At 53.0% G+C, this 65,608-nt stretch overlaps 2 protein-coding genes and 1 long non-coding RNA gene across 6 annotated transcripts; 2 read left to right on the forward strand and 1 right to left on the reverse strand.

Annotated features, from left to right (window-relative positions):
• The first annotated feature begins 5,812 nt into the window (after positions 1–5,812).
• On the forward strand, positions 5,813–15,051 carry LOC134732524 (uncharacterized). Of its 4 annotated transcripts, none has more exons than XR_010115821.1 (3): positions 5,813–5,939; positions 6,296–6,563; positions 13,515–15,051. It is a non-coding gene; the product is annotated as an uncharacterized lncRNA (long non-coding RNA). The 4 variants fall into 4 exon arrangements; XR_010115818.1 differs by lacking the exon at positions 13,515–15,051 and adding an exon at positions 6,856–10,132; XR_010115819.1 differs by lacking the exon at positions 13,515–15,051 and adding an exon at positions 8,250–10,132.
• On the reverse strand, positions 10,256–12,856 carry LOC129462542 (acyl-CoA-binding protein-like). Its single transcript, XM_055242604.2, has one exon. The coding sequence runs from the start codon at positions 12,793–12,795 to the stop codon at positions 12,532–12,534; it is 264 nt and encodes an 87-aa protein (XP_055098579.1). The 5' UTR covers positions 12,796–12,856; the 3' UTR covers positions 10,256–12,531.
• Positions 15,052–25,445: 10,394 nt separating the features above from the next.
• On the forward strand, positions 25,446–53,028 carry LOC129462538 (putative 3-phosphoinositide-dependent protein kinase 2). The gene is given in 11 exon segments (XM_055242599.2): positions 25,446–26,048; positions 26,050–26,131; positions 29,670–29,712; positions 29,960–30,097; positions 34,040–34,184; positions 34,844–34,941; positions 45,858–45,933; positions 50,328–50,396; positions 50,644–50,740; positions 52,476–52,681; positions 52,683–53,028. Coding segments are annotated over 11 exon segments (1,275 nt in total). The 5' UTR covers positions 25,446–25,818; the 3' UTR covers positions 52,774–53,028.
• Positions 53,029–65,608: the final 12,580 nt, after the last annotated feature.

The following is a 65,608-nucleotide window of genomic DNA, read 5'->3' on the forward strand; positions in this document are numbered from 1 at the left end:
AACTCTGAGCATCTAAACATCAGGTCGAGAGAGAGACAGAAATATCTTTAAAATGAACAAACTCTTTGACCTCAAAATACCACTTCTAGGCATCTAAGGGGAAAAAAAGTAAGAAATCAGAAGATTTTAAGGATATTCATCGCAGCATTATTTAAATAGTGGAAAAATCAGAAACCATCTTAAGTATTTTACAGCAGGGAAATGGTCAGATAAATGATAGTAAATGACAATGACTAAACACTACAATTGTTAAAAACATGTTTCTGAGAAACTCATGACATGGGAAAATGCTTAAAATATCAAGGGAGAAGACGATGCAAACGGTGTGTCGGATGTTCCCAATTTAGTTTAAAAAGTGAACAAATGGCAGGGCAGGATATAGGGCAAAATGCTCACAGTGGTCTTCTCTGGCCGGTGAGCCTACAGCTGATCTTGTCAGAGACAAATGTTAGTTTTGAGTCACCCAGAGCCCTGTGCTGGTGCCTGGGGGTTTGTGCCATGGGACAGTCTCCACAATTCCTCTGGGGAGGGCCACAAATCCCACAGTGTGTCCCAAGAGGGCTGGAGGAGGCGGAGTCCCCAGCAGCTGTGGCATGACCAGCCATCTCTCTCAAAACAATTGTTAACAAGTTTTCCGCAAGTTGTTGTTGTTGTTGTTTTTCTTAGATGGAGTCTTGCTCTGTCACCCAGGCTGGAGTGCAGTGGTGCAATCTCAGCTCACTGCAAGCTCCGCTTCCCGGATCCATGCTATTCTCCTGCCTCAGCCTCCCGAGTAGCTGGGACTACAGGCGCCCGCCATCACGCCCGGCTAATTTTTTGTATTTTCAATAGAGACGGGGTTTCACCATGTTAGCCAGGATGGTCACGATCTCCTGACCTTCTGATCTGCCCGCCTTGGCCTCCCAAAGTGCTGGGATTACAAGCATGAGCCACCATGCCCGGCCAAGCCTTCCGCAAGTTAAGGTTCCACATGGTAGCCGTGGTACAGAGCCATCTCGCTAGGGTGGAGACCCCTGTGCTCTATACCAGGACTGCCCACCGCCCTGGCCGGGGCCACACAAAGAGGGGAGAAAAGAGTCCCTCAGAAGCCGGTCCCCAACTGTCTCAGAGAAAGGCAGGGCACGTGGGGCACCTAGGCTGGCAGCAACCACAGCCTCCCTCCACTTTATGGCGAGAAGCCACACACAGTGTGGTCCTGACATTCCACCTGTCCTTGCCCATGTGTGGGGAGGCACATGGCCTCAGGTCTATTAAACAGCAGGTGCGGCCCAGCTCACGGTCACAGGCTCACATGCAGCTCTCACACAGCAGCAGCCAAGGCCCAGGCAGGAACCACAGGCAGAGCCTGGGGAACATCTCTGCCCCCTCCCAGGCCCCCCATCTGCACTCCTGCACTCGCCTAGCTAAAAAAGCCACTCTCGTCATTAGCAGTGTAAAAAGGACACCTTCCCTCTCAGTTTGGATGTGGCCTGGTACACAGGGTCACCGCTGAGTCATTGTGACTTGAGGGTAGGGACCAGGGAGGGTGGACACAGTTGAGTCAGAGGCAGGTCTGTGGGCAGCAATGTCTGGAGCTGGAAAGCAGTGGCACCATCACAGCTCACTGCAGCCTTAATCACCCGTGCCCAAGCCATTTTCGCACCTCAGCCTCCCAGGTAGCTGGGACCACAGGCACATACCACCATGCTCGGCTAATTTTTTTTTCTTTTTTTAGAGACAGGGTCTTGCTAATGTTGCCCAGGCTGGCCTTGAACTCCTGGATTCAAGCGATCCTCCTGCCTCGGCCTCCCAAAGTGCTGGGATTACAGGCGTGAGCCACCATGCCTGGCCATAATTATGCAGTTGTAAGGTCAGCTGATTAATTCGTCTGTCCATGTAATAACATATTCACAGGTTGGGAGATTAGGATGAGAACATCTGTGGAGAGGCCATTATTCTGTCTTTTAGAGAGAAGGGCCTAGGACAGGAATTCCCAGTGCTCAGGTTTAAAGGAAATACGATGTTCCTATCATCGGTATATGAAGGTGCCCCTTTCTCTACCTTCCTACCAATATTGGATATTTCCACCTTTGGGACTTCTAGCAGTTCTTGAGCCAGCCCATTTTACAGTGGGGAAAATTGAGGTTTAAAGAGGGGAAATTAGTTGCCTAAGATCTCATGCAACTTTCTGTTTCCTGACTCCCAGTCAAGTTTGATTCTCCCTTGGCGTGGCTTACAAGGGAGGATATTTACCCGGTGGCTTGGAAACCACTGAATGACTTTGTCATCTTCCATCCATCCATGTATCTCTATCTGCAGCCCAGCAAATGTATATTGGCAGCCTCAGACATGTGACCAGGGCCTTGTGGGTCAGAGGCAGGCAGGAGACCATGCTGTTGTTTTTTTGTTTGTATTTTTGAGACAGAGTCTCCCTCTGTCACCCAGGCTGGAGTGCAGTGGCTCAATCTCAGCACACTACAACCTCTGCCTCCCTGGGTTCAAGTGATTCTCATACTTCAGCCTCCCGAGTAGCTGGAATTATAGGCATGCACCACCACGCCCGGCTAATTTTTGTATTTTTAGTAGAGATGGGGTTTCACCATGTTGGCCAGGCTGGTCTCCAACTCCTGACCTCAAGTGATCCACCCGCCTCACTCTCCCAAAATGCTGGGATTACAGGTGTGAGCCACAGCACCCGGCCAGTGCTGTTGTCTTTTGAGAGCCCCCTTTTCTCTCACCTGATCTCCCTGCCCCCCATTTTCCCCTTTAGTCCCCTTTCCAGATGCTACTGAGTGGCTGCAGGGTTAGTCTAGAAATGCAAACCGGGTTGGGATCTTGCTGGGAGAGCCCTTCCTTCCCTGGCTTTGTAACTCAGGGCCTTCTGGTGTGCACACCTGCAGGGTCCAGGCTGGGCCTGCGCTTCTAGCTTCTGTCTCTCCCTGAGATTGGAATCCTGGCTCTGTCCTCAACTAGCTTGAAGGGGGCCCCCAGGAATGGCCCCTTCTGGATTTCATACCCTTGTGTAGTCCCGTTTCACTTTTTATAACATTTAAAAAGTTTTTTTTTTGTTAGAGACATGGTCTCACTTTGTTGCCCAGGCTGCTCTCAAACACCTTGCCTCAAGCAGTGCTCCTGCCTCAGCCTCCCAATGCACGCCCGTTCACTTTCTACCAGGGTTGTTGTGTGTGACCAGCAGATGTGTTGGAAGTGACGGTGTGTCACTTCTGAGGTTAGGTCATTAAAGACACGGTGGCTTCTATCTTGTGTGTGTTCTCTTTCTCTTGGGCCACTCGCTCTGGGGAAAGCCAGCTGCTGGGGCTTGAAAACGCACACGCCTGGGAAGAGGCCCCACTGGTGAGGGACTGAGGCCTCCAGCCCACAGCTGTGGGAACGTGGGAACGAACCTTTACGTGCATCCTTTGGCCCTGCTCTAGCCTTTAGATGACTCAGTCCTGGCTGCATTTTTTTGTTGTTGTTGTTGGGACGGAGTCTTGCTCTTATTGCCCAGGCTGAGTGCAATGGCGTGATCTCGGCTCACTGCAACCTCCAACGGCTGGGTTCAAGCGATTCTTGTGCCTCAATCTCCTGAGTAACTGGGATTACAGGTGCCTGCCACCATGCCCAGCTGATTTTTGTGTATTTTTATTAGAGACGGGGTTTCACTATATCAGGCTGGTCTCAAAATCCTGACCTCGTGATCTGCCCGCCTCGGCCTCCCAAAGTGCTGAGATTACAGGTGTGAATCACTGCACCTGGCCAGCCCTGGCAGCATCTTGATGGCAACTTCACTGAGCCAGACCACCCAGCCCAGCCTTTCCTGGATTCCAGACCCACAGGAACCATGAGTTAGACGTCTTTGTTGTTTTACACATCTAAATTTTGGGGCAATTTGTTACACAGCGGTAGATAACTAATACATCAGCTGTAGGGCTTTGGGCACGTTCCTTAGCCTCTGCATCCCCGTTTCCTCCCTTGTGCCATGAGCATTGTAGAGGTGAGTAAGGGACCCATAGACGCAGCACAGGACCACACACGTGAGGCAGCTTTCCAGCCCCTCCCGAGATGGTTCTGGTCATATTATTGCCACTCTCTGGATGGACTGTGACTTCACAACGTCAGGCCAAGTTATTGCATTCTTGGCCTCACGTCATCCATTGGTCGTGGACAGAGGTTCTGGGCAGGAAAGGGTGAGATAAAGAGAGGGGTTAGTCTCCTTCCTCCAGCCCGGGTCCAGAGAATCGTGCTGAGCCAGGTCAGACATCTGCTCTCTGTCTGGTGTCCTAGGATGGGCAGCTGGACCTGACCCATCGGGAGGTTTCTCTGTGTCTCCAGAGGGCAGAGGGGCTGCCTGGTCTGGCTTCCCTTGGGCTTGGCCAAGCATTCTGGCTGCCATTGAGGCCTCCAGGACAACTGAGAACTGTCTTTTCTTCCTTGCCCTTCAGCTGCCCCTCTCTCCTCTGCCCCCTGGTGCCTGGTCAGCTGCTTTCTTCACAGAACAGCCTTCTTGTGACCCTTGGCCCCTGCCCCTGAGGCTCCTCCACCCCGGGCTCTGTGTTCTAGAGTTCACTGTGTACTATTTCCTCAAGTTGTTTCTCCTTCACCGCTTCCCTTTTCTCTGTGCATTACTCAAGGTCTGCATGGGCATGTGTCAGTATAAAAAAAAAATAAAGTTGGCCGGGCGTGGTGGCTCACCCCTGTAATCCCAGCACTTTGGGAGGCGGTGGTGGGCAGATCATGAGGTCAGGAGTTCGAGACCAGTCTGGCCAATATGGTGAAACCCCATCTCTACGAAAAATACAAAAATTAGCCGGGTGTGGTGGCACGCACCTGTAGTCCTCAGGAGGCTGAGGCAGAAGAATTGCTTGAACCCAGGAGGTGGAGGTTGCAGTGAAATTGCCATTCACTCCAGCCTGGGTGACACGGCGAGACTTCGTCCCAAAAAAAAACAAAAAACCCATTTTAGTTGGGTGCAGTGGCTCATGCCTCTAATCCCAGCACTTTGGGAGGCTGAGGCAGGCGGACAGAGCGAGACCGTCTCAAAAAAAAAAAAAAAAAAAAAGAATTGCTTGAACTCGGGAGGTGGAGGTTGCAGTGACCAGAGATCGAGCCACTGCACCCCAGCCTGGGCGACAGAGCAAGACTCCGTCTCAAAAAAAAAAAAAAAAAAAACCCAAAAAACAAAAAACACACACAAACAAAAAATCATGATCGACGTTAACAACTACAAAAAAAAAAACCAAACCCCCCAAAAAACCGCCACAAAATCATTTATAGGTAAGGACAGAAGTTCTGAGGCTGCCTCCAGGGCTATGGACAGTGGTGATTGGTTGTTGTCCGCCTTATGAATGTGACTTATAGCCCAGATTTCCTTCCGGGAACGCTTGTTAGTTGTGAAACTAGCAAAGCTGCGCCTCCGCATTTACGCAGAGCGAACTCCGGAGTCAGACCCCGGGTTCAAGCCCAGCACCGCCACTATCTCTGGCGTGACCTTGGCCAGAGCCCCGTCCCCTCTGAGCCTCAGTTTCCGGGTCTGGGAGCTGGGAAGGGCAGCTCGCCCCATCCCCGCCCAGCCCCGTCCCCGGGGCCCTGGGATTGGTTCGCGTGAGGTCCCCCTCCCCAGGCGGGGCCGGGCCTCTCCCGCCCGTCAGGCCCCAACCCGGAAATACAGCTCGGGCGGAGGCGGGGCCCACTCAGACTGCGGCAGAGGGGCGATGGGCGCGGCCAATGGGCGCGGGCGGCGGCGGCGGTGCGACGGAAGTCCTGCCTGGCGTCGCGCGGGGCGAGGGGGCGGGGCGGCGGGCGGCGGGCGGCGGGCAGCCGGGCGGGCACTGGATGAGGGCGGCGGTTGCTGGAGTTCAGCTTTGGGGAGGAGGACGCTGAGGAGGCGCAGAGCCGCGGAGCGCTGCGGGGGAGGCGCCCGCGCAGACGCGAGGCCCATGGCCAGGACCACCACCTAGCTGGTGAGTGCGTGGCGGCGGACTGGGCGCGCCAGCTTGTTACCCCGTCGGGTCCGGCGGCCGCCCGCTGGCGACTCGGGGCGCCCCAGGGTCCCGAGGGCTGGGTGCCGCCTTAACTGCGGCGGGGCGGGGGACGGCGGGCGCCGGCCGAGAGCGCTGCTTGGCTGCGGCGGGGAGCCTGGGCTTGGGTTGTGGCGGGCGCCGGCCTGGCCGGGGGCACTGACAGACGTGCGGAGGGCGGGGGAGGCCGGGAGGTGTCACCCGGACCGGCCGGGTGGAAGTGGCTGGAAAGTTTGTTTTCCGCTCGGCGCAGCCTGGAGCCGAGCCTCCGGGGTTACCTTTCGGTTCTGTCTGTACAGGAACCGCCCTGGGCCTCCACCTGGAATGGGGTCTCTGGCGCCTCCACCTGCGAGGGAAGCAGAAGGTGCAAGTTCTTGCTCAAAGCATCTGATGCTCCTGGGCTCCCTTTTCCAGATTCTTGATGACATTGGTCGGAAAAACTCGCCTTTCACGGCCCGGCCAAGGGGCATTTGGGTGCTTTTCCTGCCCGTGGCTGTGCTCAGCGTTGTGGGAAGCCCCTGGGAGGCCGAATGTGCAGGATCACCGAGGGGAAAGTGAGCTTGACAGGTAGGAGGGATTTTAGGGGAAGGACTAAAACCACTTGTTGGGTGAAATGTTTTGCTAAGTGTATCGCTGGTGTTTGTTTTCTCTCTGTCGCTAAAAGTATCCCTCGTGTTTTTATGTTTTGTATATGCTAAGTTCTACAGTCTGGGGTCGATGGTTTAAGAATTTATGCCTTCTATGCGATGTGCAGTGGGTGATGGAAGAACGTCTACATAGCTTGCAAAATTTGATTTAAAAAGCAAATAATTTAAATGAAGGAAAACCCAAGAAATTTACTTGATTCCTTATCTTCCAGGATGCGACTTTTATTTATTTCTTTATTTTTTTGATGGAGTCTCCAGCGAAGGCTGGAGTGCAGTGACGCGATCTCGACCCAGGAACCTCCACCTCCTGGGTTCAAGAGATTCTCCTTCCTCAACTGTAGGGACCAGCCCCACAGGGTCGGTGGGTCTCTCCCCGTGTGCGGCGACGAGAGAGTGTAGAAATAAAGACACAAGACAAAGAGATAAAAGAAAAGACAGCTGAGGGCCTGGGGGACCACTACCACCAATGCGCGGACAAGACCGGTAGTGGCCCCGAATATCTGGCTTCGCTGTTACTTATTGTATACAAAGCAAAAGGGGCAGGGTAAAGAATGTGAGTCTTCTCCAATGATAGGTAAGGTCACGTGTCCACTGGACAGGGGGCCCTTCCCTGCCTGGCAGCCAAGGCAGAGAGAGAGAGAAGACAAAGAGAAAGCCAGCTTACGCCATTATTTCTACATATCAGAGACTTTTAGTACTTTCACTAATTTACTACTGCTATCTAGAAGGCAGAGCCAGGTGTACAGGATGGAACATGAAGGTGGACTAAGAGTGTGACCACTGAAGCACAGCATCACAGGGAGACGGTTAGGCCTCCGGATAACTGCGGGAAAGCCTGACTGGTGTCAGGCCCTCCACGAGAGATGGAGGAGCAGGGTCTTCTTTAAACTCCCCCGGGGAAAAGGTGACTCCCTTTCCCGGTCTGCTAAGTAGCGGGTGTTGTTGCTTGACACCTTTTGCTACCGCTAGACCATGGTCCGCCTGGCAATGGGCATCTTCCCAGATGCTGGCGTCACCGCTAGACCAAGGAGCCCTCTGGTGGCCCTGTCCAGGCATAACAGAAGGCTCTCACTCCTGTCTTCTGGTCACACCTCAGTATGTCCCCTCAGCTCCTGTCTCTGTATGGCCTGGTTTTTCCTAGGTTATGATTATAGAGCAGGGATTATTATAATATTGGGATAAAGAGTAATTACTACCAACTAATGATTAATGATATATATAATTATATCTAAGATCTATATCTGGTATGACTATTCTTGTTTTATATTTTATTATACTGGAACAGCTCATGTTTCTGGTCTCTTTCCTCGGCACCTGGGTGGCTTGCCGGCCACACTCAACCACCCGAGTAGCTGGGATTACAGGTGTGTGCCACCATGCCCGGCTAATTTTTATATTTTTAGTAGAGACCGTCGAAGGTATGGGCCCTCTTCTGAGAAAAATGCAGGGTGACACTGAATTTTGTAACTACATCAGGAGGCTCTTGAACCTCCTGCAGCTCTCTGTTGGAGTTTGTAGAGATGCGTGATAATCCGAACTGTTAAGGAAGAAGTTTCTGTTGAGGAAAATGTTGGAGAGTTGAAAGGGATGCCTTTCGCTATTTCAGCATGTGTGGCTGTACCCCAGAGTGCCCTGCTAACACGCAAAACCATGAATTAGGCGGCTTGGCGAGCTCAGCGGAGGCTGGGGCCGAGAGTCATGTCGAAGTTTGTGAGGTTAACCTGCACCCAGTGACAGTCATGGCGAAGTTTGTGAGGTTAACCTGCACCCAGTGACAGTCATGGCGAAGTTTGTGAGGTTAACCTGCACCCAGTGACAGTCATGGCGAAGTTTGTGAGGTTAACCCGCACCCAGTGACAGTCATGGCGAAGTTTGTGAGGTTAACCTGCACCCAGTGACAGTCATGGCGAAGTTTGTGAGGTTAACTCGCACCCAGTAACGCTGTTGCAATGCAAGGTGTGTATTTGGTGTCATCCACGGGAAGAGGAAAGAGCAAATTTTCTCATGACCTTGGCAGTTCCACGTCATGGACATTTAATATCTGCAGTTTTCTTCGCATAAGACGGCTTTTTTGCACAAAAACACTGGAATCCGGCGAGCAAGAATGATAGAATACAAGATAGATTTCCACATGAGGAAGTCTCACGAACGAGGCTTTTGCATCTCTGTCAGCTGGATTCCCCCATGTGTACGTGTGTGAGAACATGCCATGTTTCCTGTCCGTAATGGTAGAGGCAGCCCTGATACGGGATTTTCACCTGAGGATGGATAGACCTTCAGGATTCCAGTGGGTTTGCATCTGGACTTCAGGGTGGCCCTGTCGGCCCTGTGTGAGAAGCCCCCTTCCCAGTGAACTTTCCCGCGTGTGTACGCGTGGACAGCCAACAGGGGGAAGAGTGCGAGCGTGAAGGCAGACAGTGGCCTGCCCCAGTCTGATGCTAAGTGGGCCAGAGGCAGTGAATACCATTTCTTGAGCTGACTACTCAAGACAGGCGCTTCCCTAGGTACTTTCTTTTTTTTTTTTTTTTTTTTTTTGAGACGGAGTCTCGCTCTGTCACCCAGGCTGGAGTGCAGTGGCGCGATCTCGGCTCACTGCAAGCTCCGCCTCCCGGGTTCACGCCATTCTCCTGCCTCAGCCTCTCCGAGTAGCTGGGACTACAGGCGCCTGCCACCATGCCCGGCTAGTTTTTTTGTATTTTTAGTAGAGACGGGGTTTCACCGTGGTCTCCATCTCCTGACCTCGTGATCCGCCCGTCTCGGCCTCCCAAAGTGCTGGGATTACAAGCGTGAGCCACCGCGCCCGGCCTTCCCTACGTACTTTCACACCTCATTGCGAGGTAGGTGTTTTTCCCATTTTACAGGTGCAGAAGCTGAGCTGCAGAGGCGTTAAGTACCTGCCTCATAAGTGGTAGAGACCCTGCCCCTCACGTTCGGAGCCCCCGAGGGAGGGTCTGCCGGGCAGCTCAGCCCAGCACTCTGTAAGGAAATCTTCAGTGCCACTGCCCAGGATGTCTTCCCGTGGATTGGGCCTGAATGTCTTGACCATGCCATGTTGGAGGCAGGAGGGGTGTCTTCATATGGAAGATTCATGCCATTCTCCTGCCTCAGCCTCCGGAGTAGCTGGGACTACAGGCGCCCGCCACCGCGCCTGGCTAATTTTTTTTTTTTTTGTATTTTTAGTGGAGACGGGGTTTCACCATGGTCTTGATCTCCTGACCTCGTGATCCAACCGCCTCGGCCTCCCAAAGTGCTGGAATTACAGGCGTGAGCCACCGCGCCCGGCCTAATTATAATTTTTAAAATCTTTTGTACAGATGGGGTCTCGCTTTGTTGCCCAGGCTGGTCTTGGACTGGATTAGAGTGATCCTACCACCTGCTCCTCCCAAAGTGCTGGGAATACAGGCGTGAGCTACAGCAACTTGGCTGGCATTTCTTAAAATACGAGACTAGTTGTCTCGTATTTTATATAAATACAGGATTCACAATCTGGATTTGTCTCATTGTTTCCTCGTGAGATTAGGTTCAGGCTAAGTATTTACGGCAAGAATACTGCTTAGGAGATGATGAGCTAAAGGTAATTTTTTTTTTTTTTTTTTTTTTTTTTTTTGAGACGGAGTCTTGCTCTGTTGCCCAGGCTGTAGTGCAGTGGCGCAATCGCGGCTCACTGCAAGCTCTGCCTCCCGGGTTCATGCCATTCTCCTGCCTCAGCCTCTCCGAGTAGCTGGGACTACAGGCGCCCGCCACCAGGCCCGGCTAATTTTTTTTGTATTTTTTAGTAGAGACGGGGTTTCACCATGGTCTCGATCTCCTGACCTCGTGATCCACCCGCCTCGGCCTCCCAAAGTGCTGGGATTACAAGCATGAGCCACCGCGCCCGGCCTCTAAGTTCTTATATACATATTTTATGAAACAAAATCCTCAGAAAATGCCCAGTTTACCCATGGGCTACATTTTTACAAGTTTCAATTTGTTTAAAACTCAGGTTCGTTTTCCTATCAGAGGTGTGGTTGGGGGCTCGGGCTCAGGCTGGGGCTGGCTGAAACCTGAATGCCTTGTTCTGGAAAAGAGCAACAGGACCCGCACCTGGTGGTCCCATCTGCCTGTGGGAATAAGTAGGGGGCAGTGACTCGTCATTGAATGGCGTGGGGGGATGTGAGAGCCCCTCTTCCAGAGACTTGGGGGATGGCACCTGGTAGCTTTAAGGACCTAACCTGTTGATGGTGCTCATTCTCCCAGCCACATTCCGTTTAGAACATTGGCCCTTCCCTCTTCTCAGTAGACCTGTGCCACGGCATGTCTTTCACATTTCTCAGCACTGATGAAGTCACAGAAGCTTGTCTCGACAGCGGTGTAGAAGAGGACAGAGGGGGTCCTGTCCTGAGTGGGGAGATTGATTGACTGCCAGGACTGAGAAGGGGGTGTGGAAAGACGTGGTTGGCAGGAAGCTCCTGGTGGGAAAGAAGCCGCACTGACCTGGACAGGCCTTGGCCACGAGGAGCCCCAGGGAGCCAGTGTGCGAGGCTGCTGGCGTGGCAGGCCACAGCTCCCCGCCTTCCCTTGGGTGTGGTGCGTGCACCTGTGTGTTTGTAGGAAAGCCCAGTGATCAGATGATAACCAGGGAGTGGGGTGCTTGCGTGGTGACCCCACACCTGTGAAGTGGGCACTGGTGTTTTTGGTGGACTTCTCTTGTGAGGAGCTCCTTTTTTTTTGTTTTGTTTTTGAAGATAGAGTCTCCCTCTGTGGCCCAGGCTGGAGTGCAGTGGCGCAATCTTGGCTCACTGCAAGCTCCACCTCCCAGGTTCATGCCATTCTCCTGCCTCAGCCTCCTGAGTAGCTGCGACTACAGGCGCCCGCTACCACGCCCGGCTAATTTTTTGTATTTTTAGTAGAGATGGGGTTTCACCCTGTTAGCCAGGATGGTCCCGATCTCCTGACCTCATGATCCACCCGCCTCGGCCTCCCGAAGTGCTGGGATTACAGGCATGAGCCCCTGCACCCGGCCAAGCTCCTTTAAAAAAAAAAAAGAGAGCCTTGCTGTGTTGCCCAGACTGGAGTACAGGGTCTCGATGATAGCTCACCTCAACCTTGAACTCTCAGCCCAAGTGATCCTCCCACCTCAGCTGTAAGTGGAACCACAGGTGCACACCACCGGGCCTGGCACTTTTTTTTTTTTTTTCTTTGGGACGGAGTCTTGCTCTGTCGCCCAGGCTGGAGTGCAGTGGCGTGATCTCGGCTCACTGCAAGCTCCGCCTCCCGGGTTCACGCCATTCTCCTGCCTCAGCCTCTCCAAGTAGCTGGGACTACAGGCGCCCGCCACCACGCCTGGCTAATTTTTTTGTATTTTTAGTAGAGACGGGGTTTCACCGTGGTCTCGATCTCCTGACCTCGTGATCCGCCCGCCTCGGCCTCCCAAAGTGCTGGGATTACAAGCGTGAGCCACTGCGCCCGGCCTCTTTTTTTTTTTTTTTTTTTTTTTTAATTTTTACTTCTTTTTTAAAAAGAGGCAAGGTTTTGTTCTGTCACCCTTGCTGGAGTGTGGTGGTATGACTATGGCTCACTGCAGCCTCAGCCTCCTGGGCTCAAGTAATTCTCCCACTTCAGCCTCCCTAGTAGCTGGGATTACAGGTGTGCGCCACCACAGCCAGCAGATTTTTTTTTTTTTTTTTTTAAAGTTACAAATACACTTTTAATTGATTTCAGATAAAAGCTACTCAAGGAAGGTCAGTAATCATTTTAGCCCCTAATCTGTTAGAGCCGTATGGTGAACAGCCTTGAGTAACTGGGTTAACTCGTTATTTTCCCGAATTCCCACCATCCACAGTATTACAAAAACAAAGCATTGTCTCAGTTTAGGATAAACACATGGCACAGTAACCAAATCCAGTCTCTCATATCCCGTATTTTTTCTTTAGCTCTTCTACTTTGTTGATGTAAGCTTTCATGGCATCTTCCTTGGTAGTCCCTTTCAGCTCATTCCAGGCATCCCACTTGGCCTTGCCTGTGAAGTCCAACATCCCGGGCCGTTCTGTATTTATGTCGCCCACAGTTACTTGTTTGTAGCGGCCATAGATGAACAGCATCTCATCATCCGCTGGCTTGGTCTTAAGGTGCCTAACCTCCTCTGCAGCTTTCTCAAACTCAGCCTGAGACATCCTGGCCGACTTGCAAGAACTCCTGGGAGACAGCGGAGGAGGCGAGGACCAGGAAGCGATCCCAGATTTTTTTTTTATTAGAGGTCTCGCCATGTTACCCAGGCTGGTCTCCCAACACCTGGGCCCAAGCAGTTCTCCTGCCTTGGCCTCCCAAAATGGGGGATTACAGGCATGAGCCACCACGCCTAGCCCATTGTATTAGGAAAAGGATAGTAGACAGGTGCGCCTAGGGTCTTATTGCTGTAAATTGTTCCAGAGATTTAAATTTCAGAAGCTATTGAGTAACCGGAAGTGTTTACTTACTACAATTTGGGGTCACCAAGTGGGTGGCAGATTGATTGGGCTGTGCAGGGCCTGAAGGACTCAGCTCCAGGCCCAGAGTCGCTGGCCTCCTTGAGGCCGTGCTGCCTCCATGGGACTGAGTGCTGGGACGGGGCATTTTGGGAGCCTGGCAGGACCCTACCCTGCACGTGGGCCCTGGCAGTGCGTTTCCTCCAGATCGTGGCAGGCGGTCTCGGGATGCTGTTAATGCAGTTTAATCACCACCTAAAAGTGCTACAAAATCTGCCATTTACAGCAATAGTAGTACAAATAAACATTTAGACACTTCACACTCAAAGAGGGCTTTTGCTCGGGCTTTTTATTTCACAATTGATGCTTAAAAGTGCTTTAAAAGGTAATATTGCAACTATCTATTTTTTTTTTTTTTTTTGCTGCAGAAATAAAGTTATTTATTAAAACACACCCATGGTAGCAAGTTCTGATGGGCCTGAAGAGGAGGCAGGAGCACTGTGTTGAGCTTCTAAACATCGTCCTGCCAGGGAGGGACCCTGACAGGTTCTTGGCTGACATGCTGTGGCCGAGGCAGGAAGGAAGTTGCAGAATTCCACGAAGGCAGAAGACTACCAGTAGACAGGCCCCATGTCATCACACCCATGAGAGTGGCAGTGGTCTGGTGGCCACAGAGATGTCTGACAGCGTGGGTCTGGAGCCGGCGATTGGCTGGCTTTGAGAGGCTCCTTCAGGAGGTGCCTGGGCCCTGATGGACAGCCCCAGGCCTCACACTTCCCCTTTGAGGTTTGCAGAGAGTGCCAGAAGTGACCCTAGAAAGGGTACTCTGAGGTGCTGCGGTCCCTACCCAGCAGCCAGGGGCTCTGTCTGGAAGTGGTCGTGTGGTGGCCGTGCTGAACAGCTGTGAGTCCAGAGCTTCCCCTGCCTCCTCTGCTCTGCCGGGAAGGCTCTGGGGCTCTGCCCACCGTCTCGAATCTTTGCTCAGATATCACCTTCCCAGCAAAGGCTGTCTGATTATTTGAATTTGCACCACCCTCATTCAAATAGTCCTGTCTCTTTGCCTGCTTTGTTGTTCTCATAGTAATCATCACCATCTGACACGCTGTGCATTTTCCTGCTCTGTGTTTTGAAGTCTGTTTGTCCCGCTGGAATGCAGGCTTCTGTAGGGCAAGGTCTTGGTTTCGTTCTTTGCTGTACTTCCGGTGCCCAGGACAGTGCCCAGCATGGAGTAGCTGCTCAGCCAATGCTGTGGTCTTGATGGGACTGCATTCGCTTTACATGATTGAAGCTCCTGGCGTGGAAGCTGTGCCGTGTCATGTAAAGCATGCGGTGGGGTGGGGGCATCTTTGTCTGTATTACATCATCTGTTATTGCCGTTTCAAAAATCCAGAGGCCTTTCTACACTTCACTTGGATGTTGATTTCAAAATGACTGATGTTTCTTTCTGGCTCATGAAGGCTGCTGTCTTTGGAATCTGACATTGGGGGGAAGCAAAACTTTACAATGTGTGGGGCAGCCTGGTGTGGTGGCTCAGGTCTGTAATCCAGCACTTTGGGAGGCCAAGGAGGGCGGATCACTTGAGCTCTGGAGTTTGAGGGCAGCCTGGGCAATATGATAAGACCCCATCTCTACAAAAATACAAAAATTAGCTGGACACGGTGGTGCACACCCGTGGTCCCACTACTCAGGAGGCTGAGGTGGGAGGATCGCTTGAGCCCAGGAGGTTGAGACTGCAGTGAGTTATGATCATGCCACTGAACTCCAGCCTGGGAGACAGAGTGAGACCCCGTCTCAAAACAGAAAAAAGTGGCCAGGCATGGTGGCTCATGCCTGTAATTACATCACATTGGGAGGCTGAGGCAGGCAGATCACTTGAGCTCAGGAGTTTGAAACCATCCGTGACGACAAGCAAAACCCCATCTCTATTATTTTTAATTTTATATATATAAAATTTTTGTATGAAAACTGTGTGGTACATGTTTAGCTGTTTTATGTTTCACTTTCTGGACATAAGTGTGAACTTCCCTGCTCTTATGGTGCCATCTAAGCAGTCATCACTTTTCCTGGGTGAGTGATGCAGCTCCCCAACTGGTCTGTCTGACCCCCTGGCCAGCCAAGGGGCTGCCCTTGACTCTCCCAGCACCTGCCCATCTCTGCATAGCCACGCCCACCACTTTAACTGGATGGTTCTGTAGTGAGGTCAGGCTGGACATCAGCTTTCTGTGGGCAGGGACCATGTCCTCTTACTGGCTGAGTAATTGGGTCCATAGTGTAGTGAAGTCACCTCCTTTAAGAGACTTTGGTAAACAAAATAGTGAATATATTCTTTTTATTTATTTACTTTTTTTTTTTTTTTTTTTTGAGGCAGGGTCTCCTTCTGTCATCCAGGCTGGAGTATAGTGACGTGATCTTGGCTCATTGCAGCCTCGACGTCCCCGGGCTTAGGTAATCCTCCCACCTCAGCCTCCCAATTAGCTGGGACCACAGGCACATGTCAACATGCCTGGTTAATTTTTATATTTTTAGTAGAGATGGGGTTTTGCTGTGTTTGCCCAGGCTGCTCTTGAACTCATGGGCTCAAGTGATCCACCCACTTTGGCTTCTGCGCCCGGCCTATTTTTTTTTGAAACGAAATTTCACTCTTGTTGCCTAGGCTGGAGTGCAATGGCGTGATCTCAGCTCACTGCAACCTCTGCCTTGCAGGTTGAAGCGATTCTCCTGCCGCAGCCTCCCAAGTAGCTGGGATTACAGGCATGCGCCAACAAGCCCGGCTAGTTTTTTTGTATTTTTAGTAGAGATGGGATTTCTCCATGTGGTCAAGCTGGTCTCGGACTCCTGACCTCAGGTGATCTGCCCGCCTCTGCCTCCCAAAGTGCTGGGATTACGGGCATGAGCCACTGCACCCGGCCTTTTTTTTTTTTTTTTTTTTTTGAAGACAGTTTTGCTCTGAGGCCCAGGCTGGAGTGGCATGATCTTGGCTCACTGCAACCTCCACTTCCCAGGTTCAAGTGATTCTCCTGCCTCAGCCTCTCCAGTAGCTGGGACCACAGGCACATGTCACCATGCCTGGTTAATTTTTATATTTTTAGTAGAGATGGGGTTTTGCTGTGTTTGCCCAGGCTGGTCTTGTACTCATGGGCTCAAGTGATCCACCCACTTTGGCTTCTGCGCCCAGCCTATTTTTTTTTTTTTTTTTGAGACGAAATTTCACTCTTGTTGCCTAGGCTGGAGTGCAATGGTGTGATCTCAGCTCACTGCAACCTCTGCCTTGCAGGTTGAAGCGATTCTCCTGCCTCAGCCTCCCAAGTAGCTGGGATTACAGGCATGCGCCAACAAGCCCGGCTAGTTTTTTTGTATTTTTAGTAGAAACGGGGTTTCTCCATGTTGGTCAGGCTGGTCTCGAACTCCTGACCTCAGGTGATCCACCCGCCTCAGCCTCCCAAAGTGCGTGGCTTACAGGTGTGAGCCACCGCACCCACCCTCTCTTTAACTTTTGTTTATTTTGAGATAATGTCTCACTGTGTCACTGAGGCTGGGCTGCGGTGGTGCAATCTCAGTTCACTGCAACCTTGACCTCCTGGACTCCAGCAGTCTCCGTGTCTCAGCCTCCCAAGTAGCTGGGACTACAGGTGCACACACTACACCTGGCTAAGTTTTGTAGAGACGGGTCTCACTGTGTTGCCCAGGCTGGTCTTGAACTCCTGGGCTCAAGTGATCCCCCCACCTTGGCCTCCCAAAGTGCTGGGATTATAGGTGTGATCTACTGCGCCTGGCTAGACTGACTGTGTTCTTACGGCTTTGGAGAGTGTGTTGTGCTGCAGATGTCACTGCACATCCTGCGCTGTGTGCAACTGAGCAGGATAGAGCCGCATGTCTCCCCATAATGCCTCCAGGACTGTGGACTTGGGGTTGCCAGATAGGCTGTGAGCTGTGCGAAAAACACAGATGTGCCTGCCTGGTGGGGGCGGATGCAGGGGCTGGAGAGGGTCCCGAAGTGAAGACAGTGGGGTCCTGGGAATTCTGGTGGAGGGCTGTGGAGTCTATGCTGGAGGCGCTGCCCATCTGGTGGTTGTGAACTTGTCATCTTCTCCCTGCCCCTTCAGCTTGGCCGGGTCCCCCGCATCTCCCCCATCCCTGCATCTCATGAGTACACACCCTCTGTCCTCTGACTCTGGCTGAGCCTTCTAGCTCATATCCACCAAATCAAAAGCAGGCCAGGGCTCAGCTCAGGCTCCAGGTCATTGTGCACCTGCCCACTGCATGCTTATGGTTTCAGACAGGTGTGCACAGCAAAATAAGACAAGTAAGTGTTTATGTTGATGTGTCCTCAGGTGGCGGGTACTCCTGTGGGGAGAAGCTTATTCACACCTTTGAGTCTTTTGGGCTGGGTGATGTGGCAAGTCATCTTTTAAAAATAAGATTTAGAGCTGGGCCCGGTGGCTCACGCCTGTAATCCCGGCACTTTGGGAGGCTGAGGCACGTAGATCAGTTGAGGTCAGGAGTTCGAGACCAGCCTGGCCAACGTGGTGAAACCCCATCTCTACTAAAAATATGAAAATTAGCCGGGCGTGGTGGTCGGTGCCTGTAGTCCCGGCTACTGGGGAGGCTGAGGCAGGAGAATCACTTGAACCCCAGGAAGCAGAGGTTGCAGTGAGCCAAGATCATGCCACTGCACTCTAGCCTGGGCAACAGAGCAAGACTGTGTCTCAAAAAAAAAAAAAATTTAGCATTAGGTGCATTAATGTTTACAGATAGGAAAAAACCTGGCTTAAACCTTTCTCTTGTGACAGGCTCTGGGAAGTAGATAGAACACAATGTTTTTCTAACTACTGTCTCAAATCACCGATCCGCCATGGTGTACAGTGCTAAGAATATACCCAGGGTGCTGGAGGTGGAGCTTCATGCTCCTTTATCTGCTGCTGGGGTGGGGTGCGTGGGGGTGTGGCTCCTTCCCTGAAAGATGACACTATCTCCTAGCCCGGCAGGGAACAGGCTGTAGGTCAGATGCACCCAGCGGATCTTGTTTCCAGCGCTTTCCTGGCCGGAATGGCTCTCGCTCTGCAGTTGCGTGCTGCACCGCGGAAGAAGCAAGGCGTTCTTCATGGCAGTCAGACCTGGCTTGCTAGATGTGTTTTTCATCCCACTTCTGTGCTGAGAGTTTGCTTAGTTAGTTTAAAAAAAAAAAAAAAAAAAAATCAGAGAAATTACTGGGTATAATCCCACAGCAAGTGAAATGTCAAAGGCTGACATTTGGAAACAGCATTGTCAAGCAGAGTTTTAGCCAAAACCTGTGCTGTGACAGCTGAGCCCGGAGTCCAGAAGAATCTACCAGGGGGAGGCGGCACTTGCTGCTGGAGTGTCCGCCACTGTCTGCGAGGAGGATGGATCGCGGGCACCTCTCACCAGGAAGATGGGCTTCTGCCCAGATGTCTGGATTAGTGGCATCGTCCCACAGTAGGGGTCTCACCCTCTGCTGCTGAGGAAGTGGCACTGTCACCCCGCAGGGGTGTGTCCCCCGCTCCTCTCATTTTCTATGCACTGGCCAGTCTGCGCTGCTTTCCTCCCCAGACCCCCTCCGTTCCCTTCGGCCCCTTAGCTCCTGTCTGCCGTGGACTCACTGTTCCATGGGGCTCTTGGTCCCGCTCCAGTACAGTTTTCTCCATTTAAAGTCACGTCGCCTTGTGGGGAATCTCACTGCCATTTCACACCGTGTGTATTGTGGAAATAAGGTTCTTCCTGTTGCCCAAACATAGCATGAGGATTTTAAACTACGCTTCTTCAGCCTGGGCCCTTCCCCCTCTCTCCCAGGCTCCCTGTGCCCGTGCCTGTGTTTCTGTCTTCCCCCGTCCCAGGCGAGGCTGCAGGGCCACGTTGCACACGTGGCCCACTCTGTGCTGAGCGCTGGGAGGGAGGCCACTAAGACTTGGTGGGTTTCTTTCTGATGTGGGGGTGGAGTCTACGAAGACAGAGCAGGGTTTCTCAGCCGGGAGTGGTTGCCCTGTGGCCTGGGTCCCTCCGTTGTGTGGAGACCTGTTCCTGGTAGCATGTTGAGCAGCACCCCCGCCTCTACCCAGCAGGTGCCAGTAACGCTTTCTCTCCTGCCCCGGTTATGACAACCAACAAGAAGCAAAACTTAGACATTGCTAAGTCTCCCTGGGGTCACAGTCGTCCTGGTGAGAGACACCAGGATAGACTGTGTGCCAGGGCCCTGCGTTCCCCAGACTGGGCACCCACGCTGTGGGTCGGGTGTTAGCGCGGCCTCGTGGCCGGCAGCTCCCAGAAGGAGCCCACGTAGAGGCAGCCACACGACGCTGCCTGTGACTGGCCCAGCCAGCGGCCTGTTCTCACACTGCTGTGGACACGACACATCGGGAGGAGCTTTGATACCACATGTGAGCTGACCAAGTGTTTTGGGGACTGGGCTGGGAGTCCTCTAGTGTCACAAGGGATGCTCAAATGCACATCTGCAGCGGATCTTCTGACTCATTTATGTCTCCCTCTGACACTCCATAGCCGACAACACTAGTACTAGCAAAGCACACACGTCCTGTCCTTCAAAACTCAGTCCTCAGGGCGCCTCCTGTCTCCTCTCACACCTGCTCAGGTGGCCTGGGCAGCCTGCGTAGCCCTTGGGGTCCCTGTGTGTGGACGGTGTTGAGGTAGTGAAGAGACTTGTCCACACGATGCTCCACGTCTCCCTGAGCTGGGGGGCAGGGTGGCTCAGTGTCACAGGGTCCAGTGGTCAGGTCGAGTCTTGTCGTGATAGCCTGTTGGCTTCCAGCGTGCCTCGTGGTCTGCCTGGCAACCGCCATGCTGCCCAGGAGCCGCAGGCCATACTGCATGGCTGGTGTCTGGACCAGGGGCTGGGTCAAGAGCAAACTGGTACTTTCCAAGGGGCAGTGCTCCCCTTTGAGCATCTGCCTGGAGACGGTTTAGTAACCACGGAGACCGCTTCGATGAGAAAGAAAGGTCTCCAGAACACACGTTTGAATGAGTGTCATCAGACTTGACTTAAAACACGTTTGAATGAGTGTCATCAGACTTGACCTCAGTGGTCTGTTGTTTGGGGGTCGGCTCTTCAGGAGCTGAAACTCTTCTCCAGTTAATGGTTGGGAGGTTTGAGCTGAAGGTGGCTTTTCTTGGAAAGTGTTCCTGACGGCCCTGGCCGCATGCTTTGCTGTTTTATGTCCCTCAGGCAGTGCTTGATATCAAGGTCCCCTTTCCCTAGAGCAGCCCATTAGATGGGGGTGTCAGCTTCCCTTGCGTTCTGTGGTTGTGGACTTCTGGTACCTCCGTGGCCCTCCTCAGCCATGGCGCTGACTAATGGGAAACCGAGCTGTTCTTGAGTGTGGCTTAACGGCGCCTCTCAGGTGAGGTCCTGTTCACCGTGGAGAAACAGTGCTGCGCCACCGCCTGGCCAGGAGCTTCTGCGTGACAGCTGTGTCAGCACCTTTGCCGGACTTGTTGGGTCTGGAGGAAAGTCAGTGTACAATTATGTTTTTCCAGGCCCATGAATTAGCCTCTCACATTTTGTCATTTAAAAAATCATTCGTGGGCCAGGCATGGTGGCTCATACCTGTAGCCTTAGCAACTCAGGAGGCTGAGGCGGGAGGATCACTTCAGCCTAGGACTTTGAGATCAGCCTACGCAACGTAGTGAGACCCCATCTCTACAAAATATTTAAAAAGTAGCTGGGAATCCCAGCACTTTCGGAGGCTGAGGCAGGCGGATCACAAGGTCAGGAGATCGAGACCATCCTGGCTAACACGATGAAACCCCGTCTCTACTAAAAATACAAAAAATTAGCCGGGTGTGGTGGCAGGCGCCTGTAGTCCCAGCTACTCAGGAGGCTGAGGCAGGAGAATGGCGTGAACCCAGGAGACGGAGCTTGCAGTGAGCCGAGATGGCGCCACTGTACTCCAGCCTGGACGGCAGAGTGAGACTCAGTCTCAAAAAAAAAAAAAAATGTAGCTGGGTTTGGTGGTGTGTACCTGTAATCCCAGCTACTTGGGAGGCTGAGACAGGAGGATCACGTGAGCCTGGGAGGTCGAGGCCACAGTGAGCTGTGATTGCACCACTGCACTCAGCCTGGGCAACAGAGCGAGACTCTTATTCAGTCAGTCAGTCATAAATAAATGAATAAAACTAAAAACATAAAATTTGTTCACGTATGAGATTTTACTCAGTGGCTCACTTGTCAGTTTTTAATAAAGCAGTGTGTTCCCTTGAATCTCTGCTGAAATTGAGGTGTGTCATGCGTGCTGTCCTCTGGCTGGCCTCTAGCTCTGCACCTCCACAGGTGCTGCTCTGCATCTGGCCTGGGAAACCAGGTCTGGGCTGGCGCCTGCCTCTGGTGGACATGCAGCTGGAGCCCACCTTGCCAGAGGCCAGAGTTTGCCACTGTCCTGTGGCTTGAACCCTCCCGGGTTCAAGCGACTCTGCTGCCTGAACCTCCCAAATAGCTGGGATTACAGGTGCCCTCCATGGCGCCCGGCTAATTTGTTTGTATTTTTAGTAGAGATGGGGTTTTGCCACATTGGGCAGGCTGGTCTCCAACTTTTGACCTCAGGTGATCTGCCTGCCTCGGCCTCCCAAAGTGCTGGGATTACAGATGTGAGCCAGTGCGCCCACCTTGAAGTTTTCTTAATGTTCAGTTTATTAAACTATTATCTGCTAAAAATGTTACTGAGCATTTGAAACCTACTAGAAAATGAATATGTGTACATTTTATTGATCAGATTCTTTTAGATATTTATTAGGAAGCCCTGTGTTCACATTTCATCACTACTGTGTGTTTGGTTAACTCCTTGTTTTCATACTGGTTTTTTTTGTTTTGTTTTGTTTTTGTTTTTGAGATGAGTCTTACTCTGTTGCCCAGGGTGGAGTGCAGTGGTGCGATCTCGGCTCACTGCAAGCTCTGCCTCCCGGGTTCATGCCATCCTCCTGCCTCAGCCTTCCGAGTAGCTGGGACTACAGGCGCCCGCCACCACACCCGGCTAATTTTTTTGTATTTTTTAGTAGAGAACGGGGTTTCACCGTGTTAGCCAGGATGGTCTCGATCTCCTGACCTTGTGATCCGCCCGCCTCGGCCTCCCGAAGTGCCGGGATTACAGGCGTGAGCCACCAGGGCCCGGCCCATACTCATTTTTGTACCTTGTCTGGAGTTATAATGAATTTAGCAGATCTGTAAGAAAGAAAACCCTTTCTCCTGGCCATGGTGCCGGTCCCGAGCCAGAGTGGGGTGTGTCTTCCGGGTGGCCCTGCCTCTGTCCGCCCCTGGGGCTGGCCTCCTGCTTGGGCCTGAACCTCTGTGCTGCGGGTGTTGCGTGGCTCCTCCTGTACTTGCTGCCCGCAGCCTCCCTTCTCCACCTCTGTGTTCCTCAGGTTGCGGTCACGGAATGTTCTGTCTAGATTTCTTTTTGTCTTTCTTATGTTTCTTATCTTTTATTTATTTATTTATTTTTGAGATAGTGTCTCACTCTGGCCTAGGCTGCAGTGCAGTGGCACAGTCATGGCTCCTTGCAGCATTGACCTCCTGGACTCAGGCAGTTCTCCTGCCTCAGCCTCCCGTGTAGCTGGGACTACAGGCACACACCATCATACTTGGCTTATTTTATTTTATATTTTTTGTAGAGACAGGGTCTTGCTGTTGTGTCCGGAATTGGTGGGTTCTTGGTCTCACTGACTTCAAGAATGAAGCCGCGGACCCTCGCAGTGTTACAGCTCTTAAGGTGGCGTGTGTGGAGTTGTTCGTTCCTTCTTATGTTCAGATGTGTTCGGAGTTTCTTCCTTCTGTTGGGTTCGTGGTCTCGCTGGCTCAGGAGTGAAGCTGCAGACCTTTGTGGTGAGTGTTACAGCTCTTAAGGTGGCGCGTCTGGAGTTGGTAATTCCTCCCGGTGGGCTCGTGATCTCGCTGGCTTCAGGAGTGAAGCTGCAGACCTTCGCAGTGAGTGTTAAGCTCATAAAAGCCGTGTGGACCGAAAGAGTGAGCAGTAGCAAGATTTATTGCAAAGAGGAAAAGAACAAAGCTTCCACAGTGTGGAAGGGGACCCGAGCGGGTTGCCACTGCTGGCTCAGGCAGCCTGCTTTTATTCTCTCATCTGGCTCCACCCACATCCTGCTGATTGGTAGAGCCCAGTGGTCTGTTTTGACAGGGCGCTGATTGTTGCGTTTACAATCCCTGAGCTAGACACAAAGGTTCTCCACGTCCCCATCAGATTAGTTAGATACAGAGTATCGACACAAAGGTTCTCCAAGGCCCCACCAGTGTAGCTAAATACAGAGTGTTAATTGGTGCACTCACGAACCCTGAGCTAGACTCAGGGTGCCGATTCATGTGTTCACAAACCTTGAGCTAGACACAGAGTGCCGATTGGCGTATTTACAATCCCTGAGCTAGACATAAAGGTTCTCCAAGGCCCCACCAGAGTAGCTAGATGCAGAGTGTCGATTGGTGCATTCACAAACCCTGAGCTAGACGCAGGGTGCTGATTGGTGTATTTACAATCCCTGAGCTAGACATAAAGGTTCTCCACATCCCCACTAGACTCAGGAGCCCAGCTGGCTTCACCCAGTGGATCCCACACTGGGGCTGCAGTTGGAGCTGCCTGCCAGTCCCGCACTGTGCACTTGCACTCCTCAGCCCTTGGGTGGTTGATGGGACTGGGCGCCGTGGAGCAGGGGGTGGCACTCGTCCAGGCTCGGGCCGCACAGGAGCCCACGGAGGGGGTGGGAGGCTGAGGCATGGCGGGCTGCAGGTCTGGAGCCCTGCCCCATGGGAAGGCAGCTAAGGCCTGGCGAGAAATCGAGCGCAGCGCCAGTGGGCTGGCACTGCTGGGGGACCCAGTACACCCTCCGCAGCTGCTGGCTGCCCGGGGCTGGCAGGGCCGGCTGGCTGCTCTGAGTGCAGGACTCGCCAAGCCCACCCCTACCTGGAACTCCAGCTGGCCTGCAAGCACCTCGCGCAGCCCCGGTTCCTGCTCGCGCCTCTCCCTCCACACCTCCCTGCAAGCTGAGGGAGACGGCTCCGGCCTTGGCCAGCCCAGAAAGGGGCTCCCACAGTGCAGCGGTGGGCTGAAGGGCTCCTCAAGTGCCGCCAAAGTGGGAGCCCAGGCAGAGGAGGCGCCGAGAGCAAGCGAGGGCTGTGAGGACTGCCAGCACGCTGTCACCTCTCACTGTGTTGCCCAGGCTGGTCTTGAACTCCGGGCCTCAAGGGATTTTCCTGCCTTGGCCTCCTAAAGTGCTGGGATTGCAGTCCTGAGCCACTGCACCCGGCTGTTTTTAGTGTTTAAAAGGATTGCAGCTTGGCTGGTGACAGTCCCATCAAAAAGGCTTTGCTGCTCCTCTGTCCTGGCACAGACACAGGAGGAGACCCTGTGTCTTCAGACATAGCATGGACTTCAGGACCCTCCTGAGAGATGGAGTCAAGAGCTCTCCAGGGTTCTGAGTGGGGAGTTGTATCAGAAACCACCATCAGTGCACCTGAGCTCGCCTTGCGTTGCTCTTCTGTAGTGCCGGGAGCCACTGCCACCACCGTGAGGACACGTTGGGGTCTGGGGAGGGATTGTTGTGGCTGTGGGTGCACCTTGCACGTCTTGCCCACCTAGCTTTGCATGCTGATCTTCCCTCCGTGCCCGCTTACATTGTTAACTGGGTTTCTGCCCTCCCTCCTCTCCTTCGTATTTCTGTGTCTCATTGACAACTGTTCTGTAGTCGCTTTGTTGACAGTTGCCAAACTGCTTTCCAAAAACATTTCCACTGCAATCCCGGTTTTTGGTGCCAGCCGCAGTGGTGTGAGTATGCTCGCTTTCTTATAATCTTGCCAGCACTGGGCGTCTCTGTGTATTGTAAACACATGCGATCATCACTCTTATCTCTCCATTCCCCCCACAATTAAAGATGTGCCGTGCTATCTCTGCTCAGGTTACCTTGGCCTTGGGATGAGTTGGCTGGAGGCTCAGGCAGCGCGAGGGAGAGGAGGAGGGCGAGGCGCTGCCCGGTGGAGTAGCGGGCAGCCATGGCGCGGGCAGGACTCGGGAGAGGAGGCCGGCAGCTCACAGCGGACTGCGGGGCTCAGCTGGCCTGCCCTGTGCTTGGGGTTTGTTTTTGAGCGTTGAGATGAGGTCCTTACACCTTAGTCCCTGCATTGAGAACAAGGCAGCTGCCTTGAGCCTTACCTCCTTTTCCTCTTTGTCCTGTTTGAAATGATTGTTCCCTGGTGCCGTAAAGAAATAGCACTTGAACATAAATGTAATTTATTTAGTAAGGCCATTTTTACTTCCTGCGGAAAGGGTACATTCACCAGCAGTTTTGCCACGAGAGTACACTGAACAAAGGAGACAGGGTCATTTATAACCTGATGCGTCCACCCTACTGCTGTGTCCGGTTTCCACTGGCTAGAATGGGACCTCACATTCTGTATTTGTCCCGATTGGCTGGCAACTTAGAACTTCTAAAAGAGGCAAAGGTAGAGGAAAACAAAGGAAGGAGGAAGTAACTTGTGGAATGCTGAGAAAGGTAAAAACAGTTTCAAACAAGGAAGACGAACAGACTATGGACCTAATATTTGATTGGACCAGTATAAGCATGTTAGGGCAAATACTTAGGCTAAATTGTGAGAGCTGAGAGTACAAAGTACATTGATTGTCACGGCTGGTCAATATTTAAGAGTGTTAGCACAGGTCTTTGAATACATTTTGCTTCTCAGAGCAGTTACTATTTATTCCTAATGAAATGGGGAGGAAAGTCTTTGAAGAAGAACCTCTACTTTACTTTTTACAGTCCCCCCAGTATGGTGCCGTGCCCATCCAGTCCACCGTGGTGTTATGTTCCTGCCCGTCCCCATCAATGGTGAGGACCCAGACTGAGTCCAGCACAGAACCTGGCATTCCTGGTGGCACCACGCAGGGCCCCGCCATGGACGGCACTGCATCCGAGCCTCAGCCCGACGCTGGCTCCCTGCAGGACGCCACCGCCGCAGCCTCGGAAGAAGCGGCCTGAGGACTTCAAGTTTGGGAAAATTCTTGGGGAAGGCCCTTTTTCCACGGTGAGTATTTGCTGCTGCTGGGTGTCAGACGCATGTGATTTCCTTGGGGAGGCTCACCTTCCTCGGGGCTTGCTGGAGACTCCCTCCAAGGCTGGTGTCCTTCCCGGCAGGAGGTCTCGGGCCCCTTGAGGGGTGTCACCTGTTGTGAACGCCACTTGAGTCTTTGGGGGCTGGGTACCCCCCAAGCAGATCACGTGATGAGTGGCTAAATATTTAACCCGGTTTCGTAGATGAGAACGTTAGACACATCTCGTGATGGTCTGCGGAGGTTTTTTCTAATGTAGTTAACTTCATTTTAACCTGGCATCAGCAGGTTACGTTCTGTGGCCTTGTGTCTCACTGGCAGGGCCCTGGGAAGCTGTTCTTGTTCTTAGATTGAAAGTTAATATCTCTCCAGAGGTTTTTGGGGACATTTATTGACCTTTTTTTATTTCTCTGTTTTGTTTTTTTAAATACATACAACAGTACGCTCTGGACATTTGCTGGAGACACAGCCTCCAGATTCTTCTGTCCCGAGTTTCACGAACAGAAGTATTGTCGCAGTACTGTCAAGTCACACTTGTTACCTGTCTCGGGGTGTTTTTTCCTCTGAAAGCAAAGAAATGAAGGTTCAAAGCAGCTGACATGGGACGTTTTGCTGACGTGGGACCCATGAAGCCGTGTGTGGTTGTGGATTTAGTGAAGGTTGTAACAGGTTCAGGGGAGGCCTGAGCAACTCGGGGTGCACTGTCTCCATCTGGGCCTCTATAAAGAGACAGAGTCCCGTGCTGCCAGAGTCGCATGGTCGCCAAGGTGGCCACCGTGTGTGTGTGCTAGGGCCATTCCAGGGAGCCCTGGGGGCACCTCGCTCTGGAGAGCCTGGGTGAGTTCCTGAATAATTGTTTCTTGCCTGACCTTTGTGAAGAAACTATATGTGAGGTTTATTTTCCTTTTTTTCTCTTTTTTACATATATGAAATTTTGCACAATGCAAAGAAAAACATGAAATATAGCTTACCCATATTCCCAACATATTGTTTTAATTAACGTTAACTTTTGCTGCCCTTACGCTTTAGATTTTTTCAATTGCAGGTTTTATGAAATAATTTTTTTATAAAAGGATTATGCCCTCATGAAAAGTCCCTTAACCATGAGACTAGTCCCCAAAGTGTGGGGACTCAGATCCTTTCAGAAAGAAGAAACTCTTTGGAAAACCTTGGGCATTGTGCATGGCTGCTTACAACCACCCAGTGAAAGAGGAGGCCTCCTCTTTTCTCAGCTTTACTTGTTTTTTGAGACAGAGTCTTGCTCTGTCGCCCAGGCTTGAGTGCAATGGCATGATCATAGCTCACTGCAGCCTCGACTTCCTGGGCTCAAGTGATCCTCTTACCTCAGCCTCCCAAGTAGCTGCAGTTACAGGAATGCACCACCGTGCCCAGCTAATTTTAAAATCTTTTGTAGAGACAGGGTCTCACTTTGTTGCCCAGACTGGTCTTGAACTCCTAGGCTCAAGTGATTCTCTCTCCTCAGCCTTGCGAAGTGTTGGGATTACAGGCGTGAGCCACTGTGCTTGGCCTCAGTTTTACTTCCCTATATTTCTCTCTTTAATTCAACTTTATTTTATTATGTATGTATTTATCCTTTTAGAAACAGGGTCTTGCTCTGTCACCTAGGCTGGAGTGCAGTGGTGTGATCATAGCTCACTGCAGCCTTCACCACGTGGGCTTAAGCGATCCTCCTGCCTTAGCCTCCTGAGTAGCTAGGACCACAGGCATGTGTCACCATACATGGCCCTTACATGTATCTCGACTGAAAAAGGAAGACTCATTTGTGAAACTGTGTGTTTCCCTGGGTTCTGGAGATGGGTGGAGAGCAGGCACTGTCCCTCCAGAGGCTGTGGTCCGTGTCTTTCTGAACCTGCACCAGGGAGGTGCCCGGGAGAGCACGGTGAGCCGGAGGCTCCTCCATGGGGCTGTTTGGAATCCACAGTACTGGGTCTTAGATTACATGTGCTACCCTCAGTTCTTTCTCAGCTTTCCTGAAATGGAGATCACATTAAAGTTGATTTCCCGGGGAGGGGGAAAGGACAGTGATAGTTAGGAGGCTGGGCAAGAGCCAGGTGCAGCACCGGAGAGCCGGGAGGCCCCCTGAGAACGGTCACAACCTCCAGGGAGGGACACGTCACGCGCCATTCTCTGGAAGAGGATCCTTCCTTCCTGTAGGAAACCTGCTTGTGAAGTGTTGAGTTTAGACAACAGAAAGATGACATCAGTATCCCCTTAGAAAGCGTTCCACTAAATATCAGTGCTCGCTCACAATTCTTTCTCCCTTTTTTCTACTTATGAAGCTAGCACGTGCTCTTGTGGAGAAATGTGACCTCCCAGAAACATGAGCTAGAGAGGGGAGCCCTGCCTGGCCCACTTCCCCTTTCTCCCCGGCAGCTGAGAGCCATCCATGCGTGGCGTATTCCTCTGGGAAGATCTTGAGTACGTAGAGTCCCCAGAATCCAACTTCATTCTTCTTGAGCGCCGCAGGGCGTCTCACTTGGTGCTTTCCAGGATCTCTTCTGACGTGTCCGTCAGGAGTCCTGCCCCGGATTGCAGCTCACAGCCCGGAGCCAGGTGGACCTGGCCCTGTGGCCTCCTGAAGGTCTTCCTGCCAGCTCCCAGGAATGTAACAGGGCGGGTTTCCTCTGCTCCCTGCTCCTTAGGCTGTCCCCCTGTGGGTGTCTTAGGAGACACTTGTGTACCACTTGGTGGTGGTGGGGCCTCCCTGGCACAGCTGTCTCATGCGCTCTGGCTAAACTTGGCTAAACTGTGGGCCCACCAGGAATTTCCAGTCCGGTGCCTCAGGGTGTGCCCCAGGCTAGTCCGAGTGGAGGGTCTCTCCGCTGTTTGGGATGCCTGCCCTGCTGGAGTGCTGTGTCTGGGAGGTGGGGTTTGAGTGCAGGACTCAGGGGTGCTAAGGGGAGGACAGGGCAGGAGGCCTGCTGCATCCCGGGAAGGTGGCTCCCTCTTGTGGGCACGCAGGGCCATGCATTGTTGGTTTAGCTCCCTGCGTCCTTTACACCCAGGCTCTCTTCATGGTCTCCGCAAGCGCCCTCATACGAAATGTATGATAACAATTATTTCCAAAAATGAAAATTCAGGGCAGCCTTTGCAATGAATGTATACTAGAAGGACAAATTGTTTTCAAAGAAGCCCCTGTGCCCTACCACTTGTGGTGACACCACTGTGTTCCTGCTGTTCGTGAAGAGCGTGGCAGTCGAAGAGGCTCCTGAATTTATACTTGTGTTGCACCGTTAGGACTCTTAGCAGCTGATCAAGAAGCTTCTGAAAACAATGGAGAGATGGATATGTTTTCTCTTAGCTGTTAGAACACATTAACACGAGCATTGGCTTTTAGATCTACTTGTCAGTACAAGACCCAAAATATTTCACTGTAGATTCAAGTCTTCAGTGGGGACAGGAAGCGTGCGTGTGGGGCAGAGGGACTTGTCAGACCCAGTGTCCTGGTTATTACATTGCGTGTTTCTTTTTCTCCTTTTCTTTCCAAACCAGGTTGTCCTGGCTCGAGAACTGGCAACCTCCAGAGAATACGCGAGTGAGTATGGGCTGCAGGGAGCTGTGCGTCTGGGAGCAGGGCCAGCGGCGCCGTGCAGGGCAGCCGGGGTGGCAGGGCCGGGGTTTCTGCGCTGATTTCTGGGTACAGGACACTGTTGGCTTTAGAGACCACCAGGCTGGTGTATACAATGTTTGAAAGGCTGTAATTTGTACCAGTTACTTTGTGAGTCATGTCTTTAGTGTTTTTTGTTGTTTCTGATAGTAACTCACTTCTCTCTCACCTGAAGTTAAAATTCTGGAGAAGCGACATATCATAAAAGAGAACAAGGTCCCGTATGTAACCAGAGAGCGGGATGTCATGTCGCGCCTGGATCACCCCTTCTTTGTTAAGCTTTACTTCACATTTCAGGACGACGAGAAGCTGTGTATCCTTTGCGTGGTCGGTGCCGTCTGAAGCCACACCAGTCACCCCTCTCACTTGGAATCAGACCTTGTGTGTTCCCACAAGCAGCCCCGGCTCCCTGTCAAGTGCGGTCCCTCAGGCCGCTGACATTCAGGGAGGCAGCCGAGGCAGCCCCAGGGTGTGGCTGTGAGTCTGCACAGGACGTTACCTCCCGGAGAAGCCATTGATGTGGCTCCAGCACAGTCCCCTCTGCTGCGGCTTGCTTGGTCGCTGTCCCTTGCTCCCCTAGAACGCCATCTTTTCTGTTATTAAACCTTGGGTCAGGAATCCGGGAGGCAAGGCCCGGTGGAAGTTGGGGTGGGCCCCACCTCTGCCCCATCCAGCTGACCTGTGGGCCTGCCAGTGGCTGGGCTGGCCACGCCACACCGTCATCGCCCCCAGCAGGTGCAGTCTGCACCTGCTCTTTTCCTCCCCCGCCACCCTCCAAGCTGGCCCAAGTGTCGTGGCCTCCCCAACCTGCCTGGGGAAGGTCCTGAGTCCTCCCACCTGTCCTCCCCGTCTCTCCCGAGCACCAGGCTCTTCTGTGTTAGAGCTTTGTTCTGGCCTGCTCCCCACTCTTAGCACCATCCTGCAGCTCCTTCAGCTGCCGGCGGAGTGTGTGTGCTCTGTTTGTTTGGAGGCGCTTGCCAAGTGCAGGTTGATGGGTGATGGGGATGTGCTGGTATGCCGGTTGGCGTCTCTGCCCTCGAGAAGCTTCGATTTTGGTGGAGGAGCTGGACATGCACTGACTATCCGTGTCAGAGGCTTCCCGGCAGCAAGATGTGCTGCCAAGAGTCTTAGGGCTGGGTAGGGGCTGGCGGCAGTGTGGGGCTCTTTAAACTCCTGGGCAGGAGTGTGGGGTGGGGCATGAAAGGCTGTGGTGGGCTGGGCCCCTGAGCCGTGGCAGCCTGGCACTGACTCTGGACTTCCTTCTTTTTTTTTTTTTTTTTTTGAGGCGGAGTCTCGCTTTCTTGCCCAGGCTGGAGTGCAGTGGTGGGATCTTCGCTCACTGCAAGCTCCGCCTCCTGGGTTCACGCCATTCTCCTGCCTCAGCCTCCCGAGTAGCTGGGACCACAGGCGCCCGCCACCACGCCCAGCTAATTTTTTGTATTTTTAGTAGAGACGGGGTTTCACTGTGTTAGCCAGGATGGTCTCGATCTCCTGACCTCATGATCCGCCCGCCTTGGCCTCCCAAAGTGCTGGGATTACAGGCGTGAGCCACGGCGCCCGGCCTGGACTTCCTTCTCTTTGTGGCGGGGAATGTGGGGTTTGCTCTGGCTGCTCCTAGGCCAGGTGGGAGAATGGGCACGAGAGCAGGGGCAGGGGCAGTGGTCGAGGTCTTATGAACAGACTGGTCAAGAGAATGGAGTCAGGGGCAGCTCCTGGGAGTTGGCCCTCAAGCCTAGTGCACAGTGGTGTCTGCTGCTGAGCTGGGAGAGACAGGGGCGGGTGTTAGGCTGGCATTTCATGCATCTGCTGGTGCCGCCATTCAGGTCTGAGTGGGCACTTAGGTGCTGCCAGCAGAGCTCCAGGAGGAGTCAGGGCCGTGAGGACTTTCACAGCGAGCTGGCAGGCTGCCCAGAGGTTGGCTCCTCTGTGAGTAGAGCCTGGGTTCCCCCAGTGCAGGGGTGAACACGAGGAGGGGCCCACCGAGGAGAGGAGATTGTGATGGGGTCTTGCTCCTGAGTTCGAATGACGGAGACCCAGAGGCCACGGGATCAAACGGTTTGTGATGGAGGGTGCTGGCTGCCCACCCAGGGGCTGTGAAGCGGTCGGGTGCACACAGCCTGACCCGTGGATCTGCCCTGTGCCAGTTGTTGATGGTGGGTAGGCAGTTTCTTGGGGAGACTGTTCAAGGAAGAATAAGAGGTGAGGAAATGGAGACGACGCAAGGTGCTTCCCTGGGATGTTGCCTAGAGAGGAGCAGGGCAGTGGCTGGGCAGCTGCTAGGCACGTGGCCCGGGGCGGGCTTTGCTGTTGGTTTGTGGAAGGATTTAGAGAATGCTGGCCTCCAGGCAGGCCTGCTGTCCTCCAGTGTCATCCCTGTTCCTGCCTCTGTCCCCCGCTCTCAGTGGCTTCACGGTATGTTCTGTCTCTCACCTTCACGTGCCCCGGGGCCCTGCATGTCTCTGCCCCCGTTTGAGCCACGGGAGTCCCTCTGGGTTTCCTTCCCGCAGAGCCCTCGGAACACGGCTGCTTGTTGGTTGTGAGGCTGCAACAGAATTGCACACCCTTGACCTCTCCCGTCCTCTCCTCCCGGGGGCTCAGAGTCCAGAGGAGAGCGAATCTTGCTGACTGATTTCCAAATGGGATTGGCCAGAGCAGTGCAGGTAGTGGGAACTCCAGGTCTTTGTCCAGTGATCCATGTTGCCCTTCGTCATTAAGTCAAATTCCAAAGCCGCGGGAGGTTGTGAAGGTTCACTCGCCCCTGACAGGAACGAGACCCAGGGACTTCTGCCCCACCAGGCATCCTCGGTGTGGGTTGCATTTAGAGATGGGCCTGGACAGGGGCCACTTTGGGCAGCCTTGGTTGCAAGTCCCTTCCCTTCTGGGTTTCTCCTCGTTGCCCTGAAGCTTCAGGTTCATCCTTGGTGGGAGATGATGGTACCCTGGCAAACAGAAGCCAGAACTGAGCAGGCAGGCTAGCCTGGCTCTGAGCACGAGCCCCCCTTCCTGGCCTCGAGAGCCACTGCTCAGGGCAGGCAAGGATTTGGGTCCCCGTGTCCTGGGCTGCCAGTAAGTGTGAAGTATCTGGAGGTTTCCGGTAATGGGGATGGACGTTTGCCGCTTTCAGGGGACTCTGCATCTGGGATCCATTTATTGTCGGTCTTAAGTCGTCTTGGAAAAGGAGGCTACAGATGGAGCCCAGAGGAGGGGGCCTCCCAGACACACTTCGTGAGTGTAGAAGTGCACGACATGGCTTTTGTCTTACAAAATGTGTCACTTGGCCAGGTGCGGTGGCTCACGCCTGTAATCCCGGCACTTTGGGAGGCCGAGGCGGGCAGATCACGAGGACAAGAGATGGAGACTATCCTGGCCAATGTGGTGAAACCCCGTCTCTACTAAAGATACAAAAATTAGCTGGGTGTGGTGCCTCGTGCTTGTAGTCCCAGCTACTCGGGAGGCTGAGGCAGGAGAATTGCTTGAATCCGGGAGGCGGAGGTTGCAGTGAGCCGAGGTAGCGCCACCGCACTCCAGCCTGGCGACAGAGCGAGACTGCATCTTAAAAAAAAAACAAAAGAAAATGTGTCACTTTATCCGCGGAAGGAGCCTGCATGGAAGGGGCAGTGCCACGCGTGGATGCGCAGCACATAAAGCCGGGGTCTCAGGGCAGGGGCTGCCGCGCTCTCCGACCCTGCTCCGCCGGCCCCCAGGATCTTTGTGCGTTGAAGCCTGCACGTGAGTTATACGCGCTTTTTGGTCGGGGTCCGTAGGCCCTGTCTCCAACGGTTCCCTTTCACTGAGGCTGTAGACACGGCCAGGGGCCAGAGGGGCAGTCGGGCTGAGAGGCTCTGTTCCTGTTTCCTTGAGACCGTGTAATGGTGTTCTTGATGAGAAACCCCTCATCATGCTGGTGCCTCGTCTTGGAGCTGGGGCCTGGGATGCCCGTCAGATCCAGTGACATGACTGTCTTGGGCCGCAGGTACTTTCAGTTTGCATTTAATTAAAAATTCTCATCAGACTTTTAAGGTTAGTTTTCAAAAAATGACTTTTACAAAATAAAAAACACGAGCCAGGCGTGGTAGCGCGTACCTACATTCCCAGCCACTTGGGTTGGTTAAGGTGGGAGGATCGCTTGAGCCAGGGAGGTTGAGGCTGCAGTGAGCTATGATTGTGCCCCTGCACTCCAGCCTGGGCAAGGGAGTAAACCTGTTCCAAAACAAAACAAAAGGTTTTTACACTTCCTTAACTGCACAATATTCAGATTTCGGCCTTAGTTATGCCAAAAACGGAGAACTACTTAAATATATTCGCAAAATCGGTTCATTCGATGAGACCTGTACCCGATTTTACACGGCCGAGATTGTGTCTGCTTTAGAGTACTTGCACGGCAAGGGCATCATTCACAGGTAACCTCGGGGGTGGCTGGGTGGGGTTTGCAGGACGTCAGTTTAATGATCAGGGCCAGTGACCGTTTGGCTCACAGGCCACAGCTGATGCCCAGATGGCCCCCGCCCTTGAGGTCAGCCTGGTTGGAGTGCTCTCTGGATGGGTGTGACTGAGATGCCTGCCTGTGCCACAGCCTGATTGCCAAGGCGAGGCCACACGTCCGTGGAGCGCTGACGTGGAGAGGCTCTCCTGCAAATACCACATCCAATGGCTGCGTGTCTTTCCTGGCGAGCTCATGACTCTTTTCACCATCTTGACTGATGCTTGTTATCTTTTTCAGTTGTAGCTTCTGTGTGTACTTCTTTCTGGTCTCATTTTTCGTGAGTTTCTGATAAAGTCAGCTCAGAAGTGTGCATAGCTTTCATTTTGTGCGTTAAAGATGATAGATTTTACTTCATTAAAAAGCTAGTTAGAATGACGTGGAGATGTGAGGTGGTGAATCCCCACTGTGTACAGTCCACACTTGTTGCTTGTGAGCTTTAGGCCTGTAGCCCTGGTTGTCAGTCTGTAAGGATCATATGCAGTCATTCGTTCATTTTGTTTTCAGCAAAATTTAGAGTACGTAATAATGTTGCTGTTCTAAGTATTTCTTCTCAAATGTGAAAATCTACTTTTACAGGGACCTTAAACCGGAAAACATTTTGTTAAATGAAGATATGCACATCCAGATCACAGATTTTGGAACAGCAAAAGTCTTATCCCCAGAGAGCAAACAAGGTGTGTGAGTTTTATTTCTAGCAGAGCCTGGCTCTGTGCTTAAGATGGAAAGCGACTTCTGAGGAGTGTGTTGCATTGTGTCATCTTCATCAGCGACTGAGGTGGGGACACCGTGGCTGTTCTCAAACAGATCTTGAACTTTCTCTGGGCAAGACCCTGCCATGCCAGCAGGTCTTCCTGGGGGCCCCAGGCAGTGTGTGTTGGTGTAGAGCGGGAGGTCACTGGTTCTCCTCGGCGCCTGCTCTGGTTCATCCTCCCCTGCTTGTCTTCTGGACAGTGCAGGGGCCACATGCGTACCCAGCCACCCGCGTGCAGGACGTGGAGCCGGTGTGGTCAGCTCCTGGCTCCTCCTGCCTGTATTGCAGGTAGTATCCGGGGGCGCACATCCCCGTACCTCAGTGCCCTCCCTCCGTTACCTCTCCCTCTGTCTCCCTGCTGGCCACGTGCATGTTTGTCATCACAAAGCCTCCGAGTCCTGCTCCCAAGGGTACTTTCTAGCCTTGGACCATGTTGTGACAACTCCATCGGAGATGTTGCTGAAAGTCCACTTGGGCCAGAGAAGTGGCCTAGGTTGTCTTAGCCGGCCAGGGGCGTCTCGATGCCCTTCAGGTGCTTATTGGGTAGAAATCACAAACTCTGGAGGCGTAAAGAAAGGCAGTTGACATTCTGAAGACTGCTCCGGAGTGCTGGGTAGAGAGAAGATAAAGCCTTGGGATGAGGTTTGGGGAAGCTGAAGGCTGTTGTGTGCATTATAAGTGACCTTGAAGATGAACCTCGGGTGATTGCTGGAGTCTGTCTGGGTCAAGAGGCTGGGTCCAAGGGCCTCCAAGTGGTGCATGGGCCTCTGCCTGGGCTTGGGGTGCCCGTCAGAGAAAGGCCTCCATAGAGGGCTCTGTGGGGGTGAGAAGTACTGGAGCCCGGTTTGGAGGGACGTGAGTGCAGGTTTGTTGCTGGAGGAAAGATTCAGACAGAAGTGACCATGTTGTTGTAGCTGCTCTCGTGTGGCAAAGGGGAACCGTGAGCATCGAGCGGTGGTGGTTCCGGCGTCGTCTCCGCGGACGGCCAGCTGGCCCCCAGTAGCTGGAGGAGAGCACAGCTGGGTGGAGAGCAGGCCCTTCAGCAAGGCAGGCACTCCGGACTCAGCTCGGCTTTTCTGTTTCTTAGGAATTGGCCCTGTATCTGTGTGCTGGGAGGCACCCAGCTGGTGCCTGTGGGGCCTCTCTTGGCGCCTTGAGGTAGTTGCTCCTTTCCTCCACCGGGCCTTATCTCTCCCTTCTGGGCGTTTCCAGCCCTGTGTTTTCACACCCAGGGCTCTGGCTAAGATTCTGTCAGTTGGTGCTTTCATCTCTGCACAGTCGTGGAGGCCCTAAGACCTTGTCTTGGGTCTGGGAACTTCTCTGAGAATCCTCAAACATCACCCTGGCTGTGCATGGGGACTCACACCTGTAATCCTAGGCCTTTGGGAGGCTGAGGCAGGAGGATCGTTTGAGGCCAGGAATTCGAGGCCAGCCACTGGTCAACGTGGTGAGACTCCATATCTACAAAAAAGCCAAAAATCATCCTGGTGTGATGGCACCCACCTGTAGTCCCAGCTACTCGAGAGGCTGAAATGGGAGATTGATGATGCAGTGAACTGGGATGATCCCACTGCACTCCAGCCTGGGTAACAGAGCGATCAACTGTTAAAAAATAGTAGTAATAAATACAAAATAAAAGAAGCCTGTGATCCCAGCACTTCGGGAGGTCGAGGCGGGCGAATCACGAGGTGAGGAGATGGAGACCATCCTGGCTAACATGGTGAAACCCCGTCTCTACTAAAAATATAAAAAATTAGCTGGGCGTGGTGGTGCGCGCCTGTAGTCTTAGCTACTCAGGAGGCTGAGGCGGGAGAATCGCTTGAACCCGGGAGGCAGAGGTTGCAGTGAGCCCCGATCGTGCCACTGCACTCCAGCCTGGGCAACAGAGTGACACTCCATCCCATAAATAAATAAATAAATAAATAAAACACATCACCCTTTTGGGGCTAAGACTGAAACTAGCAGTCAAGCCGGAGCCTCTTGTTTTCTAAGGTGGCTTAGTTCTGCTGCCATCCGCTGCCTTTTGTAGCCCTGCTCCCCTCCCCGTCCAGTGCCATGCCAGAATGCGCACCTCCCTCCCAAAGCTGCACAAAGCCAGGGCGGTCTTCCTGGCGTCTCAGACGTGCCCTGAAACCTTGATGTGTTTGACTCATTCCTGTTAAATAGTAACCGTCTTACTGACGGGTAATCTTACTTCTGTGTACACAGTGTAACCTCATATCCCTCAGTGTTGTCTGTGACAAAGTTGAACCAAACAGGAACTTCTGTCTCGTAAGCTTTCTTAGGATCTGTCCGTGTCCTGCTGTCCTTGTGCTGACTTCCTGCCCAGAGATGAGCCCACAACATTCCGTGGGGTCAGGAGCGCTGCGGGCTGGCTCTGCCCACAGTCAGTCCCGGGAACCGCTCCCTGGGCTGTGCCCGCAGTCAGCCTCAGGAACCACCTCCCAGGGCTCTTCCCTTCATGTGGATTTTCTTTTTTTTCCCCCCTCCCTTATTCCAAGGCTTTATTTATTCATAATTGCAACTTTTATTTTAGATTCAGGGGATCCACGTGCAGGTTTGTTACGTGGGTAGATTTTCTTTAGAATCTGGTGTTTGGCACAGGGATAGTCTTGTTGCCCTGTAGCCACTTAAAAAAAATAGGCATCGAAGCGCGCTGATGAAATAGGGAAATAGCTTGGGCACAGTGGCTCACCTGTAATCCCAACACTTGGGGAGGCCGAGGCAGGTCGATCATCTGCGCCCAGGAGTTTGAGACCAGCCTGGGGAACACGGCAAAACCCTGTCTCTACGTAAGATAAAAAACAAAAATTAGCTGGGCGTGGTAGAGCGTGCCTGTAGTCCCAGCTACTCAGGAGGCTGAGGTGGGAGGATCACCTGAGCCTGGGAGATTGAGGATGCAGTGAGCCGTGATCCTGCCACTGCACTCCAGCCTGGGCGACAGAGCAAGAGCCTGTCTCTGGAAAAGAAAGAAGAAATCATGAAATAAACCTTTGCTTTTTGGTAGCAGGAGGCTAAAAGTCTTTACGTCGTTGTAAACCAGGGCCAGTTGCTTGTGTGTATAGATGAGTTGGTGGTTCTTTTCCCCTTCTTTGAGGAAAAGGAAAAAACTATAATTTATGTGGAGGATTAATTTTAGTAACATTTTCTGTTTGAGGTAGTTCCGTATCTTGGAATGTATTCCTGCGTTGACTTCTTTTGTGCAGAGATGGCTTCCCCAAAACATCTTCAAATCTAGAATAAAAGTGTTGATGGGAGCAAGGCATAGCGAGGTTCCTTACCTGTGCAGCAGCTGTGCCACACCCTCCTCCTAGAGGGAGGCAGGTTTTCCCATCATTCCTGTGAGGTGGGTAGGGTGGCCCCGTATCTGCAGGGGGAGGTGGTGGGAGATGGAGCAGGGCAGTGGTGTGGGCTTGGGAGATTGAGGAGGACCTCCTGGCAGAGAGGTCTTCTGCCTCCTCTCCGTGTACAGGAGCCTGTGGATGTATCTTGGTGAGGGCAGCTGACTCAGTAAGCTTCCCACCTGGGCTGTCTCTGGCCTGTGCCCTCTATGCAAGGACCTCGGGGAGCTCGGGGTGTCCTTGGAGGTTCAGACTTGGGGTGGGGTTTGGAAACCTGTGTTCTGACCTGTGCAGGCCTCTCTGGTACGCAGCCAGGTGTGGAGGCACGACTCACCAAACAGGAAGGAGAGGAAGGCCACAGGTGTGGGAGGGCTGGGTGGACAGGGTGGACGCTGTGGGTTTCAGGTGTGGGCGGGGCTGGCTGGAGAGGGTGGATGCCTTGGGCTTCAGTCACTACAGTGGCTCCTCTGTCCCCATCTGTGCATGGCCATCGTCCAGACCCTCAGACTAGCCGCCATTGCGCTTCCCACTGTGCTGTGGACTCCAGATGCTCTCCTGAGGGCCACAGCTGCCTTGAGCTTGCCGCCATTCTAGCTTAGGCTGGATCACCCACCCCCGGCACAGAGAGGAGCTGCCTTCAAAATGGATTTTCCCGCATGATGGAAAGTGGAATTTGCATAATAAAAGAGAGAGTCCCCATTCTCCCATCACCAAGAGCAGCTCTTCCCCTCTTCACATGGTTTATTTTGGTGTTTTCCAGGTTGGCATTCATTTAGGATTGGTTATGATGCATGGGGCTGGGGAGAATTACTGCTTATTGTAAAAAATTCACTCCGTACTGGTGACCTGATGCCCAGCATCCTCAATTGGTTTTCCCTGTAAAAATTCCAGTATGTATCCCTAAAATACAAATCTTTTTAAAAGCGTACCCACAATACCATACTGTTTGATACATAGAAATGAGCAGTAATAGCTTCATATCTCAGCGTCCAGAGTTATCTTTCCAGTTGTTTCATGTACATCATCATGTTTTGTTGCTCACTCGAACAGGATTCAAATAAGTTTTGCGCAATTTCATTTTTTAATGTTTTCTTTTTATTTTGCCATTAAATACTCTCCTATCCAAACCCATTTATTTTAATCTGTAGCTTCCCCCATTTTAATTTTTTCGCTTGCAGTTTGTTGAAGAAACAGGTCATTTGCATCTGTGTGGCGTTGTTGAACGTGGTCCTCTCTCCTGGCCACTGCATCACATTCAGAGTTGATTCTCCCCTCCCTGTTCAGAGACTGGTGGTGGGTGTTCTTTATCTGGCATCTCCCTGTGACAGCAGCAGCATTTATGGCCATAACTGGCCTAAATTCATTAACTCATTAGAGAGTGCAGAAAGGTCACAGCCTGATACATTCATGAGATGGAATTCATTAAAGAGAAACTTCTCCCCAGTAACTTTTGGGTTAACTCGTGGTATCATCTGGAAAGGAAAAGTAGGATAAATGCGTCTTTCCCCTTTTCATGCCATTTTTGAAAACCACAAATTGGTTCACCATTCTTTTCCAATGATGATTAATTCATTAAAAAGTTATTACCCTTCCTCACACCATACACAAAAGCTCACTCCAGGACCAGGCGAGGTGGCTCACACCTGTAATCCTGGCACTTTGGGAGGCTGAGGCGAGTGGATCACCTGAGGTCGGGAGTTCGAGACCAGCCTGGCCAACGTGATGAAACCCTGTCTCTACTAAAAATACAAAATTTACGGCTGGGCGCGGTGTCTCACGCCTGTAATCCCGGCACCTTGGAAGGCCGAGGCAGGCGGATCACCTGAGATCAGGAGTTCGAGACCCGCCTGACCAACATGGTGAACCCTTGTCTCTACTAAAAATACAGGTGTGTTTTTAGCTAGGTGTGGTGGTGCATGCCTGTAGTCCCAGCTACTCATGAGGCAGGAGAATAACTTGAACCTGGGAGGCGGAGGTTGCAGTGAGCCGAGATCCACACTATTGCACTCCAGCCTGGGCAACAAGAGCGAAACTCCATCTCAAAAAAAAAAAAAAAAGAAAAAAAAATTAGCCAGGTGATTCCTGTGATCCCAGCTACTTGGGAGGCTGAGGCAGGAGAATCGCTAGCACCTGGTAGGCGGAGGTTGCGGTGAGCCAAGATCACGACACTGTGCTGCAGCCTGGGCAACAGAGCAAAACTCCATCCCTGCGCCTCCCATCTCCCCGCCTCAACAACAACAAAAAAAAAACAAAAAAAGTGACTCCAGGCCAGGCGCGATGGCTCACGCCTGTGATCTCAGCACTTTGGGACGTTGAAGCTGGTGGATCACTTGAGGTCAGGAGTTCGCGACTAGCTGCCCATCTCTAGTAAAAATACAACAATTCGCCAGGCATGGTGGTGTGCGCCTGTAATCCCAGCTATTTGGAGTGGGGGCTGAGGCAGGAGACTCACTCGAACCTGGGAGACGGAGGTTGCAGTGAGGCGAGATCGCACCACTGCGCTCCAGCCTGGGCGGCGGAGTGAGACTCCATCTCAAAAAAAAAAGTTCACTCCGAATGCATTAGAGGTCTGAACGTAAGGGCGAAAACTATGACACTCTTAGAAGAAATTATAGGATTAAATGTGACAATTGGGTTAGGCAGTGTTTTCTTAGATACACTGCCAAAAGCATAAGCAACCAAGAAAAGGATGAGTTAGATTTGTATCAAGTTTAAGCACTTTTGTGCTTCAAGTGATATCACGAAAGTGAAAAGACCCACCGAATAGGAGACACGATCTGCTAATCGTCTATCTGATAAGGCATTTGTATCCAGAATGTAAAGAACTCAGAGGGAGAAAAAAAAATAAAGCACGGAACAAAGGGTATTATTAGACATTTTTCCAAAGGAGAGATACACAAATGGCCCATAAGCACATGCAAAGTTCCTCAACATTATTAGTCATTAGGAAAATGCAAATCAAAACCACAGGGTGATACTACCTCACACCCACTAGGATGGCTGTGATCAGAAGACAGATAATAACAAATGTTAGCAAGGATGTGGGGGGATTGGAACCCACGTATGCGGTGGGTGGGAATGTCAGATAGTACAGCTACTTTGGAAAACAGGCTGGCAGCTCCTCAAAAGGAAATAGAATTACCATATGACCCTGCAGTCCCACTCCTAGGTATGAGCCCAAAAGAAGTGAAAACACACATTCAGACAAAAACAGGTGCTAGAATGCCCATAGCATTATTCACAGCAGCCAAAAGGTGGAAACGACGCACGTGTCATCAGATGAGTGGATGAGTGAGTGGCGTGTCCACACAACGAGGGAATCTTCTCCAGCTCTAAGGAAGGATGAGGCACCCATGCACGCTGCCATGCAGATGGGCCTCGAAAAACACTGCCCTCAGTGAAAGCCTGCCGGGATGAGAAGGGATGGCGTTGAGTCTAGAGATGAGCTTACGAGGCGTTACCATTGTTAACCCATGTTAAGTCTTCTGAGCTATCAACGTGGGATGTCTTTCTGTTTATTTAGATCTTTCTTTCAAAAACACTTTGTAGTTTTCAGAGTATAACCTTTATGCTTCTTTTGTTACATTTATTCTTATTTATTTTTAATGTTATCCTAAATAGAATTATTAGCTGGGCATGGTGGCTCACACATGTAATCCCAGCACTTTGGGAGGCCAGGGTTGGTGGATCACCTAAGGTCAGGAGTTGGAGACCAGTTGAGGTGGGAGGATCGCTTGAACCCGGGAGGCGGAGGAGGTTGCAGTAAGCTGACCTCACACCACTGCACTCCAGCCTGGGCAACAGAGTGAGACTGTGTCTCGGGAAAAAAAAAAGAGTTGTGAATTTTCTTCCCTTCTTTTTCTTTTTCTGTTTTTTTTTTTGAGACGGAGTTTCACTCTTGTTGCCCAAGCTGGAGTGCGGTGGTGCGATCTCGGCTCACTGCAACCTTCGCCTCCCGGGTTCAAGCGATTCTCCTGCTTCAGCATCCCGAGTAGCTGGGATTACAGGTGCACACCACCACACCTGGCTAATTTTTTGTGTTTTTAGTAGAAACGGGGTTTCACCACGTTTACGGATAAGGTGGTCTTGAACTCCTGACCGCAGGTGATCCGCCTGCCTCGGCCTCCCAGAGTGCTGGGACTGTGAATTTTATTTTCGGATTGCTCCTGGAAATTGTGTGGAAATGCAGTTGGTTTTTCCTGCCCTGCACCCTGCTGAGCTCTCGTTAGTTGTAATAGCTTCTCAGTGGAGTCCGCAGGACTTTGTACACACAGGATCCTGTCATCTGTGATTCGAGCTCGTTTTATTTCTTCCCTTTCAACCTGGCTGCCTTTTGTCTTCTTCCTTAATTGTCCTGGCTGAGACCTCTCTCTAGTTTGGTGTTGGCTGGATGTGGTGAGCCGGGCACCCTGGTCTTTGGGAGAACGTGCAGTTTTTGGCCATCGAGCACGATGTTGGCCGTGGGCCGTGCGTGCCCTTTGTCAGGCTCTGGGCCCTCCCTTCTCTGCGTCGGCTGTTCCATACTTTTGTCCTGTAGAGGTGGGGAGTTTTTGTTAACTGCATTTTCTGCATCTGTCGAGATGATCCTGTGTTTTCCTTAGTGCTTTATTGTAATGAGATGCAATGCATTGCTTTTTGTATTTTGAACCAGCCTTGCACTGTGTCATACATCCTCTGGGTCATGGTGCCTAGTCCTTTTTAGATGTTGCCGCATTTGGTTTGCTGGTGTTTCGTCCAAAGGGTAGTCAGATTTTGTGGAGCGTTTTTCTGTGCTTCTTTGTGGGTTTATGGATAAGATGGCAGCCGGCACCCTTGGCTTTGAAGAGAGTGTAGGTGTCTTGTGAGCTCAGGATCACTTCTTCAGGTCTTTCCTCCCACTGCGCCTCCCAGTATGACTGGCAGATCTGAGGGACTATGGGTGGTCCATGGAGTTTCTTTGGTGAGGGTGGAGACAACAACCCAGCCGAGACCCCACTGTCTCTTTCCCCAGTGTCGGTAGCCCCGTGGCGTGCGGGGCCAGCAGCGGCCAGTGCGGGGCTCTGGGCCTGAGTTTCCAGCAGCTGGAGAGGTGTGAGCTTGGCCGGTCTCTGAGCTTCCAGGGAGAAGTAGCTAGGTGGTCTCTGAGGTTTCCTAACGCTCTGTCTGGGGCTCTCAGCTCGGATGTCACAGATAGAAGTCAGGGGACCTCTGAGGCTGGATGGGAGGAAATTACTAATTTTCACTAACCCTTGAGCAAAGCGTACCATTTCCTTCCAATGAACATCAGCAACAAATGTCTGTCATCAGAAGTCACGGGTGTTCCCACGTCCTGCTGCAGGGGTCCCATCACGGTAGTGACACCATGCCAGTTGTGCCGAGCACCGCTGCCGGGTTACTGCGGCGTGACCTGCTGCTGTGTCATGCAGGTCACGTATTACTACATCACAGATCCATTACTTCAATAATTTGATACGTGTATTGGATTATAATTGCTTTCTCCTATAGTCCTGTGTATGTTATGCATTTGGAACATTATTCCGAGGGTAGCCGTCTTCTCCACACTCTAGCGGCGCTGTTTGTCTCTAGATTAAACTAAGGACAGATGTCCTTTTCCAAGGGGATGACTTTGCGTATGCCCGGAGGCTCGGAGTCCCACCTTAAGGAAGGTGTGGCAGAGGAATCGAGGGTGAGGGTGGGCAAGCCCTGAGGAAAGAAGGGAGGGTGGGAAGACCCTGGGGGAGCTAGGAGCAGCTGAGGTTGGAGAGGGCAGGGAGGGATTCCGGGAGATCCCAGCCCATAGCTCGCTTGCTGGAAGCTTAGAACAGCAGCAGCAGCGAGGCTCCTAACAGCACGGCGGCTCACTATGCAGCGCTCATCGGAGAGATGGGGTGGGTGTTGGCCTCACAGATTTGCTTTGTGCGCACTGTGGCTGTTTAAAAACACATACGGCTCTGTGTGCTGCACGACAACCTCAGTCATTTAATTATGCGTTATATACATCTCTCCATAGGAAAAAAACATATTTTCAGACTTTTTAATAATGGCATTTAAAAAAGTACAAGTCACAAAAGCAACGCTCGATTATAGTAAGGAACGGAAACGCTGAACATGTAGGTGGAGCAAGTGGCGTCCCGTCCCGCCAGCAGACGCGGCCCTCGTCGCTGTGCCACGCCGGACCCTGAAGGACAGAGCATGGAGAGGGAGCTGCAGGGTCGGGGAGGCAAACATCTTTGTGACTTCTGATGCTCATTGGAAAACTGCCCCCAGAAGCGATGCCATTTGACAGCCCCACCCGTAGCGCTGCGTCTGTCCCCTCAGATCCCTGCCAGCGCTATGTATTTTTATTCTTTTTTCCCTTTGCCAATGTGATAGGCTGTCTTGTTTGAATTTGCATTTCTTTGATTCTTTGCAGGGTTGAATGGCTTCATTTGTTTTTGGCTCTTGGTTTGCTTTTCTTTCCTCTGGGCCTGCGGGGGCGGGGTGCGTGTTTGCGGATGTCCTTGGTGTTCTTGGCAGGATCATTGAGGGCCCTGGCAGGATGCAAATGCAGCCACAAAGTGTTTGTTTTTTGTTTATTACTTGAGACAGGGTCTGGCTCTGTTGCCTAGGCTAGAGTACGGTGGCGCCATTGTGGCTGACTGTGCCCTCAGCTTGCTGGGTTCAAGCGATCCTCCTTTCTCAGCCTCCCAAGTAGCTGAGACTAGAGGTGCACCACCATGCCTGGCTAATTCTTGAAATTCTTTCTAGACACGGAGTCTCCCTATGTTGCTCAGACTGGTCTCAAACTCCTGGCCTCCAGCAGTCCTCCTGCCTTGGCCTCCCAAAGCAGTGGGACTGCAGGCGTGAGGCACCGCACCTGGGCAGTCATGAAGTCCGCAGAAAAGCCATTCGCTGAAGGGAATGAGTCCCCGCAGCAGAAGCTGTGAGGTTCTCTGAGCTTTGCCGGAGGAGGGCAGGTGGAAGGGACAACTCGGAACCGGCCCACGGGCAGGGCTGGTGTGGGCAGCAGCTGCGTGGTAGCTCCGGGCCAGCTCGTGCTGTGGCTCTGCTCCGTCACAGCTCCTCTATGGAGGAAGGCCCTTGGGCTGGAGGCCTGAGTCTTGTTCCCTTTGTAGCGCCTCAGCTCCCAAGCTGTTTGTGATGGAAAGGAGGTTGTTTCTGGCCTGCAACTGTTTATTGTGTGCCTGGGCACGTTTGGATACCCCAGGTCCTGCAGTGAGCCAGCCAGTGCCATGTCCTCATGCCCTCCGTTGAGCGGGCGCCACCGGAAGAATGTACTGGCCATTTGTTTGCAGCTCGCTGTCCAGGCGCGTGTCGGGTGGGAGCACCAGGGTGCAGGGCGCCGGTGTCCAGGGGTCAGGCAGGCGTCTTTGAGCCGGTGAGCCGTGAGCCAGCCCTGGGGTGCCCTGGACAAGTCTGGCTCCTGGGGGTGCATGGTCCGCCATGTGCGACACCCACCGCGCAGCCCTTGATTGTCACAGATCGTGAGTCCGAGTGTGACCTTCTCTCTCCTCTGCAGCCAGGGCCAACTCATTCGTGGGAACAGCGCAGTACGTTTCTCCAGAGCTGCTCACGGAGAAGTCCGCCTGTAAGAGGTAACCACTTTCATCTAAGCCGTTCTTCCCTTTTCTTTAACATAGAAATTAATATTTGAGAGAGTGAATTTTGTGGCCTTTAAGTAGCTAAGCGTACTTGGAAAGAAATTAGCATTTCGCATTTTAAAGCGTATTTTTCGTGGCTTACACACACGTGATACGTTAGTGTTGTATTCTAAGCTTCCTGGGTTTGCTGATGCTTTCTGGTTGCAGATTGAATCGTTTGGGGTTTTTTTTGTTTTTGTTTTTTTGTTTTTTGAGATGGAGTCTCGCTCTGTCTCCAGGCTGGAGTGCAGTGGCGCGATCTCGGCTCGCTGCAACCTCCGCCTCCCAGGTTCAAGCAATTCTCCTGCCTCAGCCTCCCGAGTAGCTGGGACTACAGGCGCATGCCACCACGTCCAGCTAGTTTTTGTATTTTTGGTAGAGACGGGGTTTCACCATGTTGGCCAGGATGGTCTCGATCTCTTGAGCTCGTGATCTGCCCGCCTCGGCCTTCCAAAGTGCTGGGGTTACAGGCGTGAGCCACCACGCCCAGCCTAATCGTTTCTTTGGGAAAAACTAGAGTGAGGAAAGCGTGGCTGCCGTGTGCACGGAGCCCAGGCTTCCTTGGTGCTGCCCCCTGTCGGGGTGGAGGGCAGGGAGCCCGGCCTTTGGGTTGCTCGGCCACACACCAGCTGCAGTGGGACAGGGTCCCGCAGAGCGCAGGGAGGCCCTGGAGGGTGCGGGTATGGGAGGGGGGAGGCGTCCAGAAGGCATGAGGGTCTTTGAGAGACATGGCTGGGCCTTGGTGGCAGCCTCCGTAGTGAAAATGAAAAAAGTGCAGATGGTACAGGGGCTGCAGGGCCGGTGCAGGTCAGGGAAGGGGAGAGCGGAGAAGCGCCAGCCAGGGGACCACCGGCGGTGTGGGGGAGGATGTCCAGGGAGCTGACGACAAGGGTTGGTGAGAAGTCTGAGGTGCTGTCTAGGGTGGCTGGGAGGCAGGCGGCAGGCTGAGAGGCAGCATCAGAGTCTGGAGTTTCAAGTCTAGGGAGCAGTTTTGTGGAATGAGGGTGGGGCTGGGGTTCCTCCTGTCCCGGGCCAGGCAAGTGCTGCTGAGGGCTGGCGTCAGCTTCGGCTGCTGGTACTCTCGTGAGTCGACAGGACCACAGGAGTCCCACGCTGCCACTCTCCTGCTCCGCCGGGTTACAAGGGGCCACCTTCCTGGAGTGAAGTGAGCCACTCTGAGAGAATGAATGATTCTGGGGGCGGCAGTTCCCAGACGGATTTCTGAGCTGGACAGCTTCAGGAAAAACTGTGGGAGGTGGGGCCGTGGCACAAACGTGATGGGAGGGTGGAAGCGCTCTGAGCACTCACTCAGGGTCTCGGCTGTCTCCAGGCTTTCTCGGTTTTGTTCTTTTAACTTTTTTTAACCAGCAGATACTGAGTTCTCTTTTTATTATTATTCAGTTATTTTTTAAAATAGAGATGGGGTCTTGCTGTGTTGCCCGATCTCGTCTTGAACTCCTAGGCTCAGGTGATCCTCCCATCTCGGCTTCCCAAAGTGCTGGGATTACAGGCATGAGACATGGCGGCCAGCCAGATACTGAGTTCTTAGCATGGCCGGACACTGCTTTAGGTCAGAGCTTCCCAGCTGGAGTGATTCTGCTCCCCAGGGGACACTTGGCCCTGTCTGGACAGTTGTAGTTGTCACAGCTGGAGCAGGGGTATGGCTGGCATCCAGCAGGGGAGGCAAGGATGCTCAGCATCCTGCGACGCAGAGGACAGTCCCTCCCGCAGGTGGGGGGCGCGACGTACCCGGCTTTCATAGTGCGTGTCGTCGCCACCTAAGAGCCAGCGTTTCCTTGTTTGTGGATTTTACTTTCAGAGTGGAGGCCACTTCAGCATTGGTGCAGAAAGGTCTCCAAGCTCTACGAACATACCCACAGCATCCTGCCCTCCGCGAAAAAGGAGGAATCTGTGTTCACATTTTCTCATTTGCGCGTTTCAGGTTCTCTGAAGGGATAGACACTGAACGGATGATGGTAGTTGTCTATGGGGTGAGGGAACAGGATTATGAGGAAGGCATTTCTGCATCTCTTTTTATGCTTTTGAATTTTTTAATCATGTGATATTAAACATAGTTAAGAACTTTTATTATAAAGAATTGAAAGAGGCCAGGCGTGGTGGCTCACGTCTGTAATCCCATTACTTTGGGAGGTTGAGGCTGGCAGATTGCTCGAGGCCAGGAGTTCGAGACCAGCATGGCCGACGTGGCGAGACCCTGTCTCTACTAAAAGTAACAAAAATTAGCTGGGCCTGGTGGCGAGCGCCTGTAGAACCCAGTTACTCAGGAGGCTGAGGCAGAGGCAGAGGCAGAGGTTGCAGTGAGCCGAGATTGCGCCGCTGCATTCTAGCCTAGGTGACAGGGTAAGACACTGTCTCAGAAAAAAAAAAAAAAGGGAAAGAAAGAAAAAAGAAAAATTAATTATGAAGAGTTTTTAGAAAATAAGTCTCCAATCCCACTTATAGTCACAGATAGTAATTGGACGCACAGGTATATGTCTTTCCAGTCATTTTTTCTATGCATTTTGTAGCTGTTGGAGTGGCTTTTATGCCATTCGAGTCATATTGGACAAGCGGTTTTGAGCCCTGTATGATTATATAATGGGCACTTCCCCAGGTCATTTGAATGACTTGTGGGTGTCTTGATCGGTGTGTGGTTTTCTGTCGCATGAACAGATTGTGGTTCATGGGACTGTTTCTGTACTGTTGTGTGTTGAAGGGGTTTCCATTGATTCACACACTGGCATGTGTCTGATGTGCCACCCAACCTGCACGGGCAGGAGGAGGTCTCTTTGCCTGGGGTTGGGGTGGGGGTGTCCTGTCGTCCCTCTAGTGGGCGAGACGGGGTGTGCTGGGCTGAGTGAGGGGCCGCCCTACATTCCTCGGTGTGGATTTCGGGAAGTGGCATGACTTGGTCTAACTGAACGTTTATTTGATACACCCTTGGTACATGTGTTTTCCAGAAGTGTAATACTGGCTTCCCCTGCTATTTTTTTTTTTTTTTTTTTTTTTTATGAGACGGAGTCTTGCTCTGTCACCCAGGCTGGAGTGCAGTGGCGCGATCGCCGCTCACTGCAAGCTCCGCCTCCCGGGTTCACGCCATTCTCCTGCCTCAGCCTCGCCGAGTAGCTGGGACTACAGGCGCCCGCCACCACGCCAGGCTAATTTTTTGTATTTTTTTTTTTTTAGTAGAGACGGGGTTTCACCGTGGTCTCGATCTCCTGACCTCGTGATCCGCCCGCCTCGGCCTCCCAAAGTGCTGGGATTACAAGCGTGAGCCACCGCGCCCGGCCTTTTTTTTTTTTTTTTTTTTTTTGAGACGGAGTCTCGCTCTGTCGCCCAGGCTGGAGTGCAGTGGCGCAATCTCGGCTCACTGCAAGCTCCGCCTCCCGGGTTCACGGCATTCTCCTGCCTCAGCCTCTCCGAGTAGCTGGGACTACAGGCGCCCGCCACCACGTCCGGCTAATTTTTTTGTATTTTTAGTAGAGACGGGGTTTCACCGTGGTCTCGATCTCCTGACCTCGTGATCCGCCCGCCTCGGCCTCCCAAAGTGCTGGGATTACAAGCGTGAGCCACCGCGCCCGGCCCTTCCCCTGCTATTTTTGTATCGTATTAAAAAATATATAAATTCTAAAGTAAGTGTTTATGATAAAACATCCAATAATTCACAGAGGTGAAAAGCTACCCCCAAAATCCCTTTCTGCTTAAATTCCACGCTCTGGAGAGGACCCCGTGAAGGTGCCAGGCACAGCTCTGCCCCCTGCACCCCTCTTCTCTCTGCTGCTTCCACACTGAAAGGCGGAGGCTCTGCTGCCTGTTTTCTTTTGTTGCTCCCCATTTGAACTAAACACTGAAGGAAGTCAAGTGTGAATGTTAACGGTCATTCATTTCGCCTGTGCTGCGCTTTCCTGCCCCTGTCGAACCCTCCACCAGCACTGACTGGAGGGTGCTTCCTTCAGCTTTCTTGGTTGTCTTACTGGAGCAGGGTCAGCCCCATCGTCTCCCATCCTGCCCCCTGCCTGGTCTGTAGCCACGTGGTGCCAGGAGTGAGCTCTGCTCTGCTTCAGGATGACAGGTGTGTGTGGATGTTGGTAAGCCCTGTTGGAAGCGGCGAAGCTCTGGGGACAGCTGAGCGACCGCCGGTGCCTGCTGCGTGCAGACCCTCTGGGCCCAGGCCGCAGGGAGGCTTCTCCAGAGGGCGGGCTCTCCACCCTCACACCCAACTGGTCTTAAAGGTCTAGAAGTGCGTTAGAGGTGAAACTGGGCCCGTGGAGACAGAGTGGAAAATGGACTGGGCTTGTCGCTTATATTTTACACATGTCTTTGTTTGTTTGTCTTCCCCTACCTTAAAGTTCAGACCTTTGGGCTCTTGGATGCATAATATACCAGCTTGTGGCAGGACTCCCACCATTCCGAGCTGGGTAAGGAGACAGCGTTGCCTGGGCCTTGGAGCCTGTTGGGGTGCACCCCACCGGCCGCCAGTCCCTCCCAGCAGCGAGGTGGGTGGGGGAGGGCAGCACTTGGTGCCGTGCCCAGGTGGGGGGCTCTCGGCGCGCAGGGCCGGGGTGCGTTTGCCGTGCTGCGAGGCCGGGGCGCTCATCCCTGCGTGTGGAGGCTTCTGGGACCCTGCCTGGGATGACTTTTTTTTTTTTTTTTTTAATTTTACAGAAACGAGTATCTTATATTTCAGAAGATCATTAAGTTGGAGTATGACTTTCCAGAAAAATTCTTCCCTAAGGCAAGAGACCTCGTGGAGAAACTTTTGGTAAATATTGTGAATTTCCTTTTGGAAAGGTGATCCCGGACACCCTGAGTCCTCTGAAACTGCTTTCTGAGTGGCTTTCCTGGAGGCTCCTGTGTTCACAAAAAATGGTGTTCTTAGGGTTAATAGTGAGGGTAGATAATTACATCTCGTCTCGCCAGGCACATTGGCTCACGCCGGTAACCCCAGCACTTTGGGAGGCTGAGGCAGGCGGATCACCTGAGGTCAGGAGTTTGAGACTAGCCTGGCCCATATGGTGAAACCCCGTCTCTACTAAAAATATAAAAATTAGCCGGGCACGGTGGTGGGCACCTATGATCCCAGCTACTTGGGAGGCTGAGGCAGGAGAATGGCTTGAACCCGGGAGGCGGAAGTTGCAGTGACTCGAGATCGCACCACTGTACTCCAGCCTGGGCGACACAGCGAGACGCCATCTCCACAAAAAAAAAAAAAAAAAAAACCCAAAACAAAAAAAAACAAAAACCCAAAGTTTTGAGTACCTATTTTCACTTCTCAGTATCTGCTGGAGAGTACCCGGTACCGTTCCCCACCCCCCGCCCCCTCCATCCACCACAGAGCAAGTGGACGGGGAGGCAGGCCCTGGGATCCTGTGCTGTCTCTCAAGGCTCGGCCCCTTTCCTCACACAGGTGAAAAGGAATCTCAGTCTCAAAATACAATGAACAGCAGCAAGGATTCTTTTACAGTGTATAGTTAAAAATCCTAAAACAAGAAAAATTGAGTAATTAACAAAGAGAGCGAATCATCACTGGGACCAGCACGCTCCTGCGGTTGTGGAGTGGGTGTTGCTGGGACCCTCGAAGGCCGCAGAGCTGTCTCCTCCAGGGACTGATCAAGCCCACACCGCAGCCCAGGGGAAAGAGGTGAGACAGGCTGGGAGAAGCCAGTGGCTGTGGAGCCCAGCGATCCTGGAGCCGCCTGCAGGGGCAGGACTCACCCCGCTCCCAGAGTCGTGGTAAGGAGGGATGTCCAGGGCCAAAAAGCACAGGAAGGTCAGGAAACTTCTGTCTCTAGAATATAAACTGATACACCTTTCCCAGGCTAACCTCTCTTCTCTGTTTTACCTGGGCTGGTCTTTCAAATTTTCCTGTAGCTGACTCTAAAGCTGAACTGTACAGATGTCACGAACTGGGGTCTACAGCCATCTGCACTGTCATAACCCCAGTCGCTCCAGCATCAGTAACTTAAAATGCTGTGCAGTGTTGGGCAAATGCTAAATGGTACAGTCATTTCCGTTTATTTTAAAATATTACTTTCTTTTATTATTCCTGCTACAGTAATTTCCTGTCAAGAATCAGGCACTTGGAAATTGAAAGAGACTTATAATGAGATGAGATAAATTTTTTTTTTTTTTTTTTTTTTTTGAGATGGAGTTTTGCTCTTGTCGCACAGGCTGGAGTACAATGGTGCAATCTTGGCTCACTGAAAATTCTGCCTCCCGGGTTCAAGCGATTCTCCTCCCTCAGCCTCCCGAGTAGCTGGGATTACAGGCATGCGCCACCACGCCCAGCTGATTTTTAAATTTTTAGTAGAGACGGGTTGTCACCATGTTGGCCAGGATGGCCTCGAACTCCTGACCTCAGGTGATCCGCCCACCTCAGCCTCCCAAAGTGCTGGGGTGACAGGTGTGAGCCACCACGCCCGGCTACCAGCTTTGGGTTTCTTTGGTCAGAATCACGTTTTCACCCTGGCAGTGACTTGTCTTGATTGTTACTTAAGGTTTTAGACGCCACAAAGCGGTTAGGCTGTGAGGAAATGGAAGGGTACGGACCTCTTAAAGCACACCCGTTCTTCGAGTCCGTCACGTGGGAGAACCTGCACCAGCAGACGCCTCCGAAGCTCACCGCTTACCTGCCGGCCATGTCGGAAGACGACGAGGACTGCTATGGCAACGTAAGCTGGCCGGGATGGCGGGTGAGGCGGGTGGCTTCATGCCCGTGCGCCAGACCCACATGTGATTTGTAGCCGAAAGGGGAGGGTGTCTCTGCCACTGCGGCAGGCCTGTTGGTGGTTGTAGTCTTTGCTGCCGTGAGGCAGTGGCGGGTGAGGTGCTGGGTGGGTCGTTTTTTCCTCATTTCCTTGGCCGTGAACAGGCTAGTGAGTTTCCACGCAGAGGGTGCTGCTAGAACCGGACACCGAGCACCCCCGGCACTGGCCCCGGCGTCCCAGGTACGGGGCCTCCTGCCCGGCCTGTCGCATCTGCGCTTGGCTTGGTGCTTGTACAACTGTGCGTCCAAGATGCTCCAGAACACTGTCTGTCTTTCCACAGAAATCCCCGAGTGTTGTGCATTTGAACTTCTGGGACGTGGCGTTGGCGGGGACACTGGCATCGTCTGCTTCAGTGCTGAGTAGGCTCTGAGGCTGCTGGTCTCCCAACTTGACCACAGCCATGGGGTCTTCAGCACGCTTTGCTCTTTGAGCTTCTTGTAGAGAACATGGACCGTGTGCCCAAGGGACCGAGGGTGTTGTGAGAGGCAGGCATGTCGCCCATTTCAGCCTTGTTTCCTCTGAGTTCCTCTTGCCACCTCCACCGTGACCTCCTCCTACTTAAGTGCTGTTATCATGAGATCCATTTTTCTGGTTTGACTTCTGTCGCCATGGCTTATTCTAACTGGCACCGTGTACGGAGTTCCACTTCCCATGACTCAGGAAGTCCAGATTTTATTTATTTATTTGTTTTGAGACAGGGTCTTGGTCTGTCACTCAGGCTGGAGTGTAGTGGCGTGATCTCGGCTCACCGCAACCTCTGCCGCTCTGCGTTCAAGCGATTCTCCTGTCTCACCCTCCCGAGTAGCGGGAACTGCAGGTGTGCGCCACCATGCCCGGCTAATTTTTGTATTTTTAGTAGAGACAGGGTTTCGCCACGTTGGCCAGGCGGGTGTGGATCTCCTGACCTCAAGGGCTCTACCCGCCTCGGCCTCCCAAACTGCTGGGGTTTTAGGCATGAGTTACTTACTACACCCAGCTGGGAATTGTAGATTTTATCTAAAAGTCATCCACAGCTAAATTTCTGCTAGTGTCAAAGTTTCCCAACGCCCCTACCTGCTGTGTAATGCCCCTCATCCTCCCGACATCCTTTGAGCCCAAACTCTAAGGGAGCCAGGCTTGGGGAGCAGAGTCTGTGCTGCCTGACGTGGCCACCTGCAGCATTTAGGGACTGCAAACCTCCCTTAAGAGCCTTAAGAGCAGATTCCACAGGTCCTGCCTCAGGCCTTCCTCATGGGTGGTCTTCATTCCTCCAGGACCCCAGAGGAACCCACATATGGGACGTGGCAGCTCAGGACAACACCCAGCCACCTACATGGGACAGGGCCACGCAGGATAGAGACGAGGAGACGAGGGCCTCAGAGACACAGGCTTCCCGGCCCTGCATGGGTCCCGCACAGCCCCCTTCTCCAGCACCGAGGGCGTGAGTGGCTGCATCAGGGGTGGGCTAGAGGCAGACTGGCGAGTCCGGGCGGGCAGGGCCTTGGTCTGTGTCTAGCGCCCGTTTCTGAGCCAATCCCACTAGGGGCAGACTGAGATAAAGCGAAGCCTCGACTCGAGTGGCTCCACGACAGAACACAAGCGGCTGCCCAAGGGACCAGAGACAGTGCATGTGAAGGACATTCCCTGCCAAACAGACAGGAGTGGGCAGCATGGGTCACAGCCTCAGAGCAGCGGCAGGGCTGGGCCACAGCCCCCGTCACTCCACGCCCTGCGTGAACTCGGAGGAGGCGGGTGGATGCCGAGGCCCACAGGCCCAGAACAAAAACGGAGTCAGATGCTGCCCAATGCAGACCCATGCGCAGACACGGACCCGGGGGAACAGGGCCACACCCGCACGCAGGTGCCCAGAAACCCTCAGCCTTCACGGTGAGGCCTCGGGCTGTTCTGAGCCAAGCCAGCACTACAGCACACAGGCAGGCCAGCCTGGGCCCAACGCGTGTGGGTGCCGTCCCTGCATCACGACCACTCAGAATGGAACACGGCAGCTGGCAGCAGCAGGCACAGTCCAGGTGATGGCACAGAGACACTCACCACCCTTGGGCTGTCCTTGAGGGAGAGCAGGCCAGGGAACCAGGGCCCTGAGGCACACCGTGGGCATCACCGGGCATGTGCCACACACACCCGCTCAGACCACCTCAGTCACAGCAGGGAGGAGCCCCTCACACCCCTTGTGTCGCCAGCCGGAGCCTGGACAGAGGGAGCCCTCCAAGGAGCTGCAGCCAGGGAGGACCCCACACCCACAGGGTCCCCAGGCCTCCCTGTCCGGCAGCGGTGCCTCTGCCCGTGGCCTCAGCACCAGAACGTCGGCCCCAGCTTCAGAGTCAGGGCCTGCTCCTCAGGCATCTGTGTCTTAAGTGGAGCCCTTGGCACCTTCGTCGGGCCCTTGCCCCCAAAGCTAAGGCACCTGTGCCCAAAACTTGGCTTACCTTCCTCCGCGAGGTCTTTGTTAATCACCAGCTTGCCATGTCTCAGGTAGTTCAGCACGGGCCCAAAATAGGTGGGGTCTCTGTCGATTAAATAGGCGCCTGTTTCATCCTAAAGAGAGCAGAGCACGCTGAGTCCTCCGTGAGAAGCCGAAGGTTCCTGCAGGTCCACCAAAGCCCGGCCACCTCAGGAGGCTTCAGAGGCACCAGGTTACCCAGGCCTCTCCCCAACAGACCTGAGCCTGCGGCATCTCAGGAAACCCCTGACGGTGTGGCCAGGTCCTGCCGCCTACAGCCTAACCCTGACCAGCCACCACCCCAGGTCTAAGTGAGTTTAAGTCTCTCCGTATGGAGACAGCCTGGCTCTGTTACTCCCAGGTGAGGCCACTGTGCCCTGGACCTCTGTCCTCACAACTGCAAGACCTCTAGGAAAACACACACGAAAACCTCACCCAGATCCTCTCTCTGGGATGCCCTCGCGGGCAGGGCAGGGGCCTAGGGCTCAGCCTCTGAAGGACATCCCTGATGGCCACCAGCCTAGGCCTGCCCTCCTTGTGCCCAGGTCCTCCCCAGCTGACATCCAGGACTGGGGGTCGGGGTGACAGGGGCTTCCTGCCAGTGGTGGAGAGGGCACTTTTCAGCAGGGGCAGCTGCCCAACAGGCCCCGAGCCAGCAGCGAGGGAGGCCCACAGTGACCTGCACTCAGCAGCATCCGGAGCTTTCCCCGAGGTCATCACCCACCACACAGAGCCCTCGCCCCGGCTCAGTGCTCACGGAGGCCGAGATGTTTACAAAACAGACCCCTCGGAAAGTGTCCTCACGCACCTGGGTGGAGGGACGCCTGAGAGGCACCGCCCCGCTGCTACTACAGTCACTTCAATGTGGGCAGATGCCCTCTGAGGCCCGGGGTGACCCACACATCACACCTTGCAGCCCCTTCCACAAAGCACAAGAGGCCCAGTGGCCCAGCTGTGAGCACAGGACAGGCACTCAGGCGCCCCAGGCAGCCCCCATGGGGGAGACGGAAGAGGCAGTTGCTGTCTTGTCAGCTACACATCTGATGGGGGGACCACGCTGGCACAGCCCGTCTTCTACACAGACTCAGACCTTCGGTGTGGCTCTGCTGGGGCAGCTCCTGCCTCCCCCCACACACCTGCAGGGGTCCTGCTCCCACCTGCAAGTCACTCCCACAGGGGCTGGTGCCTGCAGGCGCCCTGGAGGGCGGGGAGCTGAGGCCTCCGTTCAGAAACACCGGCAGCCTCCCCGGCAAGGCCCAGTGCCAAGCACTGGAGAGGGAAGCAACCCCATACCCCAGTCAGAGCAGGAGCAGCCCCTCACCAGATGGTGGCTCCTGTGGGGCCGTGGGCAGGTGCTGGCCACGGGAACGCCAGGCTCGGAGATACGGGGAGGCCGAAGGTGTCTCCACCACAAAGCCCGGGGCCACGCTAGGACCCTATTTTCTTTTTTTTTTTTTTTCTTTTTTTTTTTTTTCTTTTTTTTTTTTTTTTTTGAGACGGAGTCTTGCTCTGTCACCCAGGCTGGAGTGCAGTGGCGCAATCTTGGCTCACTGCAAGCTCCGCCTCCCGGGTTCACGCCATTCTCCTGCCTCAGCCTCTCCGAGTAGCTGGGACTACAGGCGCCCGCCACCACGCCCGGCTAATTTTTTTGTATTTTTAGTAGAGACGGGGTTTCACCGTGGTCTCGATCTCCTGACCTCGTGATCCACCCGCCTCAGCCTCCCAAAGTGCTGGGATTACAGGCGTGAGCCACCGCGCCCGGCTGGGGACCCTATTTTCATCCATGGACAAATCCTGCCATTTGAGTGCTAAGACCTAGTGGTCTCAAGAGATTTTCCCAAAGTTCACCACTGCAAACCTGCAACAACCTGCTCTTTTTAGATCACAGGGACTAAACTGAGTTTTGTAGCTGAGATGAAATCAATTAGGGCTCCGGGCACGGGGGCACTGGACCCGGATCCTCAGTGGCCCCCCTATTCCTTAGAGTGACCCTAACTCCACACAGACTTGACCCCATCCTCCTTCCCCACCCTCCCCCAGAACACTCCAGCCAGAGCTGCCCACCCCACAGGCCCTGCCTCCTGGGCTTGCCCCTGCCTTTCCCCAACCCTCCAGACTCCACAGCTCTCAAGCAAGGGCCAGGGCCATAGGGCCAGCTCTCGGGAAGAGGACGCTGGGCGGTCCTGCACAACTGGTAAAAAATGGACACCATTTCCCACAAAGGGGCCCAAGTCTGGCAAGATGGCCAGTGCTGCCACCCGAGTCCAGGGTTCCTCCCTGCCCCACCCCCATACAGAGAGAATGCTGGTCGCATGACATCCGCACACCGCTCAGCTCAGGAATTATTCATGGCTCAATGCTACCTCGACAGACCGCTGGCAGGAGGTCAGGAAAGATCAGATGATGGGCCGAGGCTCGCCTCTGCCCAGGACAACCCCAGAGACCCCCCTCTCAGCCATGGAGGCCTCCAGGCCTGGCCTCAGTGGTCAGACTGCAGGCTCACGGCCAGGCCACTCCAGGCCTCAGTTTCTTTATGAGCAAAATGTGGGGCTGACCAGCTCATGTAGCTCGGGGCCATGAGTGCCAGGGCACCCAACCTGTGGCAGGACCTGGGCACTGAGCTGTGACCTCTAGACAAGGACAACCCACATGCGCTTCTTGGTCCCTGGGCTGGTGCAAGAGGAGAAGGAAGCGTGCTGGGCGCCCCCAGACACACAAGGCAGCCCCAGCCCCGCAAGTGGAAGGACGAAGGCAGGAGGGAAGGAGGGCGGAGCGAGGACGGCCATCAGTTAAAACCACAAGGCAGGACAGAGGAACAGGCCTGAGGACCCGGCAGCGCGCTGGGTGTACTGGCAGTGGGCTTGGTGCTGCTCTCCCCACTGTGCTCTTTTGAGACTTTCAGTGGGTGGTTCCCACATCCACAGGAAGTGCTAGGGTCTGAAACCAAGACTCCCGAATCCCACCAGGGTTCAGGTCTTGCTGAGGCCTGACTCGCATCTATGTACATGCAGGGTCTCAGTGCTCTGAGCTCGCGTGAGGCACGTGCTCCAGGTCGGCGTAGCGCGTGCAGGGTCTACTCGTGGCACTAGCCCAGGCCCAGACAGTGCCCAGCTCAGGCGCAAGGGCCTCGGCAGCTCACTGCTGGTGTCGGGGATGCGGCTCAATAGCCTCCACCCTGATGCAGAAACAACAATACGGAACATGGGAAGTACAAAAACATAAAAAATTCAGGATATACTCCTAGGTTCACGGAGACAAGGAAGCAAAGTCACCTCAAGGATGTTTAGAACAGTGCCTGAGGCAACCCAGGTAGGGCCCCTGTGCTGCCCACAAGGCCATCAGCGGCACCTGCCCAAGGAGGGAAAGATGCCCCAGCCCGGTCACACCTCTCAGATGGGTGAGGAGAGATGGCCAGGAAGCCGGAGATGCTGCGGGCCGGGCGTGGGGGTGCTCTTCTTCCTGGCTTTCCCGTGTGTCCCACGGCTTACACAAGCAGCACAGGCTGTGCTCTATTCTCGAGAAGGTTCGTGGTGGTTTTTTTTGTAAAATAGCCCTAATGGGCTGGGTGCGGTGGCTCACGCCTGTAATCCCAGCAATTTGGGAGGCCAAGGTGGGCGGATCACAAGGTCAGGAGGTTGAGACTAGCCTGGCCAACATGGTGAAACCATGTCTACTAAAAATATAAAACTTAGCTGTGTGTGGTGGTGCGTGCCTGTAATCCCAGCTACTTGGGAGGCCGAGGGAGGAGACTCGCTGAACCCAGGTGGCAGAGGTTGTGGTGAGCCAAGATTGTGCCATTGCACTCCAGCTTGGGCAACAAGAACAAAACTCCGTCTGAAAAAAAAAAGCCATAATTAAGACTTTTCTTAGCAAGTTATCTCCCTCATCTTCCCCACACCTCGCTGAACTGACATCTGACCTACTTGTGGCCGGGCCCAAGCTGGCACTGGGTGGGCTCAGCAGGCTGAGTTGACCCACCCATCTCCAGGGGTCGTAACCTTCAGCCGGAGCCACCAGCCGCAGGCCAGGCAGGGCGGTTTCCAAACCATAGAGGAGAAGAGGGATTCTGGCCACACCAAAAGCAGCAGCCAAGGTTGTCTCCTGGAGAGGAGTGCACGGGAGGCAGCGCCAAGCCAGGGCGCACAGTCTCAGGAGGTGGAAGAAGATCCCACACAGACAGAGCTGGCTGACTGCCCACTCCCCAAGTCCACAGGACAACCACAGACGGATGTCTGTTTAGGAGAGCAGTGCTCAGCGAAGGCTGGTAACGAGCCTGCCCACTCTGCTCATCTCACCAGACTGGCTGCAGCTCTCTACCGCCCATACTGTTACCCAGCAAGCAAAGCACTAGGGGCAAGGTGGGGGTACCCCAGCCCCGAGGGACAGGTCCTAATGCAACCATCAGCCTTGAAAATGGCAGTGAAGGGCTAGGCTTGGTGGCTCACGCCTGTAATCTCAGCACTTTGGGAGGCCGAGGCGGGCAGAATATCTAAGGTCAGGAGTTGAAGACCAGCCTGACCAACATGGCGAAACCGTGTCTCTACTAAAAATACAAAAATTAGCCAGGCATGGTGGAGGGTGCCTGCAATCCCAGCTACTAGGGAAGCTGAGGCAGGAGAATCCTTGGAACCCGGGAGCTGGAGGTTGCAGTGAGGCGAAATTGTAGATTGTACATTGCACACCAGCCTGGTTGATAAGAGCAAGGTTCTGCCTCAAAAAAAAAAAAAAAAAAAAAAAAAAAAAGCGGCAGTGAGGAATGAGGGTGGAGACTGCCAGGCTCTCACTCCAGATTCTGAACTCAACATAACCCTGCTGCCGCCCGCCCCTCCCACAGCTCCGCACAGAGTCATTCCCAGTGCTCGGAGACACGTGCCACCAGAGGGGAACGAAATCAAGAAGGTGCAGTGCCCTGAGCCAATCCAGGAGATAAACTGTCAAATTGCCCCACAGAAATCTAGACGCGAAGGCATAGAATGTCCTGTGCACCAACATCTGCAATCAACCTAATTAGAAATACTTAGTTTTTACTCTGAAATTATCCATTTCAAGTGACTCTGTTTCACACACAAAACCTTCACCTCTATTCTCTCTTCTGTTTTGTTTTATGCAGATGTGTCGTATCTTTGGCCCACAAGAGGCCTTTGATGTCACCAATTACTAATGGGGAAGCTGAGGCCAAAGGCCAAGGAGGCTTGTCCAAGGCACCCAGATTTGGAGAGCAGGGTGGGGCCCCTGCGCCCTGGTCGCCAGGCCTGCTGCCTCCCCACCACCCCTCCCTTCCATTGCTTCTCAGCCTCACCCAGCATAGAAACTGGAATTTGGGAGGTCCGTGCCCCACACATGACTCAAAGCTTAGTGAGAAGCAGACATGTGTGGACTCACGACCGGGCCCCTCACAGAAGGTCCTGCAGCTTCTCGGGGAAGAAACATGTTTCAGGTGAACCACGGGGGGTCTTGCCAAGCCGAGGTCGCTGCAGAGAGTCCTGCTCTGCTCGGCAGGAACTGGAGCCCTCTCAGGAGCAGGGGTCTCAGGTTTCTTGCAAGAAAACTTGGGGGCTGCCCAGGAAGCCCTGCCCTCCCCACAGTGCAGGGTCCAGTGCCCAGAGGTGGAGACCCACTCTGTGGGGGCCTGTCCTGCTAGGGTCAGCCAGAGCTCTGGGTGGCAGCAGGGGGACTGGCGGGGGAGCCATTCTTGGCCATACATGCTGCATTCAGGGGCCTCCGGCGCATCACCCGAGGCTGACAGAGCTGAGTGCTGTCAGAGCTCAACATTAACAGAAATTAAGTGCGGCTGCGTGAGGGGATAAGCATTCTTAGCATACCCTTTCTAAAAGCAAAGTACACTCACACCTGTAATCCCAGCACTTTGGGAGGCTGAGGCGGGCAGATCACCTGAGGTCAGCTCAAGACCAGCCCGGCCAATATGGAGAAACCCTGTCTCTACAGAAAATACAAAAATCAGCCAGACATGACGGCTTGTGCCTGTAATCCCAGTTACTTGGGAGGCTGAGGCCAGAGAATCTCTTGAACCCAGGAGACAGAGGTTGCAGTGAGCCGAGATCACCCCATTGCACTCCAGCCTGGGGGATAAAGCGAGACTGTCTCAAATAAATATTTTAAAACAAAAACCAAGTACAGGCCGGGTGCGGTGGCTCATGCCTGTAATCCCAGCACTTTGGGAGGCCGAGACAGGTGGATGAGGAGGTCAGGCGATTGAGGCCAACCTGGTTAACACGGTGAAACCCCATCTCTATTAAAAATACAAAAAGATTAGCCGGGCATGGTGGCGGGCGCCTGTAGTCCCAGCTACTCAGGAGGCTGAGGCAGGAGAATGGTGTCAACCCAGGAGGCAGAGCTTGCAGTGAGCTGAGATCGCGCCACTGCACTCCAGCCTAGGCAGCAGAGCAAAACTCCATCTCAAAAAAAAAAAAAAGTACAGACATGGAGACCGGCAGGCACAGCCTCTCCTGACTACACTGACCTGGTGCCAGGCACAGGGCGGGGGCACCACATTTGTCATCTTCAGGGGGAGGACGTCACCCTTACCTTACAGAGCAAGAAACTACAGCTCACAGGGGACGGGAAATCACCCGAAGTCACAAGGCAGGCCCGGGGTGGGCACAGTCTCTCACCAGTGCTGGCTACACAGAATATCATCTGCCATCCCCACTCCACGTGATCCCCACTTCTCTTGCCAAGCGGCTTCAAAGACGGTACTCTAGCCCACACCCCATCACTGAGCCCTGTCTGAACAATTCCTTTCATAACTTTCCACCCCCGAGGTCTTGCCAACACCAAGTACACTGTTAGAGGCACCCTGACTGCCCCACCCCTCAAAGACCCATCTGATGCCACCACACCTGCAACCCTCAAGCCGGGACAACGGCCCTGTTCAAAGGGCAAAAGTTCACGTGCAGTTTTCTCCAGGGCCGCCTCAGCTGCAGGAACCCAAGCCTCCCCAAATCCTCCTCCATCTGAGTGGTTTCCAACCATAAAGCAGTAGTATTTCCTGTTTCCTTTTAACTCCTAAGTATCTCCACACTAAAGCAGGGGCTGGTTTAGCTGGAGACAACAAACGACTTTGTTTTCAACAATGCCTATGGGCCAGGGACCATGCAATAAAGAGACCTAACCAAAATGAATCGAGTCTTTGGGAAGCCGTTATTTCACCTGGCCTGCCCTCGAAGACACCATGGAAGAGAAAAATGACAGAACAGCAGATGAGCAGATGCTGAAATGCACAACACAGCCACAGTCCTGCTGGAGGAAGTCCCAGGAGGAAGTGAGAATTCACACCGGGCTGTCTAGAAAAAGAACTTTGTGGCAGCAGTGGGCCCTTGGGACAGCAGAGTAAGGGCTTGGGAGCATGGAGTATGGCGGGTGGTGGGTCTCAAGCTGGGCTCTGAGGACTTGGTTGGGGGCAGTCACAGCCCAGAAGCTTAGATGGGGGGCCAGAAGGCAATCAAGTCAGCCCCTTGATGTGCGTGGCTTTCAGGCTTTCACCACCCTCCCTAACAACCCGTCTGTCAAGAGCTCCCCTCCCTCAGATAGGATGCTTTAGCAGGGTGCTCTCCCAACCTCTCAGGCACCCAAAGCTTCTGTGGTTTCTTGGGAACTCCTCCCCCTTAAATCTCCCCACCCAACTCCTCTCCAGACCCCCACATTCTGCAAGCCCAGGTGCTCACTCCACACTAGTCTAATAATCCAGGCAGGGACTCTTCCACCAGATCCATGCTTAAGTCCAACTCTAGGAATATTCTTTCATTAATCCCAACTCTGAGGTCCGGCCTTGGAGATCTTTACAGGTGAATCAACATCCTGTTTGTCTTCCAGTGTGTAATTAATGGCCTCCCACTCCTGACACCCCTTCCCCTCCTCCTCAGATTCCTCACTCAGCATTTAATTAGGAGGAATCTCCTGGGACATTCTTTCATCAGAGCCACTGGAGACAAAACTAAGATGAAGCATTTTACACTTTTCCTCATTTGACGAAAAACACTTTAGTAACGTGACTAATATGAATTAGCACTACACTTTTGGCAAATTATCTGTCACTAAAACTAACCTTATTTACTCTAATTATTGTTTTCTTCTTTTTTTTTGGGACAGAGTCTCGCTCTGTCGCCCATGCTGGAGTGCAGTGGCGCAACCTCAGCTCACTGTAACCTCTGCCTCTCGGTTCAAGCGATTCTCCTGCCTCAGCCTCCCGAATAGCTGGGAGTACAGGCACGCGCCATCACGCCCAGCTAATTTTTTTGTACTTTTAGTAGAGATGGGGTTTCGCCATGTTGGCCAGGCTGCTCTCAAACTCCTGTCCACAGGTGATTCACCCGCCTCAGCCTCCCAAAGTGCTGGGATTACAGGCGTGAGCCACCATGCCCGGCCCCTACTCCAATTATTTTATGAGACAGAGACTGTATCTGCTACTTTACCTTCATGTTCTGAATTTGACTTTTACCATTTGGAAATCAAACTTGGTTAAATGGATGATGATGAAAATAGCAAGTATAACACAGATATATTTGGAAAGATTAAGTAATTACCCCTCGCCCAAAGAACTGATTCCTACAGTAAAGCATTTTCTTTTCTTTTTTTTTTTTTTTTTGAGACAAGAGTCTTGCTCTGTCGCCCAAGCTAGAGTGCAGTGGCATGATCTTCACTCACCGCAACCTCCGCCTCCCGCGCTCAAGCGGTTCTTCTGCCTCAGTCTGTGGAGTAGCTGGGACTACAGGCACGTGCCACCACGTCCGGCTAATTTTTTGTATTTTTAGTAGAGACCGGGCATCACCATATTGGCCAGGTTGGTTTCGAACGAGATCTACCCGCCTGGGCCTCCCAAAGTGTTGGGATTACAGGCGTGAGCCACCGCGCCCAGCCCATAATTTTTAACAAAGTCTTAAGGAACAGTAAAGCAAAGGGATCAAACCACCTTAACTGTGCTACGGCGAATCAAGTGCTCCAGTGCTGAATAGACAACCATTGACTCAAAGAACCCAATGGACAAGAGCAATTTAAACTCCAATTTCATATACAAAACAGGAATGCTTGAGTAGAAAGGCAAGGGAGTGACCACTAAGCCCTGTTATTTAAAAAGAAAAACCAAACAGTAAATCACACACCAGCACTTATAAAAGGAAAATCACAGCTAACAAAAGCCTATTTCTATCCTGGAGATGACTGTCCTTACCTGGGAGGTCAATTCTCTGAGTAGAGGGCTTGGTCAAATGAGCAATGGAAACAGTTGGAAGTTGTGGGGAGAGACAGGAGTGTTGGCATCTCAAACCCTCATTTCCACCCACAAGGCTGCCTTAGCAGTAACTCCAGATTCTCATTTCCTGATCACTGTCATGCCATGCTGAGAATGGTCGCAGTCAGGCTTCTCAAACTTCAAGAGGGATCCGAACCTTTCTGGGAAGCCTCATGCATGGCAAATGTTGGCTGTCAAGGCACAAAGCCAAGTGCAATCATGTAAGCTCAACTGAAAGACCCAGCAAAGTTAGTACAAGGCTTGTGAACTGCCTTGAATAAATATAGGTAACAACTTCTTCAAACAGGCTTTTTTGTGAGTTTCGATCCTGCACAACTCCCAGACAGTTCCTCGGCTCCGCAACTCTTGATAAATAAAGGTAATAAAAGGTTTCTATTACCATCTGCCCAACAGCATGAGCATTTCGCTTGATGAAAGACAAGCTGCAAACTAACCTGTCTTTAAGGACAGGAAATTCCTGTCCTTTTGCGAAGACAGTGGGAAAACTAAGCCAATTAGAAGGCAGGTTGAAAGATTGCTTACCTGGCCCTTCCGGGACATCCCTGAAGCAACCCCTAATATGAGCAAAATCCCCTTTGAAAAATCATACTATATACTACGGACGCATCTTCTAAGAGGTGCTGAGTGGGTGCTGCGTGCTGTGGATGGGAAGGATGGAGCACTAATTCTCTAAATGCAAGTCACCGGGGAAAAAAAGGGCCGCCCATATCAACCCCCAGGCCAGCGTTAATTCAAACATTCAGAATGTGAAAGGACAGACCAACGCCAAGGGTTCTGTTTCCAGAGCCAGCAAGTACCCTGGGACAGAGAAGGCGTTCACACACCCTGGGCAAAAGAACCTAGTGAGAAAAAGAAAGTAGAATCACAGCAAAGTCCGGGGTCTGGGAATCCTCCTCCACCAAAGAGCAAAAAGGGCAAGGAACAGGCACCCCAAGGTGAAGCGACTCAGGATCCTAAAAGGCAGTGGACGCCAGGGCGCCATCGTCGCCCTCCCCTCCCAGGGTAGGGGGTCGGGGCAAGCTGGGTACGAGCTGGCGATAAGGGAGCGCGCGGCTCGAAGCCCGAGGAGACGCCCGCTCCCGCTGAGCTCTCCTCGGCGCGGAGCAGGGCGTGTGCGGCGGCCACAGGCCGGGACGGCCCAGACCCTTTCGGCTG

Source organism: Symphalangus syndactylus, chromosome 14, assembly GCF_028878055.3.
Source record: "Symphalangus syndactylus isolate Jambi chromosome 14, NHGRI_mSymSyn1-v2.1_pri, whole genome shotgun sequence".
Lineage (NCBI taxonomy): Eukaryota > Metazoa > Chordata > Mammalia > Primates > Hylobatidae > Symphalangus > Symphalangus syndactylus.

What these genes read in the sequence shown, in the direction of transcription:
- LOC129462542 (XM_055242604.2), bottom strand. Translation starts at nt 12,795, where the DNA reads ATGTCTCAGGCTGAGTTTGAGAAAGCTGCAGAGGAGGTTAGGCACCTT.